This window comes from Caloenas nicobarica, chromosome 4 (assembly GCF_036013445.1).
Source record: "Caloenas nicobarica isolate bCalNic1 chromosome 4, bCalNic1.hap1, whole genome shotgun sequence".
Lineage (NCBI taxonomy): Eukaryota > Metazoa > Chordata > Aves > Columbiformes > Columbidae > Caloenas > Caloenas nicobarica.
In genome coordinates, this window is record NC_088248.1 from 68,241,998 (window position 1) to 68,314,086 (window position 72,089).

Below are 72,089 nucleotides of genomic sequence, written 5' to 3' on the forward strand. Positions count from 1 at the left end.
TTGTAAATATATTAACATCTTTCAGTGCCAGAAGCTTGGAAGAGCAAAATGTCACCTGGCACAGCATATGCAACCAACTCCTTCTCTGAGCTGGAGCTGCTTTTCTCTGTGGCTTATGAATGTGACACAGGCCAAATGACAAATTTATGCATATACCTCATTCTTCTCCCTTTAACAGCAGGTTTTTCTTGTCAGGACATGAGGGTACACAATGCAAACTAGGTGCTTCTGCTTTTTTTCTGTAGGTGAGCAATGTATGAACCATGAGTTGCTCCCAGCCAGGCTTCTCATACATTGTCTATGCAAATGAAACATATTGCAAAGCATGTATGTTAAATGTCATAGGGTCCATACAGTTAAAGGTGTTTTTGAGTGTTGAGAACTACAGATCATTCCAGTCCACTCACACCACTTTTTTAACCATACACCTTCAGAAATATTATAAACCATAACAGAGTCCACTACACTCTCACATATTGCCTGTGCAAGGTGCTGACCAGCCCACTGTGGACAGTAAAGACTGTCCAAACAAAACCCAGGAACATTTGCTTTGGGATATAACCTAAGTTATCTCTTGTGCATGTTTCATCCATTTCGCTGTGTCCTGCTGTTTGTACATGGCATATAGAGATTTGCTTCCAGTAAATTCAGAGCAAACTGTCCAGCATGTATTTAAGTTTTCAAGTTCGAAACTTAATCAAAATGGATTGAAATCTTGAAACACTTCCCAAGAAGATCCCTGCTTCTAATGCCTAACCTTAGGGTAGCTTTTCTTAACTCACTTTCTCGATTTGAATTTTTTTTTCAACTCAAGGCTTAGCACTCTAATTGTATTTCAGTGAAGCCTGACCTTAAGTGGCAGACTCATTACCACCTTCTTTTCACTTTTATGATTCCTGTCATTACATATCCAACCATTCTGTTCTCTTTGCTTGCAGCTGTCAGCCCTGAAGCACATTTTCAGAATTTTTTATCGAAACCCAATAAATTGCTCAGTGCCATTGCTCCATGGCTGCGGAGTAGACATGAGGTTTGTGTGCACATCTTCACGTGAATATTTAAACAGGTTTTAAGTCTTCTGTTTCATATTTGTCCTTATTCATGGTAAAACGAAATGTTGATTGGTGATATATGACCTTTGTTTTACAAATGACTGCTGATCGCTCCTTACAGGTGCATTGCTGAGACTGGCTTTCAGCTTGAAATCTGGCTTTTCAGCTAATCAGACTCTTATGGTTGTGGTTGCTGATGAAGCCTGCTTTAGGCATTTAAAGGATCGTTTGAGCTCCCCACATGGTAGTCTGAATAGTTCATTATCTTTTCATTCTTGCTACCTTGCTGGAAGCCAGGGAAGTACTACAACTGCTTTTCTCAGAAGACCTGAGACACAGAGAGATGAAAGACCACACAGCCAAGAAAGGATCAAATGGCACAGTTTAGAAGTTACCTAGGGATGGAAGACAAACACTTTCACCCTGAACCTGTATGTTGATCTATTGCTCCAAGTTTCTTAGGCCTTTGAAAAATGTTTTTCTCATGATGGCTGGGGGTGCCTCAGGGTTGAGAGTGGAGCTGAATTTCTGGGAGAAGACTATTTAGGACAGAATCGTAGAATGGTTTGTGTTGGAAGGGACCTTAAAAACATCTAGTTCCAATCCTCCTGCCACAGGCAGACACACCATCCACTAGACCAGGTTGCTGAAAACCCTGTTCAACCTGGCCTTGAACACTTCCAGGAACACAAGAACAAGATGTTCCTCCTCTCATCCTGAGGAGCTTGCCACACCAACACCATGTAAAAAGAAGTGACAAACACCTCTTATTCATAAAATGCAGCTGCATGTGTTTAAGCCACAGCTCCCTTTTATGCACTTCTAGGTGGAGCTTCAATGGTCTTCTCTGGGTGTGAGAGATGTCAGGCTGAGATCTCTGCTCTCCTTGAAGAATGTCACTTTGGCCAGTCTGGAGGCTGGGTAGAAAGGAGTCCTGCTCTTTCTTTTTGGAAATGAGAGTTTGAGATGCTGTGTATAAGACAGCATGGATGCTGCATACATGAAGTTTAGAGAGTAGGATGCTATTTACAATGGGGGAGATGATGCTCCTGCTCCTCTCCTGAGGGCTGCTTATATCCTGACTATGTGTTAAGTCCCACTCATTTTGCTAGTGGGCAGAGGCATAACTGAAGGGGAAAATACAGTTAAGGGTAAGAACCTGACTTCACTGACTTCAGGAAGAGGTAAGTTAAGGTTTTACTTGAGGGTTTTCATCAGTAGAGTTCAAGTCTCCGAGCCCTGTTTTTTCTCTCAGCTTTCTTATGTCTCCGTGTGTACACCCCTGCTGTCCTCTCTGATGGATACTTGTGTCTTGCTGAGCATCTACAGTCACTCCAGCCAACTAAATTTAGCACCTGTAAACACCTTTCCTCTAGAACCAGAGTGGTGACGGTGGATCTGAAAAGTGATTCAAACCCAGGGTTTGTTCCTTCCTTCTTAAAAATTCTGTTTATTCTTGTTATTCATAATTTCCCTTATACTCAGTTATTTTCATCTCTAGGCTTAGAGCTGCACAGACACAGGAACAGCAGCATTTGCTCTTTGCATCTCTGCTAGCCTGTGCTCCTTTCACAACTGCTGAAAGCTCAGTCAATCTCCATGCTTTTCCCACCTTCATCATCTTTGAAAGTCTTTACCTGCCCTCTGGTTTCTCATGTCACCTGAAAGGCAGGATATTTGGACTCCTTCTTTCCTTCATGTATTCCCTCAGGCTATTGTAGTGGCATTCACACCTTTTTTATTTTTTTTTCCCACTGCAGTTTTGGTTTTCTGTGTGTGGTGTGTGTTGTGGGTTGTTTTGGTTGGTTGGTTGGTTTTTGGTTTGTTTTGGTTTTGTGTTTTGGGTTTTTTTTAAATTTTTTTTTACTTAGTTTTGCACTGACAGCCTTTTTAGTTTTTAATTTTTTGCAACCAAGTAGGATTGTAACATGCAAATTAATTAAACTAGAAAGGAAACTGTGCTTCTCACTTTTTTGTGCTTGACAAAGAAAGCAGGCAAAGGAATCAAACCAAGAGACTTATTGAATCTATTTTATCCCTTGGGATTACAGCCTACCAATTTCTGCAGTCAGTGGCACAGAGAAAGTAACAATATGACTACTGTCACACTTTCACTTTCAGATAAAATTACCAGATATCCATTTATGGCTGAATCAAGGTGTTCAGCATTAATTCCTCATAAAAATAAAATTATTATTTTTGGAGCTTCCAGAAAACTTCCACCTACTGTCCCAATAAACTTCAGGAAGGGAAAACTGGGTGAAAATGCAACCTACCCAATATGGATGCATGGTGGTTTTCTCTGGCCATATTCTGCAATGGCTAAATGTCTGTTATTGTCCTGGCAGCTCATAACCTTTACTTCCAATGCAGATGCTCTTAGGTTCAGCCCTTGGAGTGTCAGTCACCTTTTGAATTTCAATTGTACATGAGATGAACCTGCAAAAAAAACCTCAGAAAAATGGATCTCAGGACCTTTTGCCTTGTAATTTCCCATACTGCTACTGCATTGATTTGATGAGTCTTGAGGGTAGCTGTTGCTTGGCAACTTGAAGCTAAACAAGTCCAACTTGAGGTGGAGTATGTAAATGATTGGCTCTGAGCTAGTGAGGTTTCTTGACATACTGACATCTTCCTCACAGAGGAAAGCTGGAGGTTGGACTTGCCTCCTGGTACAATATAGTTTACTTCAAGGAGAAATAAGGAGCTATTGAGAGATGTGCCTAGCATAATAATCTGTAGGAAAATGAAAAAATTCAGCTCCAGCAGGAAGATATCTGGATATCTGTGATCCAAAGATGTCCTGTTTAGCAGTGTTTTAAAGGAAGTCCCTGACTAATCTAAATTTTGACAAGTAAAGTTAATATTTTTGATGAGCCACTGGTTCTTTGTTCCCTAATCATAGTAAAAGAGTAGAGGAGAACTCAGTGAAATCAACAGTTGAGGGAAATTAGAAAAATACAAATTCCCAGTTGTTGTAGGGAGCTAATTTTTGGAGTAGGTCATGGAGCCAATGTTATGGCTAGAACCACATGCAACAGCTTTTGAGCTGCTAAGGGCCTTGTCCTGAAGCCTTGTAGGCTAAAGAAGTGGAGAAGAAACCTAGTCTAATTTGATATGTGGATGATATAACATTTCTCACATCTGTACAAAACTCAGCAGTTCTGGATCAGATCTTTAACCAGAGCAACATAATGATATCAGTAACTCTAGATGAATTTACACTGACAGAGTTTTAATCCAAAACATTGGCTTTTTTGAAAAGTAAGCAGAATGATTTGGCTAATTGATGGAGCTGTTCCCAGAGTTCAGCCCATGGCTGGTATTGTTCCCAGCATTTAGCCTGTGGCTAGTATTTAAGACCTATAGTCCTTCTTTTATGCTCTCTGATTGCCCTGTTCTTGCTCTCTTGACCTTTCATAACTGTGGCTTGGTTTGTCCTATACAATTTATGTTTTTAGAAGCCTCTCACATACTTGAAATACTTGTAGATGACTCCTGATTATCTAATTACTCATTATTTGGCCAAGAAAAATCCATATTCGGTAGCTCAAATTATTTCTCACAGTGAGTCAATGCTTAAGCCCCCATCCTATTTGTTACCTCTCTCCAAATTCCTTCCATTTTGTTAAAGCTTTTACTTTTAATGTCGTTGGATGCACAATAAGATGACAGAAGAGTGGGACATATCAGTGCTGTGCAGGACTTTAACTGAACCCTGCAACAAGTCACACAAAACAGCCCTGAGCTTGTGACCCCCCACAGATAATGTCCAGGAACTAATGACTTTCTTATAAGTAACTTGGAGAGATGAGATGCTACATATGGGTCTGGCATGGTCATGTAGTCTACATGACCAGGTAGACTTTGATAAAGCTGGGAGAACAGCCTTGAGGTCAGCTTGCTTTCTGTAGAGCTGGCAGGTTGTTGGCGATGCCTCTGTGGGGCTGGATATCATGCTGCTGAATATTCTGGCTGCAAAGGATGCAGCATAATCCCGAGGATGGTCTCCAACCTGGTCCCTCCACCTTTGCTGTCCCTATCCTGCACCTCTGGTCTTTGAAGATGTGCTAAATTGTCCATAAAGGACAATCTGAGCATGGCAAGTGGAGCTCACCTGAATACTGCAGGCTAGAGATGAGCTTGTCTGGAAAAAATGGAACTTGCAATTGTTTTTTATTTAGTACTTTCCACCAATGGTTCATAAATTATTTGAATGAAGGAAAAAAAAAAAACTGAATAAAAGTTCTATATCTGTTAAAAGACTATTTAGGGGGAATGACTGCAGTGCCATGTGGCTGTGCCACTCTAAAGGCTGTGAACCTTGTATAGAAAACAAATCTTAAGACATTTAAAAATGATCACGGCCCAGATTTTTGATTGGACTTAGGCTCTCAGTATACTGATACGTAATTTTAAAGTACCTAAATACCTTTAAAAATATCCATTTTTGACTAGTTCAACATCCTGTTCCTCCTGGCTTTAGTGAGACTTGGGTCTTGATTTGACTTGGGAATTTATTTCTGAAAGTGAATTTGAAATCCTCAGAGCTCTCATGCCAATATCATCTGAAATGGCTACTGGTCCTTGCTGTTGGAGTTTGACACCCAGTTTTCTGGAGAGTGTCATCCTTGCGGGGCCTGATCTTTTTGGAAAGTGCCAAGGATCTACCTTCAGGGAACCAGGGTCCATTAAGTGTTTCTTATATAGGGTATCTACAAACTAAAGCACTCAAAGCCACATTTTCAAAATATTTCCCAGCACCTCTGCAAATGTGCAAAGCAAGCCCTAGAGGACTTCTTTTGAATGTTTTGGCATTAATGTTCTGTGAGACAGGGAAAAGAGATTAAGAGAAATGAGTCTCAAAATAGGACTGTCAAGTTCTTTTCTGGTAGAGCTTGCATTAATTTTTAATACTCCATCTGTGATCAGAAGAAAAGAAAGACCTTTAGTTCTCAGCACAGATCTTTTTTGAGCACAATTATTTTTCTTTGTAGCTGTTATATATTCAGGTCTATGATTCACCAACTTATTTGTGTTATTTTTCTTACTTTATGGGAGTCAGGCAATGTCACCTTTGGGCCTCATCTTGAACTAAGACCACAAAATGTATTACGAGTAACCCCTTAACAATAATTCTGCCTCGCTACTTTACATGTGGGAGTAATAAGAGGGAGCCTTTGAGAGGATAACAAGGCTCTCATGTCACTTCTATCTTTTTAATGATTAAGTTTAAATAATATTCTGTGCTTGTAGGGGATTTGGTGATTGGTGCATGTTATTTTGCACATGTTCTCCTGGATATATTATAGGATCATATTTATTACTGTTGTCTCTTTGTGGCCTCCTTCTACCATCTGGTGCCAGGTTCCCTTCCAGTTTTTTTCTATCACTTGTGCCTTTGATCATGACTGAATTTTAACTAGACAGCATTTTCTTCTGTCATCAAAAGAAACTTTCTGAGTGGCTTCATTTCTTACTGATTAGCCCAAGAGAGCACAGAGATCACATGAAGGGTGTACTAAAAGAAAGGCATGTATTCGGTTGAATCTTCCTAGGATCGTAAGGCCTTCTCCTGCTTTAATTACTTTCCTCTGCCTTATGATAGGATCAGTTCAGTGGATCACCTGGAAGTGGTATAAGGAACTAATTTTGTTGTTCATTGGCTTAGTTAATCTCTGACAAGTCAGAAGATGAAAATGGAATTTAATTATCACTGGCAGTACTTGTATTGAATATAGATTATTTAAACTTTTTTGAGAGCCGCAATTTTGTTTCTTTATTTATATTTATTCAATATATTTAACCAGGCATAAAATATCTGTGACCCCAACATTAATAGAAGGGAAAAACAAACAAACAAACCAACCACCCATTCATTACTTGCTTTTGTTTCCAGCATGTGAGGAAAAACTGGGAGAAAGAAATTGGCAAAGCATGCCAAAATGACAAAAATAAGAAGAAAATAATTATAGTCCCATTTTGGAACCATTGCAGGAAATTTAATTTTTGGAGTATGGCTAGACTCGTTCACTTTGGGAGCATCTACCAGAACATTACTCCTGCCCCTCAGTGCACTGGTATAAATACGGACCTGGCCAGTAATGATCAAAAATAACTGCTAGAGGCTAGAGGGGATTTTTGAAGTGTTTGAGACATGTAGAAAGTTTCAGTCTATGATCCATTCTAGGTTAAACTCTTAGGCTACTGTATAGGAAAATAGGAAAACTCTTATTTGTGTGGTCTTTTTCTCTATTCTCCACTCAGTCTCTCCATCAGATTTCTGATTTTCAGTGTTTATGTGTGATAGTTTCTAAAGATGGTTTAATCTTGTGGGTCATAAGGGGAACAAACTGAAAGCTGAGATAAAAGCTACTGCTGAAAAAATCCTCTGTGAGAAAGTTAAAACTCCCCAAGCTTAATGTAGATGGTCGCAGAAGACACGGAGAAACATCTCAAAATATCTGCTCCTCTTAACAAATGTAGAGCTCAGAATAGTCTGTGTATCTTTACAGTAAAATGGCCATTTATCTGATCCACATGCATGTTAATTTGAATTAGAAATATTTGTTTAGAGAACAAATGTGTTTTCCTCTGTTAACTTAGCACCTAGAAGCTGAAAGAGAAGCCCTCCTGAGCCTTTCCCAGATCTCTGCTGTTGCATGAAACAGAATCAGGGCATAGAGGCATAAGGTCTTGCAAAGATAGGTAGAAGAGCTATATGTTGTTTGTTTGGGGTTTTTTTGCCTTTTGTTGTCGTTGCTTTTTTTTCTTGTTTTTTCTGTGGTTTTGTTTGTTTGTTACGTACAAACAAACAAAACCAGTTGCTATTGCTTTGCTGGAAGTTGCTAATTCACTCCCTGTCTGTCCTGAGAGCACATCTTCTTCTCTGCCCTGTTCTGCAGAAACTGAAAGAGGGGGGGGCAAAAAAGGAGGATGTGGATTGGTTTCTGCTGCGCAAATGAGAATATCTCCTGGATTAATTTGAACTACTGTAAAGTCTTAAAACTATGCCAGCTGACTTTGCACTGGAGCAGATGTGATGTGCTGCCATACACCACTCTGCTAGCTTCGCTAGCACCTGGTGGGTGAGAGAATATGAAGCCATGAAGTAGCGTTTTGATCTGCTCTCAGTCTGCTTGTCCTTCAGAAAACAGTTATCTAGACATCACTGCTGCTGTTTATTGTTCAACCTCCTATCAGCACACATCAAAATAAAAAGAACCAGGTAATAAAACCCAGTCTGAGTCCAATATATTCCTCTACTAAATTTCTCTGCCAATAGCAAGGACCATGAGAATGCAAGTAAGTTAAATGCACTGTATTTAATCCCACTTTGAGTACCTGCCAAAGACATAAACCAGTTTTGGTATTTAGTCCTGTCTGAGGATTTCTGGATTGCTGCTGTGCTGTGGACCGTAAGCTAACAGAAACGTCTGACCAGTAAAGAGGTAGTCTGTGATAAGGGCTAGTAAAAATATTTAACTTAACCTTATTGTAGTGATTCAAGTACAAATGATTAAACCCAGCTGATGCTGCTACATCTGCTCATCTCTCACTCCGGGATTTGTTTGTTCATTTTTAAGATTCTTTTAGAATTGGAGTGAATGTATCATATTTAAGCCTAAGCCACAACTTGATGTCAGCTCCCTGGAAAGCCTACAAGGTTTAATAAAACCCAGAAATGAAAAGGCAGAGCTGGGAAAGTCCTTGTATTCCCAACCATCCCTTCCCTGGCTGCTTTTTAGTGCTTTTAGGTTTTGTTTGTACACCTGTGCAATACCTACAAGTAGTCCCATTTGACATAGCACACAACAAAACTACAAGAAGAGCAAGTGACATACACAGAGTACTAATAATGGGCTGAAAAATAACCAAACAAGGTAGAAATGATAGATGGATGGATGGATGGATGGATGGATGGATGGATGGATGGATGGAAATATTGTATAGGTGAGAGGTGCAGCAGCTGAACTACACTTCAGAAAGGTGCAGGTTTACAGGAGTGCCCAGAGGAGGCAACTATGCACAGGAAAATGGACGAAGCTCCACAGAAGGACATACTATAAAGCTGAGGTTCCAGTGCCTCAGAAAGGAGGAAAAGAATAGGTGATCTAAGGTAAGAGTGAATGAAATTATCCTTTCAGATCTGTTCTCCATGCATTACAGCATGCAACCATGGAAACATTTATAGATGGTGGTGACAAAGTGATAAATTTACCTTTGTTGCTAATTACCTTAATGCCATTCTTAGGCCCCCATCTACCCTACTTACACTGTAAGTTTTTTATCTTGGTGCCAAATAGACATCCTACTTGAATTTAAAGGTTTGGAGCCCTTTGGATGTCAGATATTGAGGATTTTATTTAGTTGGTGCAGTGGAGCTTGTTAAAGATATGATGTTTGTGGGTGTCAGATCTAGACCACCAAGGACGTAGAGATGAATGTCATCAGGCTCACTCTGATGCCCAGGGGTGTCTCTGTCACAGATCTGTGGGTGCAGCTGCTGCTGTTCCCAACAGCAGGTTCCGCAGCAGTGAGGCTGAGCATGTGTCCCACAGTGCCATGCACAAACGCACGTGTACACGCATGCGTGATGTCAGGTGCCTTTACCAGCACCAACAGCCCTCACATAAATGTAAGTACAGAAAGCCCAGTCTCTCTCAGAGAGGGAGATTACATAGTGGAGGGAGGGGAAAGATAAGAAAGGATTTTGTATGAAAATAGACTAGATTGCAGGGACCAGGCACAGGACTCAGTCACGAGCATACTGCCTGGCAGCCTGCCTGCATGCATCCCCCTCCTTTCTGATTTTCCTACTCTTGTTGCCTCCCTGATCCACTCTGGTCCTTTGCTTTGTACCTTCACTAAGCATGCTTTAATAAGATTTGCATGGTCCATGAAGTCACTTCTAACGTCCCATAATACTAATGATATTCACATTTCATGTTTCTTATCAGTGGCAAAGTTCAGGCTGACTCTCTTCAATGCTATGACCAGGTTCTTGTTTAATTGGTCCATCAGTCAGTGACCAACAAGTTCTGGTCCCTGCTTATGTCTCCTTCATCACCAGTTTGCTAATTCCTGAGTGTCTGTGGTTTAATTTATCACCTTCCTTGTTACTTGTTTATTCTATTATACTGAATAGTCCTTGACCTGAGAACTTACTGAACAAAGTGCTTCTTCATTGTGCGTACCCACACAGAACTTACTTGGCATTATGTTGGTGTGTATGGGATCCGTACCACAAAACACACCCAGGTGTTGCAGGGGATGAGCTAACCCTGAGCCAGGCCAGTTCTCCCATTCTCATGTTTTGAACGAACCTGCATGTGCAAACCTCAGGTATGGGTTATCTCTGACAGCAATACCAAAAGCCTCTGTCTCTCCTCGTGCCCAGTGCTTCCTTTTCATCCTTTAAGGAAGTCAAGAAAAAACAAAATGGAAAGACAAGAACTTTAAAGGACTCCTAGGCAGGCTGGTCAGCACAATTGTGGTGTGGGACAGGATACAGCTTTGGAACCACAAAGAGTGGGCAGAGCTCTGCTTTTGTCATCTGAGATAGTGGCCCCTTAAAGCCACTCTGCAGATCTAGACAATGTTGTAAAGAAACCCAAGATGATCTGCGGGAGTGAGGATGCCACATTGCAGCTGTATGTAAAGGTGGTAGCTCTGGTCCTGGAAAGCCTGCACTGAGGCCAAGGAGTCCTGACCCTTGACAAGGCTAATTAGGCTGAGTATATTGCTGTGATGGTGAGACACAATGTTCGTTTTGTTCCACAGCTCATCCAAGTTAGTCAATAGGTCATATTGCCTTATGCAAGGCAGAGAAAATAGTCTCCATTTGACTCTGATGAATGTGATATGATGGCCCAAAGGCTGATTGAACAGGGGATATGTGAGGAAATCAATGCACAGACAAGCTACAAATAACGTATATGGATACAATAATCTTGAGAACAACAAGTTATATGTGTACCACAATTATTTAATTCAGGGAACTAATGAATGGACATTCCCAAATGACACCAGATCAGTATTCCCAGTGTGATGCGATTTCATCTCATTAGTATTTGAGATAAAATATGGAGCACATTATGAATGTGAAGTATCACAGTAGAGCTAATAGCACTGGTGAAAGTAGGTGTCAGTGGTTTGCAAAATGTTTTGGGGGATCCTGGTAAACTAAACTTACATTTGCTGGTATTTTAAAATATGTGGTCCTAAAGTATGTGGCATCTAAACTGGGGCTGGTGGCCTGAAGCGTGGTAGAGGGGAGAAGACATGAGGATATAGTGCCTGGGCCGAACAGTGTGAAATAAAGTGAGAAATCACAGGCAAAAATAAAAAAAAATGCCAACAAGAAAAAGACAGAAAATGGGAAAGCTGATGGGATTACAGATGCTGAAGAATTAGTTCTGCAGCAGAGCTCACCTCAAAAAGGCATTGTGATGTGTGGGAGAGATATCATTTCATGCTCATAAGGAATGCAGAAAATCACAAGACAGACATCAGCATTTCCAAGGACTAGGGGTCAGCTTCTGTTTGTAAGCATAATCTCCACAGCCTTTTTTTGTTGTAAGGAATTTAGCCTCATCCCTTGGGTTAGATCTGGGCAGCCTTGTTACTTTCTTTTAACACAAAATGTACAGCCCAGCACAGAGCCAGGCTTGGGCTCAGACCCGCCCTAGGATGTACCTGAGCACATCGAGTACGAATGTCCCTGACTGATATCCAGAACAGCCGACCACAGGCTGCCAGGTAGCAGAGCTGTGTTGGTACTATCTTTTTTTTTTTTTGAGAGAGAGAGAGAGAGTCCAGACATCCTGCTGTGAGATTAGGGCAGAAAAAAGGGCAGCTAAATATTGTTCTCCTTAGAAGTTTTGTCTTTGGTGCTGTTTATTCCTAGGTCAGACTCTGCAGTTTCCAGGCCTAGTAGGAAATACTAGAGGCAAGAAGAGCCACACTCTTCTGCAGAGCCTGGCAGCAGACAACATTCTTTACTGTGGATCTTCCCAACCCACCTAGCAGTGTAACCTCTTCCAATTGCTATTCTAGACACATAGAGCTTTCTTTTGCCCCATCAGCCTCTTTTGTGTGTTTCCCCACAGGGGAGTTTATTTGATTACATTATCATATAGCACCATAACTCCCTACTGATCTCTGATAGTGATCAGCAGGAACCAGTGTGATCTGACTGCAAGGACGGTTTCTCTGCTGTCATATGTAACCAGGTATCTGTCCTCAAAGGAACATGCACTCCCTGGAAAAATAGGACACTGTGATCTGGTTTGGTCTAGATTTTTGAAGAAAAAATCCTTTTCCTGTGACACAGAATATTTTTTGATATGTAGGTAAGAAATGAGGAGTTCACTTATTACCTAAAGCAAGATACTCCACCATACCTGTTGCATAGGGATAAAAACAGACAATGCATATTTCTCTGAAAAAAACCCCAACCAACCAAACAAAAACCTAAAAAAATCAATTGAAGATAAACTTAATATAGATTTACCATCTAGATAAAACATGTATTGTTGTTCTGGGATCTTATCTACATTTTGCAAAGTGGTTGTTTTTTTTTTTTTTATGAATAGACAGAAAAGACTGGTGTCCCTCCAAGTTCCCTTCTGCAAACTGGATCTCATCTTCAGTAAAATGCCCAGAAGGAGATTGCAGAAGGGGGTCATGGTGGCTATTTTGTGGGTTCCCATTCTCTCTGTGCTGGAGGGGATGCAGCTTAGAGTCCCTTTGCTGTCGTGTTGTGTTTCAAACTTGTAGTTAAGTGGGTTATGAAATACCATTATTTGGGAAGAAAGTTGCTTTCAATGGTTTGCTTTTCTCTCTTTTTCCCTGTCTCTCTCCAGGCAGTTGTTCTCAGTTTAAGCAAAACTTGCTTTAACAAAGCTCCCATGCCCCTTAGGAAAACCGCTGCATAAAGACCAAAGGCATCGGACCCTTGGCTGAGGAGCAGGCAGGCTCATCCCTGCAGGGACCCCCCTTCACTCAAACTGTTTATGAAATTGTAAACCAGGCTGTGAGAGGGACGGTCAGGAGACAGAGGGGAGGAGGAGCTGATTCCTCCTCCCTCTCTGTCTCAAAGTCCTTTTGCTTTCCAAGCTCAAATGCTAGCTGAAATCTGACGCCTGGACCGCATATACTGTGAGACGTGGGCATGCCCTTGCAGTGCACTGATTTCCTCTGCAGCTTGGAGAGCCAGAGCCGCGCAGAGCCTCCGAGCGAGGAGCCGCTCCATCAGGCGGCGAATGCCACATCCCTGTGCTGCCCACGCAAGGGGCTCCAGCATGGTCCTGAGGCTCCTGTTACTCCTCGGAGGGCTGCTCAGGGCCACCAAGCCTGCGCCCCGCTGTGAAACTGGCCAGGAGACCCTAGGTAAGGCTAACCACCCCAAAATCCCCCCTTTCCTCTGTCATTCTTTCTCTTGGAGATGGGCAGAGAAAATGGTCCAGCTTCGGGATGGGGAAGGCAAGAGCTCTGTCACTCTCCCCTAGGAATGAGGGGATCAGCTCTTTGGAAACTGCAGACTGACAGTGATGAAACTGGGGTTGTGCTTGAGAAGCATGGATGGGAAGGCAGGTGGTGGTGTGGCTCTGCAATAGAAAAACAAGTCTCTGATGTAAGGGAGCATAATGTTCCCCCATCACTGTCTTTTCAGCCTGTGTGTAGATGTGTCTTTCTGTCAATTTACAGAGTTCCCAGTTGGTGGAAACCTCCTCACTGTCATGGGCAATACAGAGGATTCACCCCATCTCTGGCCTTGCCTTCTAGGAGTGTGGTAGTCAGATTGCAAGAAGATGAACTTTCAACCTTCTGTGTGATTTTCTGCTTAAGGAAAAATCTTCTCCCTACATTTAGCTTTAGGTCACTTATTTCAAATCCAAAGTATGAGAAGATTTATTAGGATCTGACAGCTGTAGGGTGTGTTTTAGCTTGCTATAAGCAATATGGAATTTGTATGAGTTGATTGGCTGGAAAAGCTCATCTAGCCATCAGAACAAAGGTTAAATAGGAACGTGCTGCTAAACAGATTGAAAATTTTTGGTTCAGTAACCAGCTGATTGATGAAAAACATTAAGAGTATCTTTTAAAAACATGTGGTGTTTTTAATCAAGTTGCCTTAATTCAGCTTTCATTTATGTAGGGACAGTGGATAAGTGAATTCCAGTGTAGTGACAAGGTCTATTCCAGGAAAACTCTTCTCAGAGGGTTCAAGCTCAAAATGATTCAGAAAAATAATTATTTTATGGGAATACAAGAAGTTAACCTGAAACTGACCTTAATGTTATGCAAGGAAGTTCAGCTATATTTCAGTGCTTAAATATAAGCTGTAGACTGTCACTGGCATTGAACTGCTACACAAGGCAGTCCATGTGCCATGTACTGCTTATAATTTGAGAGTGCTTTTCCCACGAACATCAAAGTGAGGTCTACCACAGCCTGAAGGGGTTTTATTTTTGGATAAAGCTGCACAAAGAGAAGTGTTGTAGACTATTTACAGCCAATTACAGGAAGAGGCTGTGTGGTTTGCAGCATGCCCTTTCTCTGTAAGGTATGATTCTGCTCCAGTTCCAGCTGATCAAAGTTTTGCCTTGGGGTATTAATCCTAGCAACCACAAACATAGGGATCATCGCGGGGTAACTGCTGTGACAGAACATTTTGTGAGTGTCAGCAGCTGTGCTGTCTTTAGGGGATGGCTTGAGGAAAGGCAGATGATGGAAATACACCTCGCATGTGGTGGCACTGGACCACTGAATATGGCCCTAGATTGATAGCTAGTGGTGGGGAAAGTAAGCTGCCAAGGTCACTACATGATGTGCAATGTAAAAGGCACAATTCACACTGGAGGCATGTTGGACCAGGGAATAGGGTAGCAGCTTGTACGGTAACACACCTGCCAGATTTTTCAAGGGCCTTCCTTTTCCAGAGGAGACATAAGGTATTGTCAGACCATATGAAAAGAAAGGGGATGGTGGTGCTGCATATGTTCACAAATCCTCTCAACATCCAGGGCAGTAGGTTATGTCTTCAGCTGTAGCAGTGGGAGTTTCCCCCTGTTTTGGGATCCCTTGTGCAGATTTTGGTGGATCTCATTGGCCAGATCGGTGGTGATCTGCAGAAGGAGACCAGCCTGGAGCTGCTTGTGCAGGAGAGAAGGGCAGCGGGAACCGGTGTCACTGGCTGACTCACAGCAGGGCTGGAGCTGGTTTCTGCAGGCTGCCTGGCCTTCTTGGTGATATTTGCTCTGCTGTGACTCATTTTTCTTTTTTAAATAAGAAACCAAAATGAAACACAGCTAACAATACCAAGATTCTTACAAAATGCTTTGTGCTCTTCTGTTTAGAAAAATAACTAAATGGTTACTGTCATCCAGCCCCACAATATGGTACAGGCATCACACACCGGTTAGGAAGCTTTTTGAGCAGCAACTGGGAACAGTGGCAGTGGAAGAGGGCAGATCCTTTCTCCCCGGCTGTATCCTGTATCCTTGGGGAGCCAGTAAGCCACTGTCTCCTGCAGTGATATGGTGCTACATTGTCCTGTTGCAAGGCGGTACTTTCAGAGCCTGAAAGTTTCTAGTTTGAGTGAGAAAAGTACCACTCCGCATGTTTCCCCTGAAAGGTGGTCAGCTTTTGGTGCAGAAAGTTAGTAGCACAGGCTCCTGTTACATCAGAGTTGTGCGTGTTTCTACTGCTGACATCAGCAGTGGTAATTAGTTAAATGCAGCACTTTACCATCACTGACAACAAAAATAAAAACAAAGTAGGAGCAAGCTGAAGGCACGTGCCTTGAAACAGAAAAAGCTGGTGACTTTCCTTGTAACTGGGGCCAGCTCTGCCATTGGGGTGCTACCAGGGGTCAGGCTAAGGCTGCAAAATAACAGCGGTAAAACCCTGCCTGATCACACCTGTTCAGAGGGCGCTTTCTTCTGGGGCGGGGATACGCCAGTGCTCAGGTGTGTGTGTGAACCCAGGGCTTATAAGGTGAGCGGGGAGGCAACACTTGGGCGCTTGTCCCGGGACCGGCGGCTGCGGGCATCGGGCGCTGCGGGCATCGGGCGCTGCGGGCATCGGGCGCTGCGGGCATCGGCCACCGGCTCTGGGCCACCGGCTCTGGGCCGCGCTGCCGTCTGTGGTGCCACCGTGTGGGCTCCTCAGCTTGTACAGACGGCTTCTGGAGAGACAACGGAGATGGGCCGGGTTTAGAGACGAAAAGGACGCCTGAGCCTTTTGCTCCCCGCTCTCCCTGCCCGAGCATTTGAGAGCTGTTTCGGGTATGTGGTGTAGCCCATCAGGTGTCACTTCTGAGGACCGGAGCAGCAGAGGTGGGTGAGCAGGTGGAGCACTGCTCCCAGGGCTGCCCTGCCTTGCACACTTGTCACCTTGTCGCCTCATCTTCTCCCACCCACCTTGGCACTTCTCATCATCCTGACCTGACTTGCCTTGCTCCTTGGCCAGAAATTTCTTCTTCCCGAGGGTCTCCAAGTTTAACCACTGGAGACGGGAGGGAGCAGAGAGGAATAAGAAAGGGTGCTGGGGAGGGAAAATCCAGCAGACTGGGTGACAGGGGTACTGTATTTTCCTCAAGGGCTCATTATGGATTTTTGTGGCACTAGCTCTTCTCTAAGCCATGCCATCGAGTAAAGTTCATTTTCTTCTGGAAAGTCAGACTGATTGAAGAATGGGCTTCACATGTAGATGCTACACCTCTCCTCCTCTGGTGTTCCTGTCTCCATAGTGTGCCATGGTTTGCTGCTAAGTGACAAAATGAAAAGCTATTGCCTTCCATGAGCTTCATGCTGGCCCCAGCTTCATGGGACCATTTGTTCACTTGCTGTGCACGTTTCTAATGCTCATTTCGGGGTGAAAACCACACCTGTGTACACACCCAAGGCAAGAGCCTCTCCAGCTACTGCTGCTCTCGTGTGTGTGACTGCGCCGGGTGACCTGGCGGGGGGCTGCTCTCCTGTGCCAGGGCCAGTGGTGCTGGCTGGGTCCCTTGCCCTGCTGTGGCTGGCATGAGCAGGTGGCAACACCAAGCGTGGCCACAGCACTGTGCTGCCATGTGTGGGAAAGCCCAAGTTGTAGGAATCTCACCTGCTGCATCTGAGATGGATGTGTCCAAGTCTTGTCAAGAGAAAAAAATGCAGAACTAGCATCTACATCATGCACACTCACAAGATGAGAAATTCCAGCACTCATAAACCTGGTTTTCATCACCGAGTCATGTGAGTTTCTCTGGATTTCCACCAACTCTAGTATTTCTACACAATTATTATTTTAGCAATAGTGACTTTCGGCTACATTTAACATGGGAAATGAGATCAGAAACAGCCACTTACATGGGGAAATTAAGTTCATATTGAAAATATAATACATTGGTATATCCTTTTACTGCTGAAATAGTTTATGTATGATTTTAATCTGAAGGCAAAGTTTTCTTCAGAATACTTGTTCAGACATTTTTAAAGCATGAGTGTGTAAACACATAGAAGTCAAAAACTGAACGAAAACCTTACTGTCCTAAGGCACAGCTAGTCTTTTAGCAAGATTTAGTAACACTAACGGTTAATTCCCTTTAACATTTCTAGACATTGCCTTTTCCTTCCACAGTCAATTAGTGATTGTTTGGGGGTGCTGGCTGACTGATAGCTACTGTGGTCCCCTTTGGGCTGCCCAGGCCATGTGAGAGCCATCCTCTCCTCAAGCTTGCACCAAATGTTAGATAAAAGTCCCAGGTGCCATTGTCTGAGGAGAGGCTGAGCATGGAAGTACCATGTAGAAGTCATGTTGTGAACATGGTGTTTGAGGCTGGTGGGCTACGTCTTGGTCTATTTACTGGGCTTTTATGACTGCTGAATCTTGTTTGGACAGTCACCTTCTCAGTTGGATGCAGCTGTAACGGGTCAGTGGAGTTTAAGGACTTAGAGTTGCTTTGCCCATTGCAGAAATAAAACTGAAATTTCAATCCCTTTGTTTATCATGTTGTAACTCCATTGATTTAATTGGCACTATTTCATTTTTGCAGGGTTGTAACAGGACACTCCTATCGAGGAGACAATGTGAGATTAAGATACCAATTTAGAATTCCTGTGCTATGAAGATTTTAGTCAAGGCTATTGAACTGTCAGTTTTTTGTAACATAAAAATATCGCCTTTGGCTAAAACAGAACTACCTACAGAAGAACCAGATTTGTTGTTAATTACAATACTTCTCATACTTCTAAACTAATGAAAAGACAGACTTACAGTAAGGGGCTGGACAGACTGTGTTAAAAAAGGATGGAATGAAGTTTTGGTAAATGTTTTAGAATGGTTGTAGCACCAAAGATAAAACCCTCAATTTTTCAGGCATGATCCTCTGTCCAGTTGCATTCAACAGGGTTGAACGGACTCAAAGGTAAGCTGAAGACTCTGCGGTAAGCTGTTGGCCAAAGCACTTTGAGAGTACTGCGACCTTAGACAGTGGCAACTGAGCTATGAGAGTGTATGGTCACAAAGTGAAGATATGGAGCCATCACAACTCCAGATTACCAGCCTAATAAGTGGTTTCACCCTTCTCCAGTCACCCTGAGAAAAATTCGATCCTTTAGACCAGGGGTGTCAAACTCATTTTGACTGGGGGCCACATCATGTAGGAGTAGTTACATTTATACAGTCCTGAAATTACATTCGGCCCTTTGAAGGCAGCCACGAGGCTGATGTGGTCCCTGGTAAAAATGAGTTTAACACTCATGCTTTAGACAGTAGTTGTAGAGATTTCCTGTCCTATTCCACCTTCTCACCCCATCTGTCGTTTTAATGCCAGCATTTCCCAGGTCTGGGCTGATTTATCCTTCCTTTGTTGGCCAGACACTGAGAGATGGTCTCAGTATATCTCCAGGTCATCTTGGTGCACGGTGAATGCATGTAAGCAGCAGCCCAGCCACTTGTGCAGCCCAACAAGCCTTCAGTCAATTTGGCAACTCCAGGGCCATTTTGCTGTCGTGGTCATTGTTGCTTTTGTTTTCCCAGCTGGAAGTTCCTCCCTTCACAAATGGGAAAACATCTCAGATGAGGCCAAAAACGGGCACTTAGCAGTTTTTGTTTTAGGATCATGCTTCTATTCAGGATTTTCAGCTGGAAGGACTCCTTGGAGAAGCACATACCGGACCGAGACACAGCTGGGATGGCACCAGGGATCCTGTCGCTAGAAGTACTGAGACCGAGGTGGGGACAGATAGGCAGGCAGCAATATTCTTCCTCAGTTCTTTTAGGCTCCTACAACTGCAGCCTTGTTTGAGTTGCATCTGGACAGTTAGAAACAACAGAGAACTGACCACCACTGAGTCTGGCTATGAGCCGTTGCTGAGTGGCAGGTCTCAGTGTGCATCTGCACAGGTTTTGACCTGTGGTCTGCAGGTTCCACGAACTCCCATCACCCATGAGAAACCTTCAGCATCTTCTTGCAGGCCCCAAATCAGACCTGTGAGAGAAACAGTCCTGGAAGTGACTGCAGTGTCATTGTTGTGGGAATACTCCCAGTAGTTCAATAAAAATGGGTGTTTAACCAAGTGCCAGGCAGCGAGTGGGTTAGAAAAAGGGTGATTAACAACAAACACTGGCTTGTGTCTTCCTGCTGTGATGTTGCTCTGCAAAGTGAAGGCAGATTAGGCAGTAATCTCTTTCAGATGCGTTCAGACTTCTGCATGTGAGGGAGTAGGACTAAAGCAGTGCTTGTCTCACTGCCTGCAGTTGGACTCCTGCCGGTTTGCATGTCACTCCCCTGGGGCAGTTACTACAATTGCTGGAGTGGAACACTAGTAACAGGAATTCAGTCCTCTACCTACAAAAGCTTTGATGTGTCCCAAAGAAGGAGTTAACCACGTGGGCTGCTTTTTTGCAAGTACTCCTCTCTCCTTCCGTTTTCCTGGAATTCCTGCTCTGTGGCTGGGGATCTTCTCCACTTCTGCCTCTCTATGTATGCCTTAGAGATGTATTATAGCTGCCTTTTCTCCTAGTCTTGCTTCTTGACCATTTTCCCCCTAGCCAAGCTACTCAGCTGCCTCATTCCTCTGCCGCTAGTGTCCTTAGTCCTTCGCTCCTGCACTTTCCTCCTGGCTGTTCCAATCCAGTATACAATACTGTAATGGCTCTTGTCCTGCTCTTGTCTTTATGCTGTTGCCAGGAGCTCGCTCCAGAGGCAGGCTGTGCTTTGCCATTTGCAGGTGCTGTTGCAATATTTTGTAAAATGGTACAGCTGAGCAGTGTTTGCATACTACCTCTGCTATTAAGTTTTGTCTTTTTAGTGTTACAGGGCAGATTACCATTGCAAAGACTCTGTAGAACCGCAAGGAGAGTAACACTAATATGATCAGAAACTGAGATGCTTTGTTTGGAAAAGCAGAAGTTTTGACTATAAACAAAGTAAAATGAATACGTATGTCTTCCAGTTTAAAATACTACTATGAGAATCCCAGAAAGCTGGTAGGGGGTGTTCTGGTCTGCACAAGATAAACAATCTAATCTTGTTCGATCTGTCAGTCATAACAATGCAATTGTGTAAGCCTCACTGAGTGATTTAGATATTTTAAATTTAAGACTGGCCCTTGGGCTTATTGCATATCCTCAACTGCACAAGTCTCCTGTTGGGTTTGCTTTTGAAAAGGCAAGCGGCCAAGCCATGGCACTGGAAGTAGCTGTTGAGCTCTATTGTCTGGGTTAGGGTTAATCACAGCAGTTTGCTGCTTTCAGTGCTGAATCATCAAGGGGAAAAAATGTAAGCTTGGCAGTAAAATATGTGTGTGCTGCATTGTAGATTTTCAAACTTGCCTTTGCAAATTAAAACCAGAAGTGTATATTATAGAGAGGGCTCAGAAATCTTGAAATGGCTTTTCTCCTCTTCAATAAGTTATTTTATCTATAATCTTAAATAGAAACTGTGCTGCTGAAAGGACTTTTGTAGCTCTGGTGGAATAGCTAAAGTACAAAAATAAACATAAAAAATTGAAAAGGCTGTTCTGGGTCAGGAAGAAAAAGGTCTCTCTGTACCAACCTGTGCACAGATAGGACTATGAAAAGCGATGGCACTGTCTTCCTCTGAGCCCAGGGAAGCCTCTGCTTAAAAAATGAGAGAGATTTTGGCTCTTTCAGGCACAAGAGAAACAGCAGCTGAAGCCTACCAAGCTAATTTAGAGACCTGAGAATCTTTCTGTATATCATTGCCTGTCATTCTTCTCATGAAAAAGAGAAAGGGAGTGTCTGAACTTTTCTGGTATTGCCAGAGCTTTGACCAAATGAGCTGTAACGGGTGGGGACGGGGTTTTGCTGGTCATTTCTGTGTGCAGAGACCCAGACCCAGCGGTGCAGAACGTGCAGCTGCAGCTCGGGAACTGACCTGGGAGATTTTCCTGCTGCCTGCTCTCCAGGCAGGCTCTGGCCCAGTTACGTGCATCCACACTTATTTATGTAAGTACATACACTGCAGAGTTATCTTTGGCCCTTGCAGAGCCGCACCCTCCAGAACATACGCAAGCATTGGCATTAGGAAACATAGGAAAAGTCCAAAGACCACATCAGCACACATCCACATTTAAGACACACTATAAAGCAAGGTCTGGTATAAGCCAGACCTTTTGTCTCTCGCTTTTATGTACATTAACTCCTGATAATCTGAAAGCTCAAGATGTTTCACAACTGGTTGCTTACAGACAGAGCTGTGGGTGATGTATGGATTACATGGCAGCTTTCACGGGGCTGTTGTGGGGAGAAGTGCTACAGTTTGGGCAGAGGTGGACTCTGAGATGGCAGAAGCAGCTGCATATATGCCTCTGGTGGAGAGAAACACATGAGAAAACAGTAACATATGCTGAAAAAATGTGAGGGTTAGGTCCAAGTTCAGGCTTAGTTCTAGGTTTAGGGAGGAAGGAGTCAGTTTTGCTGCTAGTCAATGAGTGAGTTTTGGTAGCTGAGTTTGTGAGGGAAATCCTAAGGCAAAAGTAGTGGAAAAGTGTTATCCTTTGTTGAAGAGTCACCCCTGCTTAACATATACTGAGATTAACAACTTCAGTTGCCATGGGAAAGGTTTATATGGATTTGGGCTCCTCATCTAAAAGATAAACCTATCATCATCAGCCAGTGCCTTTGTTATTGGGTAACAGCCATATTAATAGATCAATAAGTAGATTGCCTCTCCCTAGAAGTATGGTAAAAATAATGAAGTATAGAAGCCAGGTAGCGATCTGAAACCAGATCTTTTTTTAGCTCCCCCGTGCTAACATCTACTTCTGCTCACAAAACGATCCAGTCCTCTTGTGAACCCAGCTACTGCATATGACTTAGTGAAGTTTCACGTCTCTTCCATCAGGTATCCATTGCTTCCCAGCACCTTTCCCTCTGGCCAGCTGGGCAGAAAGAGGCATCTGCTAAATGTGGCAAGGCTGCTGCTTGGAGAGCCAGAGCAGGGGGAAGCAGCAGCACCATGCCCAGACACCGCCTGCTGCATTTCGCCTTTGGTTTCCTCTGCTTGTTCCAGCTTGTTGCTAGAATACCTTTTTGCTCCAGCTGAATAAGCAGAATACTGAGACACTATTGAGAATAGGTTTGTGCCACGTATCAAACTGACTGATGGCTATAGCACTCCTGCACAGTAAGAGCAGTCTGGAAGGTTGTGTGTGCTTCGGTTTTGTTATTTGATCAGTGCATGTCAGAGAGACAAACAAAAAGGACATTTGTAGCTTGGTCACAGAGCCAGCAAATGGGAAATGGCTCTTACCTTTGAGAAAACATGAGCAGTTGTGGAAAGACCTTTCATAGTCCCCAAATGAACCCACGAAGAACTGCTCTCAGCACATATGACCATCTAAAGTAATAGCTATGATACAGTCATTTTATGCAGAGGAAAAAAAAAAGTGTCAAATATTTCTTAGCCAGTCTTCAAGGTAATGAAGGGGACTAATTGTTAATGATCCTGGTGATAACCAGAGATAGTATTTCTCTGCTCATTGGGACGTGTCTCAACTCAAGTCATTCCCATCCACACCAAGTTTTCCCCTCTGTATGCAACACTTGGCTGGCTCCAGACTTGTGTCCAAGGCCCCACAAGTTGTTGTGGGTGTGATTGCATTGGGATATATGACAATCCAGATTCAGGGAGGAAGTGGCATCCAATTTTATCAGAGGGATTAACTGCTGGAGCTCTTACAAACAATCACTCCTTTCTCTTTCCCAGCTAGCAGTATACAAAATGCTGTTCTTTGATTATCCCCACATGTAAAAATACATACAGTATCTGGCTGAGGCGAAGCTTTTTTAGAAATGCCTTGACCTTAATAACTAACTCACTGAGGGAAACACCGAAATCCTGTAACAGAAGGCACTGTTGATGAACCAGGTATTGTTTATTCCTATTAGCATAATGTACCAAGCCAGGAAAGGAGTTTATATGGATATAATTTTTTCCAGCTTGCTGCTAACCAAAACTTGTTGGTGTTGGAGATGAGCTGTTTCTGCAAGTTCTGACCTCTCATTTATTTTATGAGGTAATGTGAATCAATGAAAATTCATAATATAGAACCAGACTCATTTCCAATTAAATATCTCTTTCCAAGATAAAATTCCAAGGTTAGTTTTGTCCTCATTATGATGATTTTATTTTGGCTAAAGAATGATCAACTCATTAGCAACACACATGAATATGATTACAACAAATATGTTGGGAATAGAAGTTTAAAATTTCTTTAGTAGGAAAAAGAAAAAAATCCACAAACATAATGAATTTGGGTTTATGAGGAAAAAACCTCAATTCACTGAGCAAGAAGCTAGATGCCTGCCCCCACCAGTGAGAGTTAGAAGAAACAGCAACATAGCTGGATCCCCAACACATCACAAGGAAAACAGACCTGTTGGTGTTTAAAAAGCTTGCACGTAACAGTTGACCTCTGTGAGGCACTGGTGAAAAAACTCCAATACCTTGGTAGCAATATTTTTCTTTAGTTGCCAGTATTGGAGAAGGGCAATTTGGAATCATTGGCTGTAGGAGCAAAAGAGGCCTCTCCTGGGTCATCAAACCGTGTTCCGTCAAAATCAAAGAGCTTGGTTTATTTAACGTAGTAAATAGGAGGCTGAGGGGATCTGATTACTTTCTGCAAATACGCGACGAAGGCATGCATCGGGGAGCACAGAGAGCTATTTAAGCTAAAGGACAATGCTGGCACAACACGTAAACTGGCCAGAATACTTTTAGGCAGGAAATTAAAAGGCAATTTCTAGCTATTAGAGGAGTGAGCTTTTGGAAAAGCTTTCCTGTGGGAGTAGCTGGGGAGGGAAATAATTACTTTTAAGATGTTATTAAAAGGATTATAAAATGCAGTTGCTAGAGATAAGATGAAGTAGGATGGGGAAGAAATACATCACCTCATATCCACCAAAGGCTTGATTCCTTACAAGGAAGGTATGCACAGCATTACGTGGGTAATGCATACGGTAAGATGCATAAGGCATCTTGGTATGTACAGAGGACTCATATGGACTTTTAGACTAAACCAGGTTACCGGAGACCTACATTTGCATTAGTGAAATTTCCTAGACACCTAACTCACTGTTTTTAAGCATGCCTAGAAATATCATCAAGTTGTCAGGGCTGGGTAGCTCAATGTCTTTTTCAAACATAAACCTGATTTCTTACACAACCACACTTCAGATATATTGCCGAGTCCTCCCTTTTTAAAGTGGATTGAAGAACGGCTGGTCGGTGTGCTTGTCCCCAGCACCTGGTCCCTGCAGTCTCTCCTGTCTTCTTATTAAACTCCATTTCCAACCCTTTGCCTGGGTGAGGGTTATATGAGGCTCCAAGTGGCAGGGATTGGTGCGAGACCATAGAGCAGAGGGGCTCACGTGTCTGGGGTGCAGCAGCTGGAGGGACCAGAGTGCATGTGCCTCGTGCATATATGTCAGACTGTGCAATTGTGAGCAAAGACCAAGCTGGACTAGCAGTGGACAGGCAAAATATTTGGGAGCTGGATATTTGAGTGGCTGTGATTCTGAGCTGGATGCTCAAGAGACCAGAGGGTCTCAGAGTTGGCTACTGGAGGGACAAGGAGGACCAAGCCAGCTATTGGGAAGATCACAATGTCTGGGGTTTGGCTACCCATGAGACGCTAGGTCTGGCCCAGCCACCAGAGAGACCAGCATGTGTGTCAGCACATGAGGCAACTGGGAGATAAGTGGATCCAGAGGCCAACTACTGGGTAAACTGAGCCTAGCTACTGGGGACTCCAGTATGTCAAAGCAGAGCCGCTAGAGGGATCCACCTGTACTTCTTTTTTGTCGATGGTCTTTCATCTTGATTAGCCAGACAGCAGAACAGGATGATGCTTTTGGTGCTGGTTATGTTTGCCTGTACTGTGTTTTCTCTTTGTCTGTAAATGTAATCTGTACCTTTCGGGAAAATGTGCTTATCCCTGGTATGGCTGGAACTCAGGATGTAGAGCTGCAGCAGCCTCTGTGGGGCTACCAGTTTGGACAACTCCTAACACAAGGTACCATGAATGCCTGCCCCATAATGCTATTTTTTTCCTCTTTATTTGCAGGTCGATGCCAAACTGTTCAGAAAGGTATGATGTGACTTTGCTTGCTCTCCTTGGAGAACCTCAAAACCTTAAGTGTTTCTTTATTTCCTGACAAGTTTGTAATGTTGCTGCTATAGTAGGTCTTGTTCCTAGAGAGATGATCTCTTTCACACAAGGTAGAATTTTGCTGCTGTGACAATGGTGTTTGTTACCAGCCAGAGACATTAGCAAGAGGAGGAGGTTCAAACTGTAATAGCCAGTAATTTTATGACAAGACATCTCTCAATTACTTCCTTTTCACCTCTGCATGGCTGAAGGTATTGCCAACATTTATCTTTCCTAAGACCTCGTAACCTGATTTCTTAAAATGTATTAGGTTTATGAGAATATATGTGTAAGCACATTTATCGTCCTGCTTGCCTGAGAGTCAAGTCCCAGAATAACTTTTCAACCCTTTGGACAATTTCAATCAAATTGCACAGAGAGGCTGCAGTTTCAGAGATGATAAAGTCTTGCAGATTTTGTGCAGCCAGGCAAAGAACAGAGATATGTTGCTGAAACCTTCCCCACTTAAAAAAAAAAAACAATGGGATCTCACACCTCATCAGTGAGTCCATACCAAAAGGGGAGAGACAGGTATCACAAATACACTTTAGTCAGGAGTCCGAGTTTCTCCCACGTTAGATACAAGCAAATTCACACCTCAACAGGAGATTTTTCTCTCTTATGGATTCTCTAGTATTTAATAAGCTCAAACTGTATTCTTAATTTAAATCAAGTAAGATTTAATTGTCTATGAGACAGCCTTTCTTTTGGAAGCCAGGCTTTATTAATTTTGGTGGTTTCCAAGCTATTTGTTAAATGAATTCCCTTGTGCGCCGGGTACTCCAGTGTTTTCTGGCCAGGGATTTGCTCTTTTATGTTCAGGTATTGAATTAATAAAATAAATCTCATTTTAGGAGCTGTGCCTATCAGTCAGATAACCCCTGATGCCCCATCAAATTGCCAGGTACCATCCGAATTCTGAATGACATCTTGTGGTGGTTGCAACCCCTCCCTCCTCCCAGGCCACCTGAGCACCTGGATACTCAGGCAAACAGGGCATGTCAGGGAGAAAAAATTCCCATTTTGCAAGTGCAGTGAAATGAAGCACTGAGGCTCTGTGCTATCGAAACTCCTGCCAAATGGGAAAATACCCTCCTTCAGCCTGAAAAGGGCAGCAACCATCAGTCACTCCTGACAGCCTAATACACCTGTGGCTCCCTGATACCTGGATCATAGCCCGAGCAGGATGGTACAGAACTATATTATCTGAAATGTTCTGCACATAGATAAATGGTGGGAAGCACCAGATATTACCTCATCCTAAGTATGGCCACAGTGGAAATTTACTGACTAAAATCAATGACCTCGCAACCCTATAAATAGCGACTCTAAAGTGAGACCTTTGCGCTCTCCTGGATGGCAGCAGGCCGTGACCAGAACCTCCCTCTGATGGGTACGTCTGAAAGAGCTGACTTCATGAAAACTCAGTAATCATCTGCTGATGATTCCATGAGGATCCAAACGCCTAACTCAGCACAGTGTGCCAGCAAAGATAGATTTCTTGAGATTCAAAAGTGCTCATTGAGAATGTCACACTAAAAGTGAGTAATTTCCTCAAGAGGAAATTTTAACAATAGTTGTACTTGCACATATATTACACATATATTCACATATCCATGGATTGTGAGTGTTAGTGTGTGATTAAAGCGTGTGTGATTTATTAACCTGTATGTGTGTGTGTTTTATCCCCATATTTAGGTATGGGCTTATGTGTATGTTATTTATCTCTTTTGTTAGTATAGTGTGATGTTGCCAACATCAAATCTTTAATGAAGTCACTGTATTGATTATAAAAAAATATTGAATTACTTTAAATCACTTTATTAATCACATGTTGATTATGAATTATTAGAAATCATATATTAAACTTTTGATCTACCTCAATAAATCTAAAATTGCTGCTAAACCAAAGTAGTTATAAATCTATTCTGCAAAACATCTACTTGCATCAAATTGTTCACAATCAATCTCCAGACCAAGCATACTTTACATCATCTTTCTATAAGTGGTTTTAGACATCGAATTCATTTGGGGGTATTTTAAACTGCCTCTAGTCTATCTGTGAACAACAACAAAAAAAGTTCATTGAGAGCGTTATTTGTTGTGTTGTCTTTGAACTATTTAGAGTGTCAATGGAGCAAGTTATTTTTCACATGTTCCTCTCCTTTCCATAGCAAAGTGCGTGGACATTACATTAAGTTCTTGTACCGATGTTGCCTACACTCAAACGATGTATCCTAATTTCCTGGATCAGAAGACTCGAGAAGTGATTGAGTACAGCTCCGAGTACATTCTCATCAGTGTGCTGCACAACTTGCTCCAGGGAGAATGCAACCCGGACCTGAGGCTCCTGGGCTGCTCAGTGCTGGCCCCACAGTGTGAAAAGGACAAAGTTATAAAGCCCTGCAGGCATGTCTGTGAAAACCTGAAAAAAAATTGCCTCCCTGCTTTTGACGCAATAGACATGGCTTGGCCCTACTTTTTGGACTGTGACCGCTTTTTTGCGGGGGAAGAAGAGGGATGTTTTAACCCACTGGCAAAGCTGCGAGGTAAGGGAGAAAGCTCTGATGACAAATCTTACTTGTCTAGGTGGGAACGGTCTCATCTCACTCAGCTTGACATGTCTATGGCACAAAACCTCCCCACTTGTCATCTCAGCTTGTCGTCTTTATAGACACCTGTAAGATGTGATTCATTTTGTTCCACCTATTTTAAACACTTAATTAAACTGTGCTCGAGAAGCATCTGTTTCTCTCCCTCATATACAAAGAGCATCAAGACAGGCAGCTCACAGGTTGATGTTTGGACTGCCAACGTGCATTTAGATAAGCCCTGCCCTGTGTGATAGCTGCCTGTATATTTGAAACATCTTATTTTAAAACTGAAACTTTAATGCACTCATAAATTCATGACTGCTTGACAAGCTTAACAGCTCATTAAAATAATCTCATTAGTGATTGTCACAGATTTTTGTTTAGATGAAGAAGATCCAGATAGCTAAAGACAGCTGAATTTCATAAAAAATGAATTTTATCCACCAGATTCAAAGGGAAAAATCTGTACATTTTGTGACTAAAATGTGCTAAACGTGCCAAAGGGGAAATTAAAACTGGAAGTTACACAAAATATTTAGCAGTGTGCATATGCATTAATACGGTTTTGCAATCAAAACATGCCACAATAAACAGCATAGGATGTACTACATAGATTCAAAGTCTTGATTGCAGCTGTGTTTTCTATAATTCTGCTACTGAAAAAGTTATTTTGTGGAAAAGTACAGGCATTCATGCAGTTCTCTGAGCACCATGGTTTTAAACACTGTTACAATTTTTCTTTGCAGGAGAAGTAGATGTTGAGGAAGATTTGCCTTCAGACTTGCCAGCAACTTTTATTCAGTTCAAACACCATTCATATTCCCAAATGGTGAGCACATTGAAGAAGACTGCTTCTAAATGCTCCCATATTGCAACAACTTACAGCATAGGTCGAAGTTTTGAAGGGAAGGATCTTTTTGTGATTGAGTTTTCAACCAAGCCTGGACACCACGAACTGCGTGAGTTATATCCGTGTTGATCAGGTTGCTTGAGGGAACTCCAAATTATCCGAGTGGAAACAGGTCCTTTTAACGGGGTATCATGTAAACTGTAAAAAACACTGATTCAAAAATATTTCTCCTCCTTTGTGTTACTGAATTACAGAGACAGCGGATGATTTACTGTAGCAATTACAGTCTGGTTGCAATTTCCTAACTTTATGATTTCAGTTTATGCCCATGACTGACATTCTTTGTCCTTAGATCTATGACTATGTACTTGGTTGCAATGATAAGGCTAAAATCTATTTGTGCCCAGCACACAAAGACGTTTGGATAATTTTCTCTTACTGACCTGCCCCCTCCACCATCTACCACTTATTCTGTCTCTTTTTATTATCATTGTACCATCAAATATTACACACTTCCTACAAGTAATGCCTGTGCCTAGTCTAAACATAGTCCTTCACATCTTAAAATATGTACAACTTGTGAGAAGGCCTCAGATACAGAAGGACATTGACATCAGGAAAGGGCAATGCAGCACAGAAAACAATCCTCCTGAGCAGAAATTCAGGTCGGTGCAATACCTGTCGCTTAACAACTGAATGATACCAGGAATTTATGTTATCATCGTGCCTGAACATCTTTAGGATACAAGGCCTCACAACTTTTCTGCAAAGGGGAATCGTGCTGTTCTCTGTTTTGTAGATTCATCACTGAGACAACAAGGGCCAGATTTTTAAATATTCTCAATTCTTCAAAATGCAGATCATTTTCTTGGGGAGTGTTAGGTATTATTTTCCAGCTACCAGCTCCCAGCTCAAAATTAGTACCTGAATAAATCTGATGAACTGCTATGGCCATTGCTGCATACCAAGAGCCCCAGGTTGTTTCTCATCAGACTAGCTCCAGCATCAAAGAAGCCTCAGCAGTGTAGTAGAACCCAGCCAAATTTGACAATACTTTATTGAGATTATGATCTCAGGTCAAGATACTGCGTCCTCAGTGTGCTATGCTGCAGGGGAGGCAGCGAAGACAGCAAAGACTGGTGTTAGCTTTGTTTGCTCTCAGCCACGTTGCCTTGCGTGGTGTAGGGGTATTTTGAGGTGCCTTCAAACTTGATCAAGATGTCAGTAAACATCTTTAACAGAGCAAAGGTCTACATTACTATTTCCTGGCGTATCATCCTTCCTCTCTTCCGTAAAGAAAAGAAGTTGCAGGTGTCTTTTTAAGCTGATACTCCATTTACGGGAAAACACAAAGCCTATGAATTGGGCTTTTAAATTAAAACTGTGATATGGCGTGATAAAAGATGGTAGTTTAACTTGTTACTTAGCATTTCCTTCTAAATCTGTTGCTTCATGCTGCGCAAGATACCATAAAAGAGGGTGGAAATAGCTCTAGAGTTGGGTATTTTGCCAGCCTGAGCAAGCTGGCATAATAGCTCTATGCCAGTCCTCCTCCAGTGCCTAGTGCTCAAGGCTGGCCAGGATCAAAGAAGATGATGAAAGGATAGACAGGAAAGGGTCTCTCCAAAATGCATCTATCTTCTACTTTCCATTAGTCTCTAAGGAAGGATGGAAATTCAGAGAATAACTGTGGGGAATTGTGAAGTTATATGTTTCTAAAAGCCTTATTCCAAGGCTATTGAGCCTAAAAGCCACTTTTTATGCAGACCTAATTTCTGTTCCAAATAGAAGACTAATATATTACACATCTGCAGATCATTTCTAGGATCTCTGACATTACGGCACTGAAGCCACCCAAGGTAAGTGAGAGTGCCAGGAGAGTATTTTGTTCCTTGCCAGCCATGGTTTGACATTTTTGTTTGCAGCATTCTTTGTTCACAATTAATGACAAGTTCACCAAAAGCTCAGTGATGACTGCCTCTTACAGTTTGGAATCCTGAAAGTATGGACTTACTTTATTTCTCACTATTTCAGTTGTCACTGAGCTGACTTGTAATGGAGGGAAATTCACCTGGAACTGCTGTGCTATTTACAGGAATGTATGCATTGAAATAGTGTAAATAAAACTTTCTGACTCATCAGTAAGATATTTGGGTTACTCTGCTTTTGGAAACCATCCGAATGCAATCAAATTAAAGCATCTCATTATTTCATATTCCACAGTCAAGCCAGAATTTAAGTACATTGGCAATATGCATGGAAATGAAGTTGTGGGGAAAGAACTGCTAATATACCTCGCACAGTATCTGTGTTCGGAGTATCTTCTCGGGAACCCTCGTGTCCAGACCTTGATTAATAACACCAGAATTCATCTCCTACCTTCGCTCAACCCTGATGGATATGAACTGGCTGCAGAAGAGGTAAAAGACTTTTTTTTTTAATAAGGAAAAGTTCAGTGCTTCGTGTTTCTAAAATTCCCAATGGGAAGGGGCAAACTGGGAGGGGAGTGTCATGTATGGGAGAGAGTGTTAATCAGCAGCCAGAATCTCAGGCCAGTTTGGTGGTAGGTTGCTTTCCAAAGACAATGTGAACAGAGCTAAGAGGAAATCAGAGCTATGTCTGTCATTTTGGCTGCCTGCATGCGATGACGTGGGAATGACTGTGTTACTTTTTCACACATTTAGCACTCTCTGCTATCAGTTCCAGAACAAAATGCCCACTGACTCACTGTAATGACTTAAATTATTTTATAAGGAAATGTAGTTTAATAATGTGGAATAGGTATTCTTCCTCTTGTAGAAGAGCAGGTATAATAAAATGTTAATACTTGCTATAATATCATGCTTTAATAATGGATGGAAGTTTTCAAAGATCAGCTGGTGTCTGAAGGAGACCTGTGAAAGCAAAACTTCTATTATATGTTACCTGATATTCTTCTTTTCACCTCACTTTTATTGCTAGGACCATTAGCACGAAAATAGGACCTTTCTCTTTCTGAGTTGCTTGTGTGGTGGCCTCTGTCTGTTGTATGAGTCTGAGGTTTCTGCATTCTTGTCTTGGAGCATCAGCTCTATTTTCTTTTTCTCCTCCTCTAACCCACTCTGCATGCTGCTCTGTGCTGAGTACGAAACTGCTGTGTTCCTCTCGTGAGTCACATTACTGGTGAGTGAAACGCTTCCTGCACACTAGTCAGTGCGTTAGTGATCATGGGGATAAAAAATGATTAATAAGTGTGGGGTTTTTTAATAGTATAGACATTTTCACAGAATCACAGAATGTTAGGGATTGGAAGGGACCTCAAAAGATCATCTAGTCCAATCCCCCTGCCAGAGCAGGAACACCTAGGTGAGGTTACACAGGAAGGCGTCCAGGCGGGTTGGAATGTCTGCAGAGAAGGAGAATCCACAACCTCCCTGGGCAGCCTGTTCCAGTGTTCCATCACCCTGACTGAGAAGAAGTTTCTTATCAAATTTAAGTGGAACCTCTTGTGTTCCAGCTTGAACCCATTACCCCTTGTCTTGCTGTGGGTCGTCACCAAGAAGAGCCTGGCTCCATCCTCGTGACACCCACCCTTTATATATTTATAAACATTAATGAGGTCAATTTTCAGCTTATTTCTTTTAAAACTTCCACTTGATTAAAATCGCATTTTAAGTAATTTCCACAAAGTGATATTTTGAGATGAAGTTATTCTGAGGTTGGCTTCTATGTTACAAATTAGGGAGCTGGTTACAATGGATGGGTCATTGGAAGACAGACAGCTCAGAACTTGGACCTGAACAGGAATTTCCCTGATCTGACGTCTGAAGCTTACAGAAGAGCTGAGATTCGTGGGGCCCGCCTTGACCACATCCCCATTCCACAATCCTACTGGTGGGGTAAGGTATGAATTACAGATTTTATAAATCACATATGCTACAGAAAAACTCAGGAATTAAGAACCTGAGTTTGCTTGGTCTGAATTTATTCTCCAGTAATCAGATTTTTTAAGTAGGAATAAACTGGATGGGCTCAGAATTGGCATGAAAAATCCTAGTGTAGGTCTGGCCAAAGAGGCAGATGTCACAAATCACTGGGAAAATTTGTGGATAATTCAGATTTTCCTATTTTATATTAAGAATAATTACTTTTAGGAGGAGTCACAAGTGTATAATGATTCATCATTAGTGATTTAAACTGCAGTAGTATGGTAAAAGACTTTATGGACTTGACTGTCATTGCACTAAGCTCTGCACCGGTTTGATGCAGTAGTGGTTTCTGCCTTGGAAAACATACAATGGCTTCATGTGAAGTTGCATGGCATTAGCTTTCCACAGAAAGGATGTTTATAAATCACAGTAGCCAGCTGGAGCAATGGAAACTGCCTGTCAGGCTGCATTGGTGCTGGAAGGGAGAGCTGCTGCTGCCTCCAGTCCTGGGGAGCAGGATGGAAGCAGCACTGCGGGGCCTCACACTCATCATCACTAACCTTCGTGTTACATGATGTCCAGGAATGCAAAGCTCCATCTTACCTGTGCCACTGGCAGTCCAGCAGCCCGCAACACTAGCAACTCAGATAGGAACTTAGTCCGTCTTAAAACAAGAAGCACAAGAAGCCAAATCAGTAGTTCTGACATTGGGAGCTCTGCTTTTCTTCTGCTTTTAAACTCATTTTACTGTAATTCAATTTTTTTTGCTCATACAGGGCCTCAGATAGGTGGGGAACAGAATCGTTTCAGCAGAAGATTTGAGAGACCATACTTTGGTTTTCTGCTCTGCTGCAGGTGATCTCATATGAGGCCAGGTCTAAATCCCAAAGGCATCTCTGATGCTACCCCAGTGTCTTGGTGACCCATTTCACAGTAGTGAAACTGGATAAGTGTCTCACTTTCTCAGGATAATGTGCATATTGAAGATGAATGGCTGTGAAAATCTCTACAATGCACATTGTACTAGACCACTTATTTTTGACATAACTAAGTGGAAGAAGTTTATTCTATTTTATGCATGTAATCATACAGATCCCAGCTCCTGTAATTAGATTTCTAAATAACTATAAGGTCACAAGCTTCACAGTTTCCAGCTTTTGACTGAATAATGAGAGATAACAGTGAGCTGGTAAATGTGAGTAGAGTGCTGATCCTCAGACGGGAAAGATGCTCAGGAATTCTGAAAGAAGAAGTTATTGTTTTCCCTTTTGGAAAAAAATGTCATTGAAAATGCCTTTGGTTTTCCACGGAGGTATCCAGGAAAGCTACTTTTGCTCTTTCAGCCTGGACATAGTGGCTGTGCAGCAGACTTCGAGGTATGTAGGAAGGGATGAAGATCTCCCTCCAGCTGTATGTGCACTCTCTCTGAGTCCAGAGGTACATGACTGAAGGCCCAAGCACAACTGAGGAAGGACAAACATGGCTTTGGCCCTTCTTTGTGTCAATAGCTGGTGCAAGCTGTGAGTTTGTCCCACATTGTGCAGCACAGAGTCCCCATAACTCTCTGGATTTTCTGGCTCTAACTTGCTCGCTCCCTCCTCCAAGTCCTGCTTCTGCCCTGGTCCTTCTTTGGGATGGTCAGTGGTAGGCAGCCACTTGCAGAAGTCATTTTTACAACCATGTATTTAGTTTTCTTAGATGCTGTGGAACATCATAGCATTTTACAGAGGGTTGGATGGAGACAGCCCAACATTTCTCCCACAGTTATCCCATTGGCATGGCAAGCTGTGCCCCATATACAGGATGCCAGTCACACCGGGGTTTCTGTCACCACAGGCAAGGGACCAGGAAGACTTGGCACACAACCACCCTTTGTCTGAGCTCTGCCTCATTGGATGCAGACCCTGGGGTATAAACACATTCCTTGTCCTCCAAACCTGTTATTGTTTTTGAAGAAGAAACTGAAATGAGATGATGGTCCAACGATCTATTCCTCGCAGCACCAAACCTCAGAGAACCTCTAGATGCTCTCTTGACTCCAAAGTGGGTCTTGACCTAAACAACACCCAAAGCATTTCCAAATATATGTGCTTTGCAGAACAAATGAGGAAAGCAATTTGTCCATGACCTGGATGGCACCACAAAATCTCCTTGACAACTGCAATTTCACATGTTTCAGAAACCTGGCAATAAGAAGTCTCACAGACTCGAGTCCCACTCCTCCACCGGTGGTATCACAGGACAGCCAAACTGGGTCTCCCATAATGAGCTTCAGTTTCGTCAGGCAGATGAACCCATGGCTTTCACAGTAGTTAGCTTTGTGCATGCAAAAACATTAGTTTGGATGTTTCAACACCAGCCTCTCAGCTTTCATTTATTTAATAGTGTTTATTACCTGCCTTATTAAAGTAATTATCTGCGTATTGCAGGGCATTGTATAAAGATGAGAAAATGGAAAGCAAGCTCCTAGACAATCCCATAAACTCAGGAGACCTCCTGCATCCCCGTAACCCTTGCTGTACAGCGCATTTTGTTCCCTGCTATTATGAATAATTGTAATAAGTGGTCTGAGGGCTCAGACTGAGAGACTTCGGGCTTCATCTGAAATGAAGTCAGTTAAATTGGCATGATTCAAACAGAATTTGGAGGTCTGTGCCAGTGGAGGCTGGCATAGTCTTCAGGAAAATGAGTCTGATTGCTTCTAAAAAGAAAAAAAAAGATCTTTGAAAGCCATGGAGACAGTGACTAATTGCAGTATAATTGACAGAAGTGAGATTCAGGTCTCAAAAGGGTAGTGGCCATTCCATATACTTATGCAGGAATAATTTAGCTGTTTTCTAATTTTGCACCAAATTGTTCTTGTGAGATGGATACTTTAAAAATGATCTTGTCTGACTAAAAAGCGAGCGCCCTGGTGAAAAAAAAAAATCAAGCCCCAAAACCCCCACATTAAAGGAAAAGTCTATGAATAGTCAAAGGACAGAGTGACACAGATAGCATCTGATATCATCCGGTGGAGCCAAACCAGGATGTGCACATTTCAAAGCCTTAATCACTGTACATGATGTCACTGAAATGTTATTAGGATAAAAATAGTGACATCGAAACTCCTGATTTTCCACAACATTCACTTCAATAAGACGTTGTCTCTCTGACACAGCAGTGTCTCATGGGTTGTGCAGGTACCTAGTGAGCAAGTTGGCTAATCAGGGGGAGGGGCTGAATTTAGGAACTCTCTGAGTAAAACTGCGAATTTCACCCTTGCTCACTGAAATGCAGAAGCAACTTTAAAACCTTCTTATTGAGGCCCAAGGCTGCTGTTGGAAAGCAGGGCTGATTCTGGCATCAGACATGGCCCCTCTGGCTGGGCAGCGGGAGCTGGGGCAGCCGCTGGCAGGGCAGGGAGCTGCTGGGACTGGGGGCAGCATCCTCCTGGGGAGGGCCGGTGCTGCGGGGCTTGGGGAATGCAGGCTTGTTGCCAGCTCCTCTGCCACCCCGCGAACCCCCAAACAGGGATCCATGGGACAGGCAGTGCCACTTGCAGCTCCTCACAAGTCACCTGGGGCCTTCTGCTCCTCAGAAGATACGGGCTCAAAGGATGAACAAAGTGCTTTCAGGGCACAGCCGAGAGTGGCTTGTTCAGTCCCAAATTCCCTTGGGATTAATTGCTATCAGATGATCCCAGATGCACTGTACAAAGACCAAAAAAGCAAATACTTTAATTGCTGCAGGTAGCATTCTTTGGACACTGCCAGGTTCCTTGTCATGAAGGCTGGTGGGCTGTTTTCTTCTCCTACATTTGTCTTGTGTGAGTGTGTGAGACTGCAAAAGGTGCAGAGAATTTGTCTTTTCCTTTCAGAGTCTTTTCCTTTCCTTTCATTCCTTGTCATGAAGGCTGGTGGGCTGTTTTCTTCTCCTACATTTGTCTTGTGTGAGTGTGTGAGACTGCAAAAGGTGCAGAGAATTTGTCTTTTCCTTTCGGAGTGCCCTTTATTTGCCTTTTTAAAATATGTTTTTCAGGTCATACCCTTCCTGGAAACTCTGTTTATAATCTTCCCATTATACAAAAAACCTTGTCTGGGTTTCTGGTGTGCAAAGTGCGTTCTGTGCGTTTCTGAGTTGGTCAGACTTTACCTGTTATGTCTCATCTTACATTTAAGTTGCCTGTTTACCATACCAAGATTGAAAAGGTTGCGACACGGAGATTCAGGCTACCACTAGGTTGATAGATAAAATGGACACAGCCTGTTTCTCCTGAGGACAAATGGTACAATCTGACTTGTGTCCATATGCTAACCACAAACTACGGATTCAGTGATTCACTTTACAGCAGTGGGAACCCTCAAGTCCCAATTTCTTCACAAGTACAAGGTACAGGATTTTCAAATAGCACAGCTGCTGTGGCTGGAGGCACTAGTTCAGCTCAATGACTGCAGAATGGCATTTTAAGGAAACTAGGAGGACTCAGTTAATAACTATGGCATCTGAAGGGAGGTAGCCTCCTGCCTAGGTCAGGAATGGACAGAGCAATATCTTCTTAAATAACTCCAGATAAAACTGTATTTAGCTTTCTACCTCTTTTTTGGGAGCTGTAATACATCCATAGTGCTTCTAATTTTTTTTTTTTGCTTCACAGTGTTTTTCCCTGCTTGACACTAAGTTTGTTCTACCCACTGCATCCCCAGAGCTGTAATTTACCAATAGCAGAATAGGGACTGATACAAAAGAAAAAAGCAATTACTATTATTGCAACTCTAATTTATAGGTGCTTAGGGGTTTTTTTTGGTTGGTTTGTTTGCTTGTTGTTTGATTGTTTGTTTCGTGGTTTGTTGGTTTGGTTTGGTTTGGTTTTGGTTTGGGGTTTTTTCCCTGCACTTTGCTGACTTGATTCACTGTTACTAGTCATTAGCCACCCTGGGATCCTGACTGGGTGATTTTCTGACTGCTGATAGAATCAAGGCAAAGAGTGATATGCAATGTTAGCAGCCCTACATAGATGCTGGACTAAGTCTGTCATAACAGATCTTGCTCATTTTTTTAAAAACCTGCATATCTGCACTTGTGCAAAGCACAGTCCGGATTAGCAGCCTCTGCCTTCACCCACTTTTCCCCGGTAACTCCACAAGCTGCAGGGAAAGGAGCCTCAGCTCCTCCCGGGGCACGGGCCTGTGTCTGGGCTTGCAGGGACCGGCCACCAGATGACACTGTTACCCCTAAGAATTGACTCTCAGCTGAGCAGGTCCCTGAAATCCTCACGCAGGAAAAGGGATGAAGGAGCCTCCCGTATGCCGGGGGCAGATGCGTGCTTGAGCATCTCTGGGAGTCCGTCCGGTGCCCACTCCCTTAGCCACTGTTTCTGAGCAGGGACTGTCAGAAAGACAAATTTTGCGATTTATCTGGAGGTAAACTTCAGGTAAATTGCAGTCATTGCTGGGCTTCGTATGCATTAGTTTTCATTTATTTGCAGATGCACCTGGACCAAAGGATGGCAAACGAGACAATGTTATTTCAAATAAGTGCTGACAATTACAAATTGATCCCTGTATTTCAGTTTATCCATCCAAATTCAATCCTGCTGAATCAAAAATGAAATTAGGTAAGGACCTTGGTTTGCAAGTAGTGGCACAAAGCTGCAATTTTTCAAGTCTAAAATGTTGCCATCATCGCTTTGAACTGCTGAAAACGTCACCATAATAAAAAGTTATTCTTCTGCCTTTTTTTTTTTTTCCCAGTTTTTTCACAGTGAACAGTGTGTCTCATGTGTTTCCTGGAGCAAACTGACAGTTCGAGACGGAAGAGCCAAAGAGTCTCATGGTTGTCCTATCTGACACACTCCCTTCTGTGCTGGGTGTCATCCTGCCCAGAACCAAATTGCTTTGGAGCCACATAGATACTCACAGATTTTTTTTTTTTGTCCTGGATTTCAGGTGGCCCCTGAGACAAAAGCAGTCATGAAGTGGTTGAGGTCTATCCCATTCGTGCTCTCTGCCAGCCTCCATGGGGGTGAGCTAGTTGTGACCTACCCTTATGACTACTCAAGGCATCCTATGGAAGAAAAAATGTTCTCCCCCACACCTGATGAGAAGGTAATGTTGGTTTTGCAGGATGAGCATATCAGTATGGTTTCCATGTCTGGAACTATGGAATCTTTTTCTTTTAACAAGTGTCAAACTTCTGTTTACTTAGATTGTATACATGTGTGTATGTGTATGAATGCATGCATTAAATATTCAATAAATCACATGTTTTTATATATAATGCACATATATATACATATATAATATACGATTTATACACTTATTTAATGTGCATTAAAATATAGGATCATTTACACACTATCAGTTGGATCTGTAAATATTTACCCATGTTTCGTGAGGCCAAACATGATTTGACAAAGGCTAGGAAAAGCCAGGCTTTTACTATTTAAAGGGTGAAGGCTATGGGGTTTTTTACCACTGATTTCCAGAAGAAAAGGAACAAACCTGACCAGCAGTGTTATTTTCTGTTGAAATTGGTGAGGAAAAGAAGAAAAGAAGAAACAAACAAACAAACAAACAAGCTGTCTGCCATATGGTGGCAGCCTTGTAACATTTATTCCAGGTCAGATGAATGGGAATGGTTTTTTTCCTCTGTCCCCGGAAAGCCACCCATTTGGGACTCGCTGTAAATCTTCTGTGAAATTTTTTGCCATCTTTCCTATTTCCCTTTGGTTTCTTCAATCTAGTATTCATTGCTGACATGCCCACTAGGAGAATATCTAGTTTTTCAGCCTTCTAGTGTGTGTTAAAAATGTCCCTAGTCTCTTAAGAGAAAACGGTTCTTTATATAATTAATTGCATTTGAAAGTAATCGGAAGTTGATCTTTAACTTTATTCTCTTTGAGCATATCTCTAGGCTGACTTCTTCTAAAGTGACAGTTCTCAACAGCACCTATTAAATTTTTAAATATTTATGACTGTTAAACATTTTTATATCAATCCATTTTTTTTCCTGAGCTGTACAATACTTACTGACCCTGCATATGTGACAATGATTTAGCAGTAAAATAGACCAGGCACTGCACAGTGAAAAGCACATGTAAGAAATGTCTGGCAGGTGGTAATGAAAGCTGCAGAAGCTCTTTGTGAGCACGTGTGGAAATCATAAACCAGTGCATTTATATCCCATCTCCTGGGCAATGGATATCCTAATTTACATGTAGATAGCAGAGGAATATGGGCATGTGTGTCCTATCAAACAGTTCACCGGTGGGATGGAAGGACAGCGGTCCCTCCATCACCTCCAGTTAGAGACCACGTGTGAGTTTTGAGTGAAACGATGTGGTCACATGTGCAAAGTGCTCCATCCCAACGCAGTGCACAGCTGGGCAAGCCCTAATTGCATCCCTGCTCTGCAACAGTGCAAGATGCAGGACCTCACACCTGAGGCTGCTGCACAGTCAGTGATTGTAAAGCCTGGGAAGATAGCTACAGACTTGGAAGTTTAAAACATACAGAGGAGGGCTCAGGATGTCCTCAATTAAACCTGATTTTTCAAATGAGCTGGCACAGGAACCTCAGCAACACTACCAGGATCATTTTAAATTTTGCCCAGAAAGTTATAAAACCTGTACCTGTGAACTGACCTGCATTTAAGTAATGTCATCTGCAGCTGCTACTGCTGGCGAACCTGCATCTCAAAATATAGCAGCTTGTTTTATCTGCCATACATTAGCCATAACCCTTGTTTTGACCACTGACCTGTTGAATTTGCAGTGCAAGGGGAAAAGAGGCAAGTTTACAGCCTTGGCTGCAGCCCAGGGTGAAATGCTGCAGTGTAGACAATGGCCAGAGTTTAAAAAACTCAAATTCTGCATTTGGCAAAGAACATTCAAACCAGGTTGCCCTGTTTGAAAACGTATCTGGGTGCTGCCACCTCCCTGTGTCCCTCATGGTGTATGCAAGGACCCAAGACACTGTGGATTTCAAGCCTCTTTAGCCTGCATTGCAGCGTGGGCTCGTACCTGCTTGGACCAAAGAGTCTCACAGCTGGACCATGTCCTTATGCTCATATTCTTCCACCTGGTTCAGCTCACCTAATCCAGAACTTTCCCATTTTCTGGCTTTTGTGGAGATGGGCTTTTTTAACATGCTTTTGTTGCTTCGTGTTACATGAAAGGCTGCACTGATGCCTCTGCTCTCCAGAGCAGAATGATGCTCACCAAGTCAAATTCATTCCCTTTGGTGAAAGGAAACACTCCCTTCTCCCCATCCCCTGAAAAACCCAGTTGGTGACAGTCAGTGGGTTAAAAGCACTGGCCAAGGTAACAGCACTGGTCCTGTTTTACAAAATGAAGCATCATGCTCCAAAAATCACATGGATTCCTCTGCATTTCTTCCTTTTTTGTTCCACCCTATTATACCTAAATGTCTACAATTTTTTGAGGTTCATGACCAGTCATACCTTAACTTCTAAGTGATAAGAAATGTATAACTATTAGAACTATCCAAGCATATTTTAACCTTTTTTTTTTAAAAAAGAAAGGTGTGGTTTTTTTTTTTTTAATGAAGTTCATGTGATTTTGGATGTCTCGCTTTGTCTTCTCACTACTACACATCTTTGTTCACTTGCATCTGTGGCCAGGCAAAAGCCTTATGCCTCTTGGTGTGAAACAAGAGAAGAAAGGCTTCATATTTAGAAATAAAACATCTGCAGATTCCTTTAGGAAAGATGGGGAACATAGTCTAAGTCACACAGGCACCTTCTAAACTTTTAGCATATATCTTCTACAGAAGGTTCAGAAATAGAACCCAAGTTCCTATAGAAATTAAAGATATTTGGCCTAACCCAAACTATTGGCAGTAAAAGCTCTTCTTAACATATTTAATTAACACCCATTTCTTTCCAGCAGAAGTTTGAAGGAAATGTAATTGACTGGACTGAGCAACACTTAGACACACAGAAACTCAAGGGAGATGCAAAAGAATTTTGTAATAAGTCAGAATTTTTAGTGTCTGATCATCAGAAGTATTTTAGTAAATTGTCTTTACACTTACATATCACTCTCATTCCACCTTTTCTTGGTCACCTACCTGATCCTATAATTGGCTCAGCTTTGTGATTATTAGAAATATTTGTTAATATTAGATGAAAATTGTGTGCTTACTCATTTTGGTCTCTATCCTTGATCACTTGTAAAAATAGGATTTTAGACACTCAACTACTTGCACATGTTGTGTTAAGCAATATGGTATGAAACTCATGATGCTGAGTATTAGGATCTAGTAGCATCTGATAATTGCTGTCATTTCAATGTTGAAATCTGAAATGATAGCTTTTGTAGATGAGGTTCAAATAAACAAAAAGGAGAAGGGGGATTTCTGTACAAATTTGGAATTTTGGAGAAAAATGTCAGGAACCAGATTCAAACAAATGGCTTCTGCAGATCACTGCTGTTTCTTCTGTCTTCGCTACATGTACCTGTCACTTTTCCTTTCTGGGTGGTGACTCCTCTGCTCTGCATCAGTATCAACACTCTTAGAAAATCAGCAGTGACATCCTTCATCACCACATCCTATCCTCTGCTCTTTAGGAATGGTTTCTGCCCCACAAAGAAACAGCTGTCATGGAGATCAAACTGGCAGGTTGTCCTGTGTGAGTGATAAGTGCAAAGCAAATTGACACTGTCTATTTTAAACTGCAGCAGCCAATGTGAAGATCTGGCTGGGCTGAAGCTGGTGTGGGTATTTTTGAATGGGTAAAAACAGCAAGAGCTAAAACATATCGGGGAGAGCTAATTTCAGCTTTAAAACCTGGGACTTGAAGTACAACCAAACAAGGCCTCTAGTCCTGCCCCAGGTGACAGGCTGAAGCCAAGTATCACAAAATCCACTGGTATTTAATGTTATCTCTGGCTAAATATACTGGATTGCAGAGGAGGACCTTGGAGAAGAAGTGAAAACTTCCTAGCAGAATATCCTTGCATGGAGCTCCATCCCCTCCATTGGCCTCAAGGACTCTGGTTGGCTCATTATTTGGACTCACAACAGCCATAGCGACTAGCAGCAATGACAGTGTTTACAGTTTGTAAAAGCAAATGTATTTCAAACCCTTTTGTTACAGATGTTTAAAATGCTGGCTAAAGCCTACGCAGATGCACATCCAGTCATCTCAGACCGATCCGAACATCGTTGCGGTGGAAATTTTGTAAAACGCGGAGGTATTATAAATGGTGCTGAGTGGTACAGCTTCACTGGAGGTAAAACCACTTTACCAACATATCAAGTGAGGTAAAACCTCTATATGACCTTTATGAGACACAAGGGTTTGAAAAAAATAATTTTATTCATTTCAGTAACTTGTAAGGGATTTAAGTAGCAAAACGTATGTTGGTAACACATATTCAGATGCCAATGGGGTGCATTCAGCCCTGATATGACCTTAGCAGTTAACAAGTTATAAAAGGGTCAGATTTGTTATTGCATGTAATATCATTCTAGTTTTAAAATATGAAGTGTAGAAATAAATGCTTGATGCTATGCTCTTCTTCCTCAGAAGCATGAATTTGAATCCATCCTGCAGACTATGCAAGCGTAGTTTAAATAAATTCTTTTTTTTCCCAGGAAAAACTACAACAAACATCCCATTCATCTGTGCTGAGGTTGCTAATTTGATTTCCCCAATAATAGTACTTAGTTTTCTTCCAGATTTCTGAAATACTGGCATGGATGAAATATCAGCTTTCATAAAATTTTCAGCAGTTCTTCAGTTGTGTTTTCAAATAGGATTCAGCTGAATCCCAAATAATTATGTTGAAACAAGGCATTTAGAGAGCTTTGGGGGATAAGTGAGAATTAGGTTTAAATATCCTTGGCTTACATTCTTCTGAAAATTATATCCAATGTCTTTTGTACAGAAATAGTTTTGAACATACTAATGGCAAAAGGTCATCTCTTTGCTGGTGACCCATGGCAATCACCTCTGATACAGCCGATTATCCAATTACCGTGATTAAACAATCCTTCTCTCTCTATCACTACTTCTTGGTCAGGTGAATAATAATTTAAAATAAAGCTTTTTCACCTGAAAGAGGTGTCATTATCATTAGTTAATTCACAGTTGAAACAAGTTGTAGAATTCTGAATTTGTTGAATACTTTTTATAAATTGGCCATGCACTCTGTTTACAACATATTAATCTATACCCACAGGGATTGTATTCAGCTGACTGCAATGACAAAGTTCCAGTTAAGGGTTACATGGCTTGTTCATGATGTCTCCTTTTTCTTTTTAAACCTATAGGTATGGCAGATTTTAATTACCTTCACACAAATTGCTTTGAAGTTACCGTGGAGGTAGGATGTGAAAAGTTTCCTTTGGAGGAAGAGCTGTTTACAATCTGGCATGAAAACAGAGATGCCCTTCTGAATTACATGGAAATGGTATGGCTCCGCTTTTACAGACCTCTGTGCTTACAGTTTTTCTTCTTCATTCTTTGTCAACAGTTGTTTCTTTACTCTTTCTCTGGTTTTTGAGATAGCACCGAATCAATCACCACACTGCACCGGAGGCCTCGGTGCCTCAGTTTGTCCAGCAGGACACACAGATAATATTTTCCTGTATTGCAAGAAGGATGGAGACTGAGGACTGTAAAGGTCTTAAAAACAGTGGAAAAGGGAATTGTCTGTAAATACTTTGTGCAACATGATAAATCAGCTATGCAAAATTTTATGCTAGAGAACACACGTATATTCAGAAAAATATGAATCACAGAAACACAGAATCATTTAGGTTGGAAAAGACCTTTAAGATTGGCCATTCTCTTGAAGGTTAAACCAAGATCTGCTTTCCAGAGGGCTTCTTGGAACTTTTTCCTTTCCATATTCCTTGTTTGTGACCCCAGCCCTACTGCACAGCAACAGGCAATTTAGATTCAGCTGAAATGGGGAGGTTCTAAGTATCTTTCTAGAAAAGCTGTTTCCACACTTTTCAGCTTGATTTCTTTAATAAAGTAGTTTAAAAAGATCAGAAGTCTGATCTTCTAAAGTAACAACCATATGCCTGTGAGCATTAAAACATGCTATTTAAAAGCCATTTTTATTAATAAGTTTAAGCTCAGCAAAAACAAATACCTCACTGACAATAAGTAAGTGAACACAGAAACAGAAGTTGCTCATCTTTCAGCCATTAGAAGATTAACTTTCTGTCATGCCTTACTTTGATAGAGTACACAGTAATTTAAAATTGTTAGGAATGTTTTTATGGCTTTCTAAATAACCTCTTGCTACTTGTGGTAAGTATTATCATTCAATAAAGTCTACAGTACAGACCACCAAACTCATTTCATTTTACAGCTGTCTGATGAAAATGAGTTTTAGTGAATCCAAATGGAGCTGGGTTAAATCCATATATATTGCAGTTGAAGTCTTCAAGATGTAAAGATCTTTATAGTGTGAGATACTGTAGAAGTCTATGCCGGAAAAGCTTTTTGAGTAAATGCAGGACAGTAAGAAAAACAACTTTGTAGATAAGGATGACTGAATTACTCCTGATAAGGATTAGGTCTGCCAAAACCAATTCAAACTTTTCTTATTCTGATATATACCAGGCTGTTTAGTGTGTGTACAAATCTTCTTGGCTTAACATGCAGTAGAATTCATTTTCATAAGCGCTGATCTCTTCTCCAAATCACAAGTGGTATCAAAACACTCACCCAATCTTATGTGGCATAGACTTGAGGCAAAACAAAAAATAGTATATTTACTAAAGCAAAACAAGTCAACATTGTTAAAGAAATTTCAATTTTGTCATTTTTATCCCATCATGTTCTAATTGCAAAATTATTATCGAAGTTGGATGAGGTCATACTACTTTGAGTATGTCTACACTGTAAATTAAATTTGGGTTTGAGATGGCTCTTCTGACCAGATTTACCCACTATCCATATGATAAATCCTCAAGTTCATGCTGAAAAGCGAATTGCAGTGCTTCATCATAATAGTTCTTAAGGGACAGTTTTCAAGACCTTATACTGAATCGTTCCTAAATCCTCCAGTGAATAGCTCCACTTAGTATGAAACAACTATTTAACAAGAGCAGTGACAGCACAGCTTCACCTCAAATAAAAAACTGCTGTCACTAGACTAGACCTTTATTTTTTTTATAGCTTCATATTAAGAATTACTGTGAGGTTGAATATTGTAATGTTTATTTTTAAACATCTCTATATTCCAACAGAAAGGCAAATATAATTTTCCATTGTTTTGATGCTTTGTTCTTTATTTCTATTGTCTTGTGAACAAGGATAATGGAGAGGGAAAAATGAGAGGAAGAGAAAGACGAGTAGGAGGAAATGAAGTAAAGAACAGCTCAGGCTGATCATAGAAGCTCAGGGGAAAAATCAAAATGGCATTACTTTTCATTTTAAAAGTTCATATAGAATTTCCAATAGAAAATATTTTCATTTCAGGAGGTTGCTAAAAAAGAACCTTAAGAGGTTTCATGTTTCAATACTTGGATTTTTTCCTATTTTGTTTTGGTTTTTTGAACTTCAAATATAGTGAGCTGTTTGTACACCTCATTGTATGACAGAATTCACGTTGCTCTTTAGTTTGTCACCAAGCACATTTCTCATCAGCTCAAGCAGCCGTAATCTCTGCTTGCAGAGAAGGGAAAAAGGATATTATACACACTGCTATCATGACATTCTGAATCACAGTGAAGTGTAGGCAACAGACTGATGATGAGTCCCAAGTAGCTAAAGAATTCCCTCACCTATTCCTATTCACTAATACTAAATAAGAATATTAACAAGTTTTTAAAAATTATTAAATATTATATATTGATTAATACACATCTGTGTGTTTGAAAATTATTAACACATATTGTGTTAAAGATTGTACATTAAGCAGTATTAATATAGAAATAGCCATCTTATTTTATTCTTATGCTTATGTTCTACTTTACATTGGTAACAGTGTGTCTATCACAAGACAGTGGTTGAGTTTTAGTTTTTTATCTCTAAGCAGTTTGAGATCATTTTACATGTGGTGAAAGCAAATGAAAACTATATATTTCAACTAATACTGAAGACCTGGTTTTCTTATACAACCCGCATTAATTGATTCTACTGCCAGGGTAGCAGTGTGTTGTTTGATAAGTGGTACTGTCTGAAAGCTAATCATTCTGCTTGGGTCTGATTTATTTCACACATCTTTTAGTGCTGCTTCATGCTGAATTAACTTCACTTATAGCACCAGTGATGCCTTCTCATTGTGTATAGAGCATCAGATTGTTTTTTAAAGCCTTAACTTTTCATTTCTTTGTGGCTCCAGATCTAAAGCAGACATTCAGAAACAGTCTTTAAATACTGTGGTCAGATCATGAGGTGCAAGTGATGTGTGCGGAGGAGTGTTGCTCAATGCAGAGCCACATACCTACCTCAAAAAAACCTCTTTTTCAGTCTCCCTCAGTCCTCTTGGAGCTCCCAAAATAGAGGATGTGCTCTGAAGGGGCATTAGTGCCTCGGAGACTCTATAATGGGTTGAACCTCCTGAAAGTTGTTTACTCTCTACAGGTTTTTCCTTGTAGAAGAAGAGGAGCTGGTACTGTAGTAAATGTCTGCCACCTTACTTTGTTTTGCTTTGCCAGGTTCATCGGGGGATAAAAGGAATTGTGTCTGATAAGTTTGGCAACCCAATAAAAAATGCTCGTATTTCAGTCAGGGGCATCCAGCATGATGTCACCACAGGTAATATTTTTACTTCAAGCTTTTATCTGGGGCAGGGTGAAAGCACTTGCAAAAGTCTGGTCATATTTGATAGAGATGGCACCTTAATTGAGAACTGAAGGCTCCGCTCTGGGTCTGTTTCTAGAATGACAAGAGAGAAGATGCGTCAAACTGGCTGTTGAGTCTGCCGTGTCTCTGGGATGACATTGTCCTTGCCATTAAAACTTCAACCTGGAACTGTCTGCTGTCCATCAAAGCCAATGTGTCTTCAATGAGATTCAGAAATCTACTTTTAAGTTTCATGTTTGGGCAATATGGCCATAACCCTGCTCAGGGGCTGTAACTCAGCATGTGAAGGTCCAGAGTCCTAATAGAATAAGTTAGTTGAAATATTGTGAGCATGAGGTGTAGACATTAGAGTAGGATCCACGCTGAATTTAACAAGTGGAATATGTGCAGTGATTGAAGGGCCCACAACCTTTTTTATTCATGTGGAAAAGCATAAATATATGCAATTTTTGGACAATAGTTACATCAAATGCAAAAAAGCAGAACATTGAATTGTGTTCACTTTCTATCTGTCGCCAGCTGGTAAACATGTATTGAGGCATATGCAACTGTTAATTTTCACAGTCATAAAGTTCTGAGCTTTTAGGCTCTCACTGAAATCAATGCTCTCGTTTTATTATTGATTTCAGTGTGAACAGGGTAGGCCATAGGAGTGCAAAATAGAAGACATGAATGGTAACATTTTGCTCTAATGATAGTTGTTGAATCAATTCAGAAAGCCAGAATGGTTTATAATGTAGTGGATGCTTTCCAGCTTTGAAAAAAACTCACATTAGAGGGGATACAATAGTGGAGATGATGCAGATTCTTGAGGCTGGTGGGAGACTCTGGCATGAATTAGGGTCTTTTTCAAACTTTTTCCCAGACAATGGCTTTCCATTGGCAGTGGACCTTTAAAGAGCTAAGAATTAAATAAAAAATGTGTTTACATTGAAGGAAAAAGGAGTATTTGTTCTTTAGTTAGGTTAGGTTAAGAATGTCATATGATTAAAAAGACTTGTAATTTCAGAGAAAAGAGAAAGTAGCATTAATGCAACCTTAACTGAGCTAAGAAACTTACCATTCAAAATAAAAGAAATGTAAAATGAAGAATAAATATTCTGTTTTAAAACTCCCTGCTTTTGCCTGCAGGCTCTAACCTTCAGCTGGAGGAAATTTACACCCATTTTACACTAATGGCAATTTATACCAGCTGCAGCCCTGACTCCATAGTCTTACATGTTATAGTGTCTACAAAGTAATTGAATGTAATATAATAAAAGCAGGGATTTCTTAGCTCCTTAGACCTGCTATTTATATATATATTACAGCCTGGATTTTGCTTTCACTTTCTTAAGTTTCACATAGCTTTAAATTAATTTGATTTCTTTGGAGCTATTCCTTGTACGCTGGGGAAAGAAGCATGAAGGAAAGCTTCCCTTCCCTGTGATACAGACACAGCAGTTACTGACATTTTGTATATGAATTTTACCCCATTAGCTCCTAAAGTCCAGATTTTCACAGGTGGAATCTTCTTTTTTTGGTCATTCAAGACTTTGCATCTGAACTTTTCGCAAAATCTGAATCAAAATCTGAGATATTTTCCAAACCTGCTCCCTAAATGCTCGCGCTGTCTGCACATGTGAGTATGTAACTATAAAGGACGTAAGAGGGAAAACTAAGCTCAGTTTTGTTGTGCTTTTACCTTTCCTAAGCTGCTGATGGAGACTACTGGCGACTCCTGCCTCCTGGGACATATATAATCAGTGCCCAAGCGGCGGGATACAGCCGGGTGATGAAGAGGGTCACCATTCCTACCAAGATGAAACAGGCTGGGCGAGTCGACTTCGTGTTGCGACCTGCTGAGGCTTGGCCCAGCAAACTCCTCCGCCGCTCCATGGAAGATGTGTATGACCCGTACGACCCACTGGAACTTTTTGACCCTCACGCCCAACACAGACAGGCTGAGGCTCGAGGTGGGTCGCCACGGGGCAGGGAGAAGCCCTGGTGGTGGTCCTACTTCAGCTCTCTAGGCCTGCACAAACCTCTGTGGCTGCTCAAGCAGCGCTGAAGGGCATCACGGTGCTCTGCTCACCTTGCTCTGCTGCCCTTCCATCCAACTCCAAACACCCCCACTGCTCTTGGTAATATTTAAATTTGTTTCATTTGAATACAAAATGATAAACCAAGCGCTCTTACTTCTTTTGTTTTCTCTTCACACGCCACTGAGTATGTTCAAGTGGTTTTTATATATCAAAAACAATGGTGCACACCCATTCAAAGGCCAGGTTTCATGCAGTTTTTTTCTTTGTGATGCTCTGTACTTCTGCCCATGTAGTTAATTGTCACATTCATTAAGTTCTAAGTATCTGCAGAAAAATATTCCTGATCCTTTAATGCATTTTTATATATGTCTTAACACATTAATGACTATATACTAAAAAACACTTTCAGAAACGTCTTTTCTTTCTCATTTGTACGTTATTTTAACATATTAAGTTCAGCTCATTAACTCTTCTAATGCAGCTCACAATCATTTCCTTAAAACCCATTATGTGATATCAGCATTGATTTCAGACAGAAAAACATTAGGAATTTGGAAATAAATCTGCATCTGAGTAAGTAACATGTTCAGTAGGACGGGCTGCTCATAGGCAGGTCAGTATCAATAATAACATTTTCCCAAGCACTTTTTCAGAAATTATCCTTTGAAGACATACATATTAAAAGTGTTAAATCTTTACAGCCTTCCTCCTTTGCAATCTCTTGCACCATGAGTAGGCCCATCAAATCAAGAAAAATGTTTGGAAAGCAAATTCTGTTCCAAGGTATCTGAATATCCAGTCTTTGTGATGTTTAATTGTTAGTATAATTCAAACAGTTTTAAATCTGTTAAGCAAATAGATTTTTAGTCTATTTCAGCAAAATACTGAAAAATACTTTTACTGCTGGAAATACATCCTATGACACATCAAAATACATGAGATAGTTTGTGAGGAATTTAGGTTAAAATGCAACGTACTTGTTAATGAAACTTGCAGACACCAAAGAAATCACAAACTACTTTTCAATATAGTTGAGTAAAGCCAGGTGAATTGAGGTCTTGCAAGATACTGTCCTCTCTCAGACATCAGATGTAATGTTTTCTTAGGATGATTCAAAAAAATATCCTTAATTCTGATGTAACATGTAAGCCCACACTTCCCTTTGACTTGAACTGGTTAATGATCTCTGTATACTCACAGTATTTCCTCATCTAAATGCTGGAGTGTGTGAATAGGGTGATTGTTTGGAGTTGTACTTACTGCAGCAGTTGCTGGATTGGCTGTCTGGATTGCCCTTTGATTTCTAAAAACTGTTTTGCTCATCTTAAGTAGAGAAGCCTACACTGCATAAATCCTATAGTCTATGCGCACGTACCTCAGACTACAATTGCCCAAGAAAACCCAAGAGATGAATGATCTTAATTCTGCAACCAGATGCTGCACATGCCTAAGTACCTTATTCCCAGTTGTAATCTGATTGAAGTTAGGAGTCTGTTATTCATATGCTTGAACGTCTGCAGGTCTGGAAACTATGTAAAAATGAAAGAAAACAATTTCATAGCATTAACAAAAAGTAATTATATGGGAGTGAATGTACTGCATGCACATGGATAATTGTTCCTTGCCCAGGCTTGCCAGGTTCAAGAAAGTCTGAATACTAAATATGCCAAAGATAAGCAAGCAAGAGATACACTTCCAGACTTTATTTCCAGTAATAGGTATTACTGCTGTTTTCTCCGGTCATTTGTTTCAAAGCTGCAATCCTGTGAAAACAGTGGTAAAGCTAATGAAATCAGAACAATATGCCAAATTGCTGGCTATTAGCTGCTTTTTATGCACAAAATGTCTTGCACACTTAAAAAGATGTTTTCTGTAATTATTTCCTAGATTCTCATAGGGCTATTTAGAATTTTTTCAAGTAATCACAATAAACCTAAGCCCACTGAAATGCAAACCAGAATGACTGTGCAGAAAATCCTCTTCTTTCCTGGAGTCATGAGCTGAAATAGCAGATGGCAGTCAAGACTCGAGAAGGATGGTTTTCTGGGGAGATTGTAAAGATCTGTTATGTTTTTGAGAGTTTGAAAAACTAGTATTCTATACTTCTATACTACTAATGTGAAATCAGTATGATAAAGCAAGAGTAGCCTTCTTGTGTCTCTCTACATCATCCACAAAAAGAGGTGGCCAAAAAAAATAAAGATGAGACTTCTGCTAGTTCACACACAACAACCTGTATAGATGGGATATACTAAAGCACATTGAAGAGAGTACGAGGCTCTTGGGAAAACATACTTTAGTCTTCTGGAACTACTTCATTCTTTTGTAAGAGAAAATCTACAGTTTTCCATTCCTTGAAGGTGGAAAAGACTGCCAGAATAATTCCCTTGGTGGCTCTCAAAAATAAAAGGGAAAAAAAAAATTGGTCAAAACCAGCCAAATAACAAGGCAATCACCTTTCCATTTTAATTTGAGATTAATATAGCTTCAGTTCTACATTTAAGTGGGAGAGAATGTATTGGCTTGAATTTGCATCCTGGATTGGATTACATAAATCTTCTGCAATATTTATTTCAATCGACAAATGTGTGCTAAATATCAGATTGTTTTGTTTTAACAAACAAACAAACCAACCCAAAACAACCCACCACACAACTATAATACCGTTAAAGGGATTGTTAAGTGGTGGTGAAATTTAAGCAGCCGTAGGCAGCTCTGCAATTAGTACATGAAAAGGAATACAGTGGTCAGCTCACACACTCACCTCTCTGGAAGACACATGTGGAGTTTAATGGAACATAAAGTTAGAAGCATATTAAATACTTTCTGAATAAGAAGAAGGACTGAATTGCTTCAGTGAAACACGCCCTCCTACAGCTGAAGTACAAGTAACACAGGAAAGAAGCAAAAACCAACCAAGTTCCCTGGCAGTCTCCATCACGCTTAAACCACGCCTTGCAGACTGGGCTTGGCCTTTTTCCAGAGCTACTTTGGAGCGTGACAGGTTCAGCAGCCAGACGGTGCTGTCAGGAATTATAGAGTGTGTTCATGAGACTCTGTCTCCTTTCAAGTCGGAGTCTACATAATTTTTTTCAATTACCTTCCAACCACATATTGAACAGTATTGATGTATGTTTTGTAACATCCTCCTTAATAATTAATTTCCTAGTCTCCACATTCATTTCAGAGGGGATCTTCTCTACCATGGAGCCAAACTTTTTCTGCACAAAACAATCACATCAATAAATGTTCTGACCTGTCAACCGTCCAGACCTCATCGCTCTGCCAGCAATGAATCTTCCCAACAAGCTAAAGCATGCAAATCTAACTAACAACATTACAAGCATAAAGAGCAAAGAGAAAGGTCTGTTTAGGTCATATGTGCAATTTTTCATTTATACGGCAGAAAACGGTCACGAGCACATACAAGACATATCAGGAGAGAGAACACAAGCTGTATGCATGAATTATACCAAAGAAGACTTGGGTCTGTTTGTTCCATTCATAAAAACTTTTGAGATCAAAAATAACAGTAATAAACAAATACATAAAAGTTTGCAGCTGTTGACATCTTCATCTCCTGTAAGAAAATGGTTGTTCCAATCTTGGGCCAGCCACATCTAGGAAGAACCATCTTTCTTTTCCTAAAGGTAGAAAAGAAGAGAAAGGTGTCTTAAGCTAACTGCCTGAAAACAAAAATTTAAGTGTCAAAATCACTGACTAATGGAAGCTCTTCCTGCTATTGTTCTTCACAATGTTTATACAGTTCTCCTTTTCATGCCTCAGTTTAGCAGCTAAAAGAAGCACTCCAAAACAATATTGCAGTCTGTTTTGAAGTCCTGCAAACCAGCTGTCGAGCAGCGTTTGCCAAGCCAGTGTCATTTCTGCGTGACCATCACTCTAGTATTGCACTGCAATTCAAAAACAAGCCAGAGATGTCTTGAGCGGTTACGAAAGCAGCCATCAAAGTGAGACGAGCCTGTATGTCTCTGTGGTGATGCCTGCAGACAGATTGGGAGATCTCTGTGAGAGGTGGGCTTCACCCTCACAGCAGCGAAGCACTGACGATTCAGCCTTCAGGAGACAAGGAACAAGAGGGAACAGAGCCGTTCAGGTGGCTTGGATGGAAATGTGAGCCGAAGCCGACCCACCTTTTTACAAAGCTCCTGTCAGAGGCACTCTCACGCTGTCTTCCTTCGCTGTCCAAGATCCGTCTTTTGAAGCTACCACAATGTAAAAGGAGTGGAGGAGAGGTGGTAGTGTATTTCCTCTGCTGTCTTTGTCTTCAGAGCGTGTTAGAGGAGAGATCCCATTTGACATTTGTCTTTTCTGATGTCATGTAGTCTCAAATTGTGCTGCCAAAAGGCTTCACATTGGCTTCCTTGATGGGGCAGCTGGACCTCTGCGAGGAGGTGTGCTGCTTCCAGCCACCCATCACGTGCAGGGGGACACCAGGAGGACTTCTCTGTAGGGGTTTTTTGGTGGCCATGTAGTTTCTAGCTCCAGGTCTGCTTAAAAGAGAGTGCGATGAATGGGGTTTATTTTCCCCAGTTTGGCAGCTCCTCCTGGCTCCCACTTGCCACCAGTGTCACACTGGTACAGCAGCACTAGTGTCAGCGTGGCCATGGTGGTATAAGGGAAGAGCCTGAGTGCTTCTGCAGCCCACTGTCAGTAAGCATCTCGTTGTAATGCCAGGACAGACCCAGACTGCCTTTATTGGCAGAGCTTGGAAGCATGACACCACTTTTCCATCCCATTCGGAGATGTTAATAGCACATAAGGCCAGCTGGCAATATGTGGTCATATCACTGAACGGACAAAAAAAAAAAATTCATAAATATAGGAATTTTTGGCAAGTGCTCGCTACTGCCATGTCTGTGTGGAACTGGGTTATGGAAAAGGATGTAGCATTCTAAAAATATATATTTTTATAAATTTACATATATATCTTTGAAATACATGTATAATTTCAATATATAGGTCCTAACATCAAAAGGAGGCAGGAAAACAACAAAATCATCAGCATACATCTGTAACTAATCTTTGCTATTAGGGATTATTTTCAATGATGGCAGAAGGGACTTAGAAGTTAAAGATTTCTCTTAGGGGTTGCATCACCTAACAATCAAGTTAAAAGGATAGCAGTAGTGGATGCTGATATTATTTTTAATTTTCTTCTTTCAAAATGGAATTTAAATATTTTTGTGCACTCAGTAATGTAATGCACATGCAACCCTTTCAGTTTTCTTTTTCTGCCACAGGATACATATTCTTTATTTTCATGCAATTAGTACTGGCATTGTTTTACACTGGATCTGATTTAGGATTTTTAGGATTTTTTTTAGCTTAAAAATAATAATTCAATGAAATGGACAAGAAAGAGGCAGTGGAAAATCCCTTTCTGATTAAGGCAGGATATTTAGCTTTTCATTAGTCATGCAGAAGCACAATTCTGAAATATCAGTTTCCTGCAGGATTGAAACTTCATTTTAGACCTTGCACCCAGTTACATTTTGAGAAAGATCTTTCTGATTTCTGTTCCTCCTCTTTTAGGAATTGTGATTTAGTGTGTGGAAAACAGGCTTGTTTTTATTTTCTACTTCATTACTAATTTTTATTTTGAATAATTGGATAAAAGTCTTAAATCATAGCATTTTATTTGTTCACTGTTTTAAGGAAAGTGAGTTTTTTTCCTGCCATAATGCAAAAGCTGTTAATTCCTCATTAAAATTCATTGACCAGCCTCAGACTATTCAAAGTAATACATGCTATGCAATATATGCTGAGTACCACCATTTATCTACAGCTACATGAATAAAACTAACAACAGTGTTGCAATAATTAGAAATTAACCCTTGAATAGCTTAAGGAGCAAATTTACAAGAAACTTTAAGAACATATATGTAAATTTTGACCCAGAAGTTCAATAAGTAGAGGCTCAGAAGTCTCTGCCTAATTTAGAGCTAGTAGCTATTTGAGTGTTGCTGCTTGGCACATACAGCACTGCCTGCTCTGTAGCAGGGCAACCATCACAATCCTTTCACACAACATCATGTGAACATCCCAAATCATTACAGTTTTACCTGTTGCTCCTTCTGCTGCTGAGCCAGAGAAAAACCAGGCTCTATGCCACATTACTCATACAGGACAGTGGCTGCCCCATGTTCAAGGGTCTTCTTTACCTCATTATCTTAAAAGAGGGTCAGTTCAGCTCTGCAGGGGGGTGAGGGAGGTAGCACTGCTTCTCACCTGCAACTCTCTTCCCTAATTTCAGTGCTATTCCAGATTGCTTGCAATATACAGCAGCTGTGAGAGAGATGAGTGAGAATATGTGAGAAAAACAACTCTGCAGAACCAAGGTCAGTGAAGAAGAAGGAGTAAAAGGTATTCCGGATGCTGGAGCAGAGATTCCCTTGCAACCTGTGGTTGCAGACCATGGTGAGACTTGCTGTCCCTCTGCAGCCCATGGAGGTCCATGGTGGAGGAGATATCTGCCTGCAGCCCAGGGAGTACCCCATGGTAGAGCAGGTAGATATGTCCTGAAGAAAGCTGTGACCCTGTGGAAAGCCTGTGGAGGAGCAGCTCCTGGTAGGACCAGTAGCCACATGAGGGAGCCTCACCAGAGCAGTCTGTTCCTGCTGGACGGTGCCCGTGGGAATGACCTATACTGGAGCAGTTCCTGAAGGACTGTATCCTATGGAAGGGACTCCACACTGGAGCAGGGGAAGAGTGTGAGGAGAAGGAGCACCAGAGATGAAGAGCTATGGATTGACCACAACCTCCATTCCCCATCCTCCTCTGCTTCTCGGGGGGGGAGGAAGTAGAAAAGTCAGGAGTGAAGCTGAGCCTGGGAATAAGGAGGGTGGAGGGAAGGTGGTTTTAGTTTGTTTTTTGCTTTCTGACTATCCTACTATATTTTAAATTAGCAGTAAATGAAATTAATCTTCCCCAAGTCAAGTCTATTTTGCTTATGACAGTAATTGGTGTCCTTATCTCAACCCACAAACTCCTTAACTTTTTTCTTTCCCTGCCTTGCTGAGGAGGGGGAGTGAGAGAGTGGCATGGTGGGCATTTGTCAGCCAGCCAGGGTTAACCTACTGTGTAGTGTCTGCATGTCCCGATGAATTTTTCACTGAGTTACATGCCCTCTGTGTTGTGAGCAAGTATTTAACATGGGGTTTGAATTCCCATAAGCATCAGGGCCTTAAGTAAAAAGACATTGTAATGATGAGGATAAAGCTTGCTTGTGAATCTACATAAGCAGGCCTGAGGTGTCTCCTAACAAGTTGCTTGAGGTCCTTTCAGCAAACCAGCTGCTGAAGAAGTTAAGAGATTGTTTAAGACTATGCATGGAGATGATGATAGTACGAGGATTACATTTTATAGTTTCTTGGCTTCTTCAGCCAGATGGAAACCAATGCCAGTTCTTTTACCATGTATTTCCATTAACCTTTGCTTGACTATCAGTGACTGGCAGGCTGGCTGAAACAGCCCTGTGCTTATTCTTCATTCAGGTACACCCATGGCTTACTATAACCTGTGCTCCTCAGCTGCACAGTGGTATTAGTCTCAGTGCAATAGCAGTGATCTGCTTTAAAATGAGAATTTCTGTTAAAGCTACACATGTAACAAATAATGCAGACGATAGCAATAATAGGTGATTAATGATGAGTAGACTGGAGAAACCCATGTAAGTTAGATTAATAAGAAATTACTTTGGAATTCACTGCTTTATGCATCTTTAACAGGAATAAAGATAACATTTGTCATCAGAAAATAAAGTTTCATAGATAAAAATCACAGACAATATGCAGCAATATATTGTAGAAAGCAATGTACCACTAACTAAACCAAAAATAAGACAGCATAGCTCCTACACTGACAATAAGTAGCATTTTATGTCTGTAATAATATTTCAGCTAGATATATATTTGAGCCATATAACCCAGTATCCAAATGAACATTATTAAGTCACTCCTTGGATGTCTCAGTTGACCTTATTGTCAGTCCCAAACGTAGTTACAAAATAGTCCATACAACTACTAAAAAATCAAACTGCCTTTACCCCACAGAAGGAGTACCTCTCTGGGAGACAGATCACATATATATACAAAGAAAGGAATACAGGCAACACATTTTCATATATGAATGTAAGCCAGGGAGAAGATGGCTTTTAAAAACAATATCTTGTGTATTGGAGGACTGGATGGCATGACTGCTACTCAGCCTTGGAGAATGCTTTAGCACCTGTCCAGAGAAAGTGATAGTTTAATCATAAATACACTATAAACTTCAAGGAGAAATCGAGAAACTGGACTGCACAGCAGTTAGTATGAAGTAAATTTATCTAGTGGTAAGGATTATCAGACATCGATAAGGCTGGTTTTATCATCCCTTCCGATCAGCCTTTCTTACAAGAACCAAGTTGGCACAGACTTGTTATCCAGACTGGCTATTTTTGCTCATAAAAAGCTGGAGCAGGTGATGAGTAGACCAGGGGCATGGTGATCTTTTGGGTGGCAGGGTGATGTGAACAAGGCAGAGGGTGGTAAGGACTTCAGGTGGCATAGCTGCCACACAAGGAGAACAAAACAACTAGTCCAAACTAGCTGGAATGAGGAAATTAAGGAGTCAGCCGAAAGGCTAGCAGAGCTATTTCCCTGGGGGAAGGAAAAAAAAATACACTTCTGTGGTGATATGATGGCATACACAGAAAGGCTCTTGGTGGGCTAACTGGCAGTCATACCCACCACTCAGACACTCAGATCAGTAGAGAGGAACGCAGGAAACAGCCTTTATTAACCCGCAACATGTCTTACTCCTTATCCACATGGACAATCCTAGACTGGAAAAGGGGTTGTAGAATTATTAAATCAAAAATAACACAATCCAGAACTCCAAAAATTAGAATGCTCATTTGGAACATCTCTCAAATTATATGCACACGCTCATACATACATGTATGCATACACATGCATGCACACATACGCAGAGGCATATTTTTATGTAATGCATATGTAAACAATAATGACTTATAAGCTACATAATATGCTACTTATTATTTTGTATCACAATCAAAAAGATATTTGAACCATTAGGAATAAAAAAGTCATATTGCCTTTATTTAAATTGGTTCTGATTTTTGAAGACTTGATAAATACACCTTGTTTCAGGTCAAATAATAAAGGCCAGTGGGTCACAAAACCGAAGGTATTTTTCTTCATTCATTTCTCATCAGCTAAATAGAGTGAAACATTGATGTGGCCAAAATATGAAGACATTATTTTTCTGCTAAAAATTAGCACTCTAAAAGTGATTTAGTTATTTTTGCTGGCTTTGTTAATCTAAAATACCAAACTTAGGCAGTTCACAAGATGCAAGCCTTCAGTGACAGAATTACTAATTAAAACAAGGTGGCATCTGAGCAGGTTAAAGCAGCAAGGGTTAGTGGTTAGAGCTACCAGAAGGCAGAGAGACATGGAAGCTAAAATGACAATGTTGTGTGGGTAATGTCATGGTCAAGGCAACACTTCTGCCCTTCAGTAACTAACTGGGAAATCAGAAGTCTGTTTTTGACAAAACTTCTATTTTTTCACTACTGTTAAGAAAGAACTGGAAAAAGGAGAAACTTACTTAAAAAACCAAATGCAGACCCGTTTTTATCTAGCGAATAAATCACTGCAGTCAGTTGATATCACTAAGAAAACGTTTGTCCTATTTGTGTAGAGGACATGTGAAAAACCATTTCTGACCAGAAGACCAATTCATTTTAGGCATAGAAATTGGACAAGTCCAAATTTAAACATTTCAGAACCCTTGCTTAGCTACTCCAATTTGTGTACCGAAAGTACAATATGCAGGTTACTTTGCTTCTGATGTTAATAATGCTCGCTTAAATGTCTGCTTGTCAGCTTGCTCGAAAACATCAGTCTTGGCATGCTCAGGGGTACAGCTCCTATTTCAGTCTCTGCTGGGATTCACAAATTGGACTTTCCTCGACTACCTTCCCTGAAAGGCTTGATCCAGTCAGCACTCATGTTGCTCATCCGAAAAACTCTAGTGGCTGTGTCAACTTGCATTTAAAGCCCTGCTAGAAAAGACAGAGCCTTCAATAGCCCGGTGGTTGCAGTATAGCTGCTGCGTCATCAGCTCTCCCTACATAAAAAGTGCTTTGGTCTCATACTTTCCTTTTAACTGAACAGTTTTCTGATCACTAAGCCATTCTGGGCACAGCTATTTTATATTTCTTATGCTTTTCTGAAAATGTGGTTTCAGTTTAAAAGACAGAACATTATATCATAGTTACGTTCCCTGTTTTCAGAGTTTATTCACTCTTATTAAAGTGTATTGAATACACTTACCAGCCTGGACATGTGAGGAGGTGGAGTACCTGTGGAGGGCTTCGTCTCACTAGACTGTAATGTAAATGTACACAGCCAAAATAACAGCTCTAAGCTCAGTTTATAGATAATGCAAAGAATTACGCACTTTAAAGTCATTATCCATCTAACTTAGTGGTCAGTTTCATGTCTGCTTTGAGACAGGATTGGATGGATTGTCCCAAAATTGCATGTATTTCTCTCCATTGGCTGTGAGGTGACTACCTTAGATGCAGACATTTTCATATGAACTCTAGCTGGGTGCGAAGTTTCCAACATAGGAGCAATTTCTGGCACAATTCTTGACACACACAGAAATATGTATGTAGGTTACTGGAGAACTTTACTGACAAAAATAAGCAATCTGTAGTCTTCAAATACCCTGGGGTTTAGTGATATTTGAGGATCTCATCATTTAAAGGATACTGGCAAATTCTATCAAGGACCATTTCAAGTCTTTTTTATATCACTTTATCATGTAGAAATATATGTTAATGTGTAAAAACTCTACCAAAACATAATCACCAGTGTGAATGCACTGGTAAGAGATCACAGCTCCATCTGGTTTATGTTCAATCAAGAAAAGAAGAAATAGAATGGACCTCAGTCTCTGTAGCTTATCAGGGTGTTTTTTGATTGGCACTTACTCTGAGTCCAGATTATTTTACAAGTCAGGGAGTACATTTCCAAATTTCTTACAAAGACCTTAAATGAGTCATTGCAAAAGCATTTTGGTTAAGACTTGACAGGCAGAAATATTCAGGAAACACAAGGAAGGAGCTGTAAAAAACAGTCTTTTCATTGCATGACTAAGTCTGTACAACCAAGTTTTCTCTTAGCAGAGGTAGAGTGGATGCTGTTTTGTGCAGATACTCTGAACACACCTTAGCCAGTGTGATATTTCTTTAGGGAAACATCTTGTGATGCAGTAAAAGTCAAGGACACTTCTGCTTTCCTCCTACTGCTGCTGGTAACCATCCAGTTCCTGTTCTGCTGCAAAAGGCAGAAACTTGTGGCATGGCAAAAAGTGAGGGAAAAGAAAGCTTTGAGGAGCTCAATATGGCTATGGTTAGACAACTTCCAGTGCCCACATGTACTTAACTTAGAGGTAACTTGGGTAAGTCATCACCATTCAGCGTAGTAGTGTGAAGTGTAAGTGAAGGTAAATGCAGAGATTTGAAGCTGGCATAACACAAGACTGTTCCCTTCTATTTAGTCCATGTTAAAAATGCAAAAGGGTGGTGCAGGCACGCTCCTGACAGTTTGTTTTACAAAAATAAATATTGCGGTTAAGTGGGTAGGAAATACAATGAAGAGCTGAGGATCAAATGGGAAATATCTCCTTCTTGAAGAATGCTTTTGCAATCTCGATTTTCTTTGCGTAAAGTCAACCTTGCAGTGTGCAAACTGGGAGACCACACAACTCTTTGGGGCATATGGGAGTAGTCATTATGAGGACTCAGAAGTATTTGTTAAGATGTCCTAATAATCAAATAAAGTAGCTTAACTGCCTTATCTTGATGAAGAATGCATTGCTTTCTTATTCCAATTACATGAACAATGCTGAACATTTTTTTTCTCTTACCCTTCACCACATTATGTGATTTATTCCTCTGTAGACAATGCCACCCAGCTAAACTCTAGAATAATAAAAAATATTGTACACACTTCCCTCGAGCTTTTCAAGTGTCTGACTGGCTACATTAATGCTGACCTTGGAGTGGTGGGCCAAAGAGTTGGCTTAGGTCATATTTCCTTAAACAATGGTGGGGAGACTGAGATGTTGACATGGGCTCTATGTTGCAGGATGTGTTGCATGAGCAAAGGAGCCAAATGTGAATTTTTTTGTCTTGGCTAGCAACATCAGTAGGAATAAGCCATCAGAGCTCCTGCTTGAAAGCTTTCTGGTGAAAAAAACACCTTTCAGAAGTAACTGTACCCTACCATGACTATACGAGTGCCACTAATCTGCCTTGTATTTAAAAGTGACACAGCTGTAAATATGGAGTGTAATTCAAGGGAGATTTCTTTTGAAATTGCCATCTTTGGCTGCAAAATTACTCCTGGAGCAGCATGAGCAAAGTATATATTCTGGTGGCAGCAGAAAGTTGGAACAGCACAGAGCAGCAGCAGTGCATACAAATAACTCTGTGAGCACAGGAACCAAGGATGTCTGGTGTCCTGTTGATTTGTGTCTCAAGGCAGACTTCCCAGGAAGATCCTCCCATGTCCGAACAGGGTTAAACTCACTATAAAGTCTCCTTATCAGTGGGAGCCTTTGCAGGATTTATCTCTTTTGAGATCTCTCTCCCTCTCTCAAATTTTGATTGCAGTTGGCCAAAAGTCAGTGGAGAGTAGAGATAATTGCATGAGCACATATGCACATGCACATGCACACTCCTGTACACCCGTAAGTGTATCAAGGTCTTTTCCTGCAGAAACCAGCCTAATAATCTTGCAAATGCAAACACATCTGCCCCAGACCACAGGGGTGGACGAACGTTCCCTCCTCAGTGCGAGGGTGTTCAGTTGCTGGAAATCTAGAAGCAATTAATACATGTGCTTTAAACTGGCTTGCCAGTAATACAAATAAAAAGCCAGAATGAGCTCCTTCACTTTGCAAGCAGTGATAAATGCAGTAGAAGCCTCTTAATTAGTCTATGACAAATTGCATGCCCAATTAATTGTGATGATTGCCTAGGGGTCAAAACCCAACTCGAGGCAGTTTGATGACTCCAAAGGACAGACTAATGGCACACTTTAGTGAGCACTGGAGAGTCTCTTCCCTTATCCTTCCTGCAGTTGTCGGTAGCTGAATCACAGCAGTTTACTGCTAGGGGTGTATTCTCTTGCACCAGCTTTGCCCCACTTTGACCTTTTCTTCATTTTATGCTAGTTAAATGAATCAATGTTATCTTAATACAGTGTTTCCTTTCATCCTCCCAGTAGCTGTGGGTGGTTATACTGTGGACTTAAAATGCAATTAATGAAATATTAAATGAGTGCAATGGGCTTCCTTATCCCTCAGAGCTGCAGGTGGGAATTGGGAGGAAACACATTAAAGGTAAAGGAGTTACCTGAATGTCAAATCAGCGTAGGTCTGAAAGCTGTGTTTCATAAATTTACATACAGAAGCTGTGAAGCATGGCCGTGGCAAGAGGGGTTGCACCAGTTTGAGCAAAGAGGTGGTTTTAAAATTATTTTGCTAAACCAGTGACAAAGACCATGCAGACATTGCTCTTTCAGTTTTAAAACAGTAAATGACTTCACAGGGCAGAGTCAGGTCCCAAATGTGCCATCTGCCTGTTTGCGGTTTGTTTGCTTTATACATGATTGAGTTTAGCGTTCGTCTTGTTTCCTTTTACATAACGATGTTATGATAACCACATAATTAATGTTTGTAGTGTTTAGCAGATAAATGAGATGCAAAAAGAGAGACAGAAATATCTGATGTTTAAATAAAAGTTCTTCTCAAATGCCCAGTAGGAACCAAGTTTTAGTCTATGATATTTAATCTATTATTTAACATGTATAACATTTAATATTCACTTACAGTGATAATATAAGTGGTTTACAGACCTGGGATGTTAGTGAGTGGGTGGAACAAATCCTTTTGTCTATTTTTTTCCTCATATATTTATTTTTTCCTCCCAGATATTAATTTCCAAAACTTCACAAATTTCAGTGGTAAATAGACACAAATTAACATGTGATTAAGATAGGAAAAAATATTTTGCTTTATTTGGGGAGCAGTGGAAGGATGTTCTGAAAATCTCAAGAAGAGCATGTTCTTGAAAATCCCTCAATTTTTTTTCAGATTTTCTGCAAGCATCTGAACACTTATGCTCTTGTCTCTTCTTATTTCTTATACAAATGTGGAGCTTATACTCTTGCCCCTTCTTATTTGGAAAGTTAACCTCTCTGCAAATGCAACTAGAGGCTGAGCAGAAACATATGGAGAGAATACATGCTGTTCTTCTAGTTCCATGAAAAATTATGAAGCGGAGGTGAAGAATGTGAGCTCAGTGGAAGAGCAAGAGGTCAGTGAGAAATTTGTCCCTGCTTCAAATATTTTGCCATCATAGACTAGATTGGACAATGTTCTTCACAGGTCAGGATCATAGAAATGTGTCTCCAGTGATTTGTATTTAGCCTCTCTCAGGATGGATATCTGTCAGGAATTCTCGTACTTCTTAGCGATAGTTTAAGTTGCAAATGTTCAGATAAAGAACTCCATACATTCACAAATACCAAGTTCTACTGACTTTTTTAGCTATGCACAAAGCTAATGCCTGCTATTAAGAAACTGCTTTATAGGAATAATTTTGAAGTGGAGTTACACATTATTAATGGAGACAGATCTGATGGTGAAGCAAACCACATTTGGCAGCCAGAACATTTACTAAAAATGTCATTAAAGAATTTAGGCTGTATGCTACCAAGTATTTTGTAACCCCCTCCACTGACTTCTTGGCCTCTCTTTTTCTTTCATGTCTGGTAAGTACCTTGAGGTGGTTGACGAACGTTGGAACTGAGGAAGTCTGGCTTCTTGCTGCTGTTTGTATAAAGGTTTGTTGGCTTTGACACCTAAGAAGAAAGCAGCTCTATCCCAGCTCATGCCCTATTTTGTGCGTTTAGAGCTTTCCTAAGGCTTTTCTTTCATGTAGGTTCTATGGTGTCAAACAAGAAGTGGAGTTTTTACCATAACTATTTCCTCAGCAGAGGTAATTTTACAGCTTTTTTCTAATAGTGAGTGCCTATTTCCACAATTTAGAAAATTTCAGATCTCTTCCAACCTGCCCCTGACAAATTTATATCCACACAATTTGAAATATTTTGTGAAAATTTTCCACTAAATGATAGAGAAAAATGAAAAATCCAGTAGGCTTTGATATTCACTTTGGATGACACCACAGGACTAATTTCTTAGAAACCTCACCTTTAAAAAACAGAAGCCATGTGGGATGTATTTCGTCAAACACTATATTCAATGTCATCTCTGGGAAGAAATGCAGCTTGCTGCAGCATCTCTTACCAGGTGGCATCTATATTTGAAACGCTGAGGCAGTGAAATGAAATAGTTAGTTTTGGAATGAAATGCAGCCTCAATTATTGGTTTACTAGGGCAAGAAGTTGCCACCCAGGTGATCTTTGGGACAGACTGGAAACACCAGCAGTAGGCCTGCTTATATAGCCCTTATTTTTATTTAAAAATAGGTAAGGTGATCCTGTTCTTTTGAAATTTACTGACAGCACAGAGTATTGAAAGTACCTAGTTTTTGGGTTTTTTTCTGCCATACCACTGAATGTTGGTTATAAATAAATAGCCCCACAGAGCTTGAATTGGCAAATGAAAAAATATTTCTAGTAAAGAGAAGATTCACCTTCAGCACCTGAAATCTAAGCAGTTGGAAGTAAATACATATATTTTTAAAAATTATTATTACTTTTACTTTCACTGGATATAATTTTATTTTCCCACTGGATATTGGAGGACTCTGTAAAGCCTGTCACTGAGCTCTCTACTCATTGAATTTAGGGCAAGAAGCTGTAAAGACTATATGGTCTGAAGGTGGACTTCTTCAGTTAAGACTGTGAGCTAGCATTTGTGATCTGTACTTATAGTAGATACTATGACCTTGATTCTCAAAGGCAACAAAATTTTAATCATGGACTTTCCCAACTTCTGAAGGCACAAGATATTTTTTCTGGCAGCTGCATTACTTTCCCAAATGGATGGAGTGCCTCTCTCTCCTTAGGGTTTACAAGCAGACCTTATCCTTAAGGTAGGTCCTCTTTCGTCAAAGTCTTACTGGGATTGGATACTGACATCAAGTCTCCCAGGGGCTGGCTGGAGTCACCACTTTGGAGGCTACCCTGTCCTCAGGGAGGCTTCATAGGGGCATGGAGGAGTGGATGAAACCTATGTTTGACAGTGTTCTTGAGGAGGAATTTTGTTCTACTTTTCACCAGGGTATTTAAATATTTGTTATGCTGGAGGGAGAAAGAAGGAACATGGTATTGCAAAAGTAAGGGCAGTCCAGCTGGGACCAGCTCCCAGGGCTGCCAGCCTTTACTGGGGAACCCTCATTACTGGTAGGTGTTTGCTGCACCCACACTTTGTAGAGCCCAAGCTGATGTTCTCTGTCTTCCAAGCAGGGCAGCCAGACCAGCACCCCGAGTGGAGGCGCTTCGAGGGGTTTGCAGGAACAGAACTGCTGGGCCATTAGGCATGTGAACAGAATGTAAATGTTTCCAGTGGCAGATGAAAAGAGGGTGGTGGTTTTGAGGAGTGAAATTTGAGTAAATGCGCTCTAACCCTACAGTCTATTCAGGGGTTTAAATCCCTCGTGGATATTGGCCTATGTGAAGTCTGCTGGACTGTGCTTTTACATAACATTGTGAGTGACTTTGTAAGCCTTCAGCAGCTTGCAAATCCTTCACTTTCAACAACAGTTCTCTTTGTACTAAAAATTCAGTATATAAAGCCCTGTCATAGACTTGGGTTTGAATATAGTCAGAAAAGTTCCCTGTAATGGCATCTTGATGCCCAGATAAATGCAAAATTAATATACTGAAGTTCTGCGGCAGCAGTAAGAGTAAGAACAGTAAGATTTTTTAGTGCTTTGTTGGTGGTTTTTTCTTTTCTTTTTTTTTTTTTTTTTTAATAGCAAGCTCTATTTTTGAGACAGACAGAGGAAAATCTTCTCAAGCTGTATGTAAGCTCAGCGTCCCCAGAGTGAATAGGGTTCAATGTAGCATGGATAATTTGTTTGCTTTGCAATTATTTTCCGTCAGTGGAGACAAATTGATTCGTACAAAAAAATTGACGGTCACTGCAAGGCAGCTGCCTTTCTAAACTGTAAAAGAATTTGACTAGGTTAAGTGAGTACAAAATTTTTGGAGCACCAGGATGTCCTTTTGTACTGCTAAAACTCGCAACGATTTTAAGGCTTGCCAGTGACTGCTATGTCAAATTCAGCATCACAGAGAGACAGAACAGTTATTCTTAATACCACTGTGAGCAGGACTGTTGCCAGTTTATTAGTGGCCTGTTTTGAAAATAATTTCCACAAAAACAGAAATCAAAATGCAGCAAAAGAAACTGATAGTAGAGAAAATTAATAGGTAGGAAGGAAATAGTAATAATTGCCTCCAAACTGTCTTCTTAATTATTAAAGGAAATTAGATATTTAACATGAGCCAGAGTTGAGGATGCTTGGCAACAGGAGAGTTTCTACCAGATAAAAGCATGTAGCGACAGCCTTATTCAGAATGTAGGCGCATAATCAGCCAGTGAGGTGTATTTCCAGAAAACTCTGGTAATGGAAGTGAAGAAGAAATAGCCATTTTGTGCTGCAGCTAGAATATTTGGATGTTTTTCCAAATAAAAATATTTAAAACCCATAAAAACTAAAAAAAGATTGACTTCCATTCTTTTACATTTCTGTTTAAAAAGCAAAGACTTGATTTAGCCTCTCAAAAGCCCTGGCAAAACTTTAGTGTTTGCATGGTTAAATGCTAAGTGTGATTGGGAATGCCATAGCACCTAGTAGCTGCCTGGAACAAGGCTTTGATTTCACTTTTCACAACACTAGGCTAATCAGGACATACTGTCATATTCAATCTAAAAGCAGAATATGCCCCAGAAAAATGTCAGACCTAAAAGTTCAGTAAATTGCTCTGGTTAAACTTCAGTTGGATGTTCCAAGTGTTAAATCTCATTGCAGACATCAGGATTAGATTAGCGATACTGTCAGTTTTGCAAAAGTCCAAGATCAGCACTAAGTAAGGTAGAAGTTTGCTAAGACAGGCTAGTTTCTCTTTGCCCAAACTTAAAGGACCTGGGAAAAATTGATACTGTACAGTTCAAGCACATTTGACTGGACTTCATACATAAGGTAAACAAAGCGGTTCAAGCGCCGATCAAAGTGCAGTTCTGGGGACCAGTGGCATGATCTTTAGGTGTGAGAAAGAAAGTTTTGAGGAAGAAGGTCACATGTTTGAAGGTCCAGACAGTCAGGCTTTGGTTTGACCTCTCTGCCTAACTGGGAGCAGCTCTCCCCAGCTACTCATGTGAGCAGGGTTCAGAGGTTACCAATTACTTAGGGAGGCTGAGAAACTTGTATGGAGCTGCTTTCAGCTGCCATTTCACATTAGCATCAGGCCACTTGCAGGTAGGCCGTCATGGTTAATGCTTCACTGCCGGTCACTGATGTTCTTCAGCTTGCAAGTGCCACAGCAGAGACGCAGCATCTCCCGGTCCTGCCGCGTGTCTCTTCATGTCTATCCTACAGCACGACTGTCCCAGTGCCATCCCTGCGCATTTGTGTATCACATAGCTGCACCCCCACTGCCTGTGTGTGGGTTTAATCGCTCGACTGTTGACCAAGTAGCATTTTTTTCATTTTTTTTCTTTTTTCCTCCCCCCCTCTGCTTTGAATATTTCAGAGCCATCAATAGAAATGAGGGGAATGTTTTAATTGGTTGCAGATATCGAGATGATTAGAGTAATTTCTGGCAACTTTTTCTTACAAATCTTAAAATAATATATGTGCCCGCACACACTTCATTACTAACAAATTAAGCAATGGTGACTTATAACCTCATGATAGTAGAAGTATAAAAAATACCTTCTAGCCTTCAATAAAAGTCTGGTAAGTTATATTAAATTTCTGAAACTTATACTGAAGCTCTTAATTTAAGAACTTATATAATTTTCCAACTTTAGAAGTTAGAATTACCCTTAGAAATTATCTTGAGGGGAGATAGATTGTGTTAAATGAGCTCCCTGGGAGAGTTCTCATGCTTTCTTCTGAAGCTGCTCTCTCGGGTGGTGACAAACAGGATACTGAAGTACCCAAGCCGCCGGTTTGAACCAGTATGGAAACTCCTATTCTTTCTGTTTCACAAATAGGATTTGGGGGCTTTGAGTTTTTGCTTTGAGGAAGTCACAAAATCAAGAATGATCACACTTCCCTAACACAAGACATATTTTCATTCTAAAAATGAGCCAGTTTCCTTTCAGAAATAAGTCTGGTTTTGATTACACATCCTTTTACTTTCCCTGGAAAATGAGTACATTTCTGCTTGGAAATACTCAGAAAAGTGAAGAAATTTTCTAGGAAATTAAGTGAGCCACTTTGAGTTTACAGTGAAAGGCAAAAGCAGCCCAGCCTTAGCTTGTGAATATAATATTGCACATACACTGCCATATAGATTTATAGTAATTTCGTTATGATTTTTTTAACTAAAAAATTCCCAAAATGTAACTGGGATTATTTTATCCTTGATTTACACCTCACTTTCTTCTTCTCTTCTTCTAACCAATCAATTCACCTCTAAGGTGAAAAGTAGTATCTATTAAACAGTGTTCAAAAAATAATAAATAAATGGTCCCCATAACTTCTTTTATGTCACTTACTGCTACAAGCTTACTGGAAGTCATATTTTCCATACAGCAAACAGGCAAGTATAAGGACTAGTACTTTCAATATCTGGATGATAGAGTTGGAATATCTTGGTCACATGCTGCACCATGCTGCAAGGCACAGATTTTGACATATTTGGAGACACATTCACTACATCCTAAGTTTTTTTAAATAGCAAGTCTTTTATCTTACCTTGAGACTGATATATTTTTCCCAATAAAAAACACTTTCCTTGATTATAGGCTTTTGCTTCTTTTTATTTTTATTTTATCATCCTTTTACACTGACCTTCCATTTTCCACCATGTCTAAAATTCAATGTCATTCCTCATTTGCCAGCATATACTAATAATATGACTGCAAAAATTACAGATGCACTATTTTATATGCTTATTAATGGTATTAGTGTTCAGCCTGGAGAAGAGAAAGCTCTGGAGAGACTTTATTGAAGCCTTTCGGTAAATAAAAAGGGTCTATAAGAAAGATGGGGACAGACTTTTTAGCAGGGCCTGTTGCGATAGGACAAGGGGTCACAGCTTTAAACTAAAGGAGGGAAGCTTCAGGCTAGACAGGAGGAAGAAATTTTTTACCATGAGGGTGGTGGAACACTGGCCCAGGTTGCCCAGAGAGGTGGTGGATGCCCCATCCCTGGAGACATCCCAGGCCAGGCTGGACGGGGCTCTGAGCAACCTGAGCTGGTGCAGATGTCCCTGCTCATGGCAGGGGTGGCACTGGATGGGCTTTGAAGGTCCCTTCCAACACAAACTATTCTATGATTCTATTATTCTATGAGTCTATAAAAGAGCTACTCTTTACAAACTTATCTCATTGGCACGGACTGAAACTGAGACAGTTACTAAGACATGCAAAAAAACCTGAAAATTACAATAAACTGAAACAAATGAGTAGTCTATTGATGGCAGCTTGTAGACAAGCCTTAATGGAATCTTAGAGGCTGAACCTGTTCTCACTAAGTGTAGCTGGAGTTTTCCTACTGTTGTTAATGATATTAGACCAGATCTCAGATTTGCAATGACATTATTATGCAAGGAGAAACTGTGAAACTCACAAAGATGTCTTTTACAATGAAATTAATAAAGGGCATAAGTTTTCTTCAAAACCACTAAATATGAATTTAATAATATCCTGACTCTGACTCATACCACTATAGAGACTCTTATTTAATATACAGATATATTGCAAGTGTTCCAGTTTGTTTGGTTTGGGCATTTTTGTTACCACTTGGCAAATGAGGTTGAATGGGGTGGCAACGATTTTCCATTTAATTTTTAAATAAGCTTTATGTTTCTCAGAAAAAAAAATACCAGTGACATTTCCATTATTAAGCAAAGCTTAACTAGCAAATGTTTTTGAGAAGTTAGTCCTGTCATTGATGGTTTATTAAGAGAAGTTAGTTTATACTTCATTGTAAATGGATTTGTAGCCGCTTGTCTGTGGCTTTCAGAGAACTTAAAAAAATAAAGAAGGAGCAAGCCTGGACAATACACAGAAAGGTCAGGATATGTTTTTCAAAAGATTTGTAGGGCTGGTAGTTTTATAATTGTCCAAATTGTGATGTCTATAGTCATTCTACTGTATAATGTAATAGGTATCTTCAGGAAGTCTTACACATAAAAGAGGAAGGAAATGTAAGGATGACATTTTAAGTGTTTTAGACCCCATTTTGTGCAGATCTGCCCCTCTGCAGAAATTTCTGATTTCAACCCTCACTATCCAAAGGTAATTCAAGACATTGCACAAATTTCATGAAGAACACTGGAGAATGCCAGGGAGGAGAACAGCCAGAAAGAGACTCCTGGAGAAACAGGGCTTGTAGAGGAGATTTTTCAGCTCATTACTCACTTGAGTCAAAGCCAGAGTGGACAGATTGCTGCAAAGAAGGAGGATGGGTGGGAATTGGCTGAAGATGAGAATAAAGAGACTGTAGGTTTGGACAGAGGAGGAGGAGGAGGAAGAAATCTATAGGAAGAAAAGAGAAAATACATGAAACCCGAGATGTGTTTTGGATGGCATTAGAGGCATTGACCCTAAGATATAACAAGTAGAGATCCAGTTTAGATGCTTGACAATACACAGAAGACATTATTTCTATCTGGTTTACATTATCCTCTGTTAAACAAAGCATTTATTAGATTACATGCCTTATTACATGCCCTCAATATTGAAAGCAATACTACTGTAAAATGTTCTGTATTTAATGGAAGAACATTCTTTTGCTCTTTTCTTTATAATTATTCTATATAAAAGAGAGAAGCTGCAATCCAGGCTTTTTTTTTGTGAGTAGTATTTGGAAAAAACAAAACAAAACAAAACAAACAAACACAAGCAAAAATGGCATACACACAAACAAACAAACAAAAAACAACCAACAAACTAACAGTTCGG

At 40.9% G+C, this 72,089-nt stretch overlaps 1 protein-coding gene across 1 annotated transcript; it reads left to right on the forward strand.

Moving 5' to 3' along the window:
- Positions 1-13,351: 13,351 nt before the first annotated feature.
- On the forward strand, positions 13,352-50,156 carry CPZ (carboxypeptidase Z). The gene is made up of 11 exons (XM_065634251.1): positions 13,352-13,445; positions 25,640-25,663; positions 27,898-28,272; positions 29,064-29,276; positions 31,391-31,587; positions 32,889-33,050; positions 39,003-39,161; positions 43,177-43,312; positions 44,355-44,494; positions 47,703-47,802; positions 49,545-50,156. The coding sequence occupies exons 1-11, from the start codon at positions 13,358-13,360 to the stop codon at positions 49,898-49,900; spliced, it is 1,950 nt and encodes a 649-aa protein (XP_065490323.1). The 5' UTR covers positions 13,352-13,357; the 3' UTR covers positions 49,901-50,156.
- Positions 50,157-72,089: the final 21,933 nt, after the last annotated feature.

Excerpts from the sequence above, each read along its gene's own strand:
- CPZ (XM_065634251.1), top strand. The coding sequence starts at position 13,358 with ATGGTCCTGAGGCTCCTGTTACTCCTCGGAGGGCTGCTCAGGGCCACC. Across the intron at positions 25,664-27,897 it reads ATGCCAAACTGTTCAGAAAG|CAAAGTGCGTGGACATTACA; the intron begins GTATGATGTGAC and ends TCCTTTCCATAG. Across the intron at positions 33,051-39,002 it reads AATCCTACTGGTGGGGTAAG|GTGGCCCCTGAGACAAAAGC; the intron begins GTATGAATTACA and ends CCTGGATTTCAG.